General features: G+C 40.0%; 2 protein-coding genes across 5 annotated transcripts; one reads left to right on the forward strand and one right to left on the reverse strand.

Moving 5' to 3' along the window:
* Positions 1 to 16375: 16375 nt before the first annotated feature.
* On the reverse strand, positions 16376 to 42437 carry LOC105060769 (disease resistance protein RPM1-like). 4 transcript variants are annotated; one of them, XR_012141410.1, is made up of 2 exons: positions 42081 to 42437; positions 16376 to 16705 (listed from the first exon to the last, which is right to left on the reverse strand). XR_012141410.1 is itself a non-coding variant. In XM_073257627.1 (2 exons), the coding sequence occupies exon 2, from the start codon at positions 36731 to 36733 to the stop codon at positions 33905 to 33907; it is 2829 nt and encodes a 942-aa protein (XP_073113728.1). In that variant the 5' UTR covers positions 36734 to 36833; positions 42081 to 42437; the 3' UTR covers positions 32675 to 33904. The 4 variants fall into 4 exon arrangements, 1 of the variants encoding a protein (XP_073113728.1); XR_834481.4 differs by lacking the exon at positions 42081 to 42437 and adding an exon at positions 17684 to 18128; XR_012141411.1 differs by lacking the exon at positions 16376 to 16705 and adding an exon at positions 32455 to 32667.
* On the forward strand, positions 25863 to 27810 carry LOC140856417 (uncharacterized). The gene is made up of 7 exons (XM_073253604.1): positions 25863 to 26064; positions 26148 to 26392; positions 26472 to 26675; positions 26778 to 26870; positions 27031 to 27132; positions 27226 to 27585; positions 27686 to 27810. Exons 1-6 carry the CDS (start codon positions 25866 to 25868, stop codon positions 27505 to 27507), a joined length of 1125 nt encoding a protein of 374 aa, XP_073109705.1. The 5' UTR covers positions 25863 to 25865; the 3' UTR covers positions 27508 to 27585; positions 27686 to 27810.
* Positions 42438 to 72089: the final 29652 nt, after the last annotated feature.

Raw genomic sequence — 72089 nt, forward strand, 5'->3', positions numbered from 1 at the left:
TATTCCTAGGGCAATCATTAGTGATCGGGGAACCCATTTTTGTAACCGACCTTTTGCAACATTGATGAAAAAGTATAATGTCACCCACAAATTGGCCACACCATATCATCCTCAAACTAGTGGGCAAGTTGAAGTGTCAAACCGACAAATCAAACAGATCCTGGAAAAAACTGTTAATGCCAATAGAAAAGATTGGTCTTTAAAATTAATTGATGCACTTTGGGCATACCGAACCGCTTTCAAGACCAATCTAGGAATGTCTCCTTATAGGATTGTGTTTGGTAAACCATGTCACTTGCCTATTGAGATAGAACACAAAGCCATGTGGGCCATCAAACAACTAAATACAAATTTGAACGATGCTGGAAACCATAGGAAGCTTCAATTGAATGAATTAGAAGAACTTAGAAATGAAGCCTATAAAAATGCAAGGATATACAAGGAACGAACCAAAGCATTTCATGATCAATCAATTATAAGAAAAACTTTCAATATCGGACAAAAGGTGCTCTTATATAACTCTAGATTACATCTGTTTCCAGGAAAGCTTAGGTCTAGATGGACAGGACCATTTTTAGTAAAGGAAGTTTTTTCACACGGGGCTGTTGAGATTGAAAACCCAAGTAATGGTGTTATCTTTAAAGTTAATGGTCAACGATTAAAACCATTCTTGAAATTACCTGTCAAGACTGTTGAAGATGCCATGGTTCTTTATGAACCAACTTATTCTGATTAAGTTGCTTCGAGGTTTGGTCTGGCTGAAGACATAAAACTTAGCGCTTCTGGGAGGCAATCCAGCTTATTTAATTTCTAATGCTTTCTTTGTTTTCAGTTTGCTTAGGACAAATAAATTAGATAAACTCCATTGGGGACAATGTCGGTCAAGTTGAGGGGAGAGCTTGAACAAAATCAGGTGTTATCATTTCCTTTTCCTTCCACTATGAGTTATTTCTTGCATTTAATATATTATGTAAAAAAAAAAATAATAATAATAATAATAATAATAAAAATATATATATATATATGAAATAAATTAATCTATAAAAGAAATAAGAGTAAGTTAGAAAGTATTTGCTAATGTAGTGAGTCACGGAGAAGATTAGCTGGTTAGACTCTTGGTAGCTTAGGTCATTTAAAGACTATTAGCACTTCCAATTGCACATGCACACTAACAAGGTAAAGTAGGTGTTAATTGTAAGGCCAATTAAGGATTTGAGTATTATTTAAATTAGATAATTTTCTCTACACCCCAATTGAAGAAATTTGAATTTAAGGAAAGAGCTACCTGCCTGAAATAAAATGCAAAACACAGAGTAAATGTGGATTGCCCTAAGCCTAGTAACCGGGTCTCTTCACCTAAGTCAAGTGTTGAGATTCGCGTCAAACGGTGGTGGGAAGGCCAGGATGCTCAGCAAAAAAAAAAAAAAAAAAAAAAAAAAAACAGTGTGAAAGCTACCTTAGTTCTTTGTTTAATCTGGGGTGTATAAAAAATTAATCGAACTAAGTTATGAAAAATGATACAATTGGCCTGTACAAGTTAATACTGAAATACTAAGTTAGTTATCACTCACACAAGTGCTATAAAACTTTAAGTGTACTCTAAGAAAGCTTCTAAGTAGACTGACTACTGATTCTAATTCGAAGCTCATTACTTAGTAATACTAGAAAACTTCTTGAATTTCGATCTTAAATTAATTTGCAAAGGAAGGATCTTTTTGGAATATGATCTTATTTTGGTACATTGCTAAGGGACTAGCAATGATTACATCACTTCAAAGAAGTTTCTTAGTTTCATGGTGGTGAGGCGAGGCATCGAGGCTAACCCCAAGAAGATCAAGATGGTTCCTGACATGAAGCCTCAGACTTCTTGGTTAGACATTCAGAAATTGGTAGGATGCATAGCGTCTTTGAGTCAATTTATATCCAAGTTCGTGGAATGATGCTTCCCCTTCTTCAAAATCCTTAGATGGATGAAAAACTTCACCTGGATGAAAGAATGCTAAAAGGCTTTCAATGACTTAAAGCAATATTTAAGCTCTCCTCCACTCCTTACCAAGCCAAACATCGACGATGAGCTGCTCATGTATTTGGTCGTAACACTTGAAGTTGTTGCTCGATGCTGGTCTGAGAAGAAAACAAGGTGTAGAAACCCATCTACTACATAAGTTGGATACTGTGCTAGGCCAAAATGAGATATTCTCGGATAAAAAAAATCATGTTCATCATCATTATGACTATTCGACAACTGCGATCATACTTCCAGGCACATTCGATAAAAATTTTGACCGATCTCTCCCTGAGGACTCTACTTCAATGATCAGATACCTCGAAAAGAATAGTCAAGTGGATAATCGAACTCAATGAATTTGATCTTTTCTACATCCCTCGATCTTCGATGAAGGCTTAAATACTTGCTGACTTTATCATTGAATGCACACCAATCGAGGAAGACCAAGTTAGAGATCAGTCCCAAAAGGAGACTTTGGAACCTGCATGGATTTTACATGTAAATGGAGCTTCAAATGCCCAAGGATGTAGTGTGGGCCTCATCCTGACCAACATCGACAGGATGGTGACTGAGTATGCACTTTGGTTTGGCTTCAAAGCTTCTAACAGTCAAGCTGAGTATGAAGCCCTAATAGCTGGACGAAGATCACTAAAGATCTCAATGTAAAATACCTAAAGGTGTTCACCTACTCACAGTTGGTTGCTGGACAATCCTGAAGAAAATATGCGGCTTGAGATCCTATCTTATCCAGATATGTATAGAAGCTCAAGTCTCTATAAGCATGCTTTGACTATTTTGAGATTTTCACATCTCCCAATCTCCCACTCAGAGAATGCCCAAGCTGATTTCCTATCTCGACTCGCCACCTTCGACTGCAGTGATCTGAGAAAAATCTTCATTGAGCATCTTAAGAGCCTAAGCATCGACTCCGAGGAGGAAGTGCATCCGATCCAAGTCGGCCATGAACTGAGCTGGATCGATCTGTTCGTCGATTACTTGATTGATGGAACCCTATCGATTGATCTTATCGAGGCATGCCAAATGAAAAGACTAGCAACTCGATACGTGATCATCGATGACCAACTCTATAGGAGGTCAATATTCTTGCCCCTGCTCAAGTGTCTTCGACCTACTGAGGCTGACTACACTCTTCAGGTGGTGCACGAGAGCATCTACGACAACCACCTGAGAGGCAAGTCGTTATCCTACAATATCCTCTGATAAGAATGTTATTAGCCGATCATGCAGAAGGATACTGCTGACTTAGTATAGAAATGTGAAGGTTCACCAACCTCCAAAGACTTCCGTCAAGTCATCTCATGGTCATTTTGATATCTTGGCCATTTGATCAATGAGGAGTCGACATACTCGGTCCGTTCTCACCTGCCAGTGGACAGAGAAGATTCATTATTGTCACCATCGACAACTTCATCAAGTGGGTGGAAGCTGAGCCATTGGCACAAATAATGGAGCGAATGACCACTGACTTTCTATGAAAATTCATCATCTGTCGATTCGGTCTACTTCGAGTAATCATCATCGATAATGGCTGATAATTCAACAACATCAAGTTCGAAGAGTTTTATGCAGGTTATCATGTCATCCACAAACTCATTTCAGTTGGGCATCCACAATCTAATGGAGAAGCCTTGGTGACCAATAGGATGATCCTGTGAGGTCTGAAGATAAGACTTGGTCAAGCCAAGGGGTGTTGGGTTGATAAATTCTATAGTGTCCTATGGGCTTACCGAATGACTCCTTAGATTCCGATCAAAGAAACTCCCTTCAAGCTAGCATTCGGGACAGAAGCTATGATCCTGATTGAAATCGGCCTACCTTCAACTTGGGTAGAACATCACGATAAATCGACCAATCTGAACAAGCGACGAGCTGATCTGTACTTGCTCGAGAAAATCCAGAGACGAGCCCAACTAAGGATGGCCTCTTATCAATAAAGGGTTGCTTGGTACTATAACTCCCGAGTCAAGCCCAAAGTTTTTTGAGTGGGAGATCTAGTCCTTAGAAGAGCCGAAGTCTCCAAGCCGATCGAGCAAGGAAAGTGATCTTCGAATTAGGAGAGCCCTACAAAATCTCGATAGTTCTACGATCACAGGCCTACAAAATCAAAAACTTGAATAGCATAGAAGTTCCTCGGACATGAAATGGTGAGAATCTATGGATATACTACCAATGAGAATGCCTTATCAATAAAAGATTTTCTTCTCTACAATTCTGTGCTAAATAGTCCGAGCACTCGGCATCACATCGAACTACTTCCTCATTAACTAGTATATGACGAAATGTTATTTGACTGACATCCAATTAACGGAGTCAAAAAGGTTTGACAAATTGTGAGCATGCTTGCCATGGCCCAAGGGCTATAGGAGTATAAGCTATGGTTCGCGCGTAAGATCTAGGCCAAAAAGTTGTGGTTAGTCAGCTTGCTACTGACTGATCAAGGATCAATCAATCCAAAATAAATCAGAGTGGTTAGTCAGCTTGCTATAGATTGACCAAAGATCAATTGATCCAAAATTGACTCAGTTCCAATTCGGTGGAATAGTCTACAATGAACGATCAACGGCTACGACTCGAATCCGACTAAGACCATCTACAAAACCAACTATATGACTTAGAAATTTTCTCAAGTCCGCTTGCTCAGTTACATTCGATTTGTGGCTTCCTATCAAGTACTTCATTTTGTTTTACCGACTATTTTACTTAGTCAATTTTCTAGAAGGCTAAGCAAACTAGTAGAGAAGGAAAGCATGCAGATTGAAAGATCGGAACTGAACAAATCAGAATTGGAAAGAGAACTTTTCATTGCCAAAAAGGAGTCCATTACAAAAGTCATTCATTACAAAAGTAAGGAAAGGAAAAGTACAAAAAGGGAAAAGGAGCCTAAGAAGGTAGAGCACGGTCCTGTTTGACATCTACCTCCTCACCACCTCCCGACTCTTCTTCGTCCGAGATGTTGTCGGCCTGTATCCCGCTCAGGTCAAGCTTGGGCTGCAGTCAATCGATGGATTGGTTGCACTCCTAAAAGTCAAGCTCGTATGCATCCATAGAGGTATCGGCGAGCTCCACCTTATACTCCTTCGACTTGTGGAACTCAGCTAGTGCCCGAGAAGCTACCTCTTGGGCTCGAGTCTTTGCCATCGACAAGTTCTCCTTCAACTCCTTGGTAGCTTTCTCGACCTCCTATCGCTTGCTCCTTTCCTCGTTGAGGGTGCTTTCTATTAACACCATCTCCTTCTGGTAGTTGGACCTTAGTCTCTCAAACTCCTTCCTCTCTTTTTGGGAGTCAGCCCTCAGCTTCCCGAACTCCTCTTTGTCCTTCTTTTGCTGGGCCTCTGAGGATGCCAACTCAGACTCCAGCAAAGCGATCTTCTCCTGACTACTCCTCCCCCACTCTTCAGTAGTGCAGAGAAGCTCCTCAGTGACTTCTGCTCGAGCATGAATGATCTGGGCCTTATCTTCAAGCTAGGCATTGAGCCGGACAACGACAGTCAATGCCTCATACAAAATTGTCACATCGTGTGTCATTTGCAAAAAAGAAAAATTGGTTAAGTCATCTAGTAGGTCTACCACTATTCGGATAATGTACCGGAGAAGGACAGTCGAAGACTTATCAATAACAACGATGTGTAAAAGCCCAACAAAATATCTGTGACTGGACAGACTTTCCTAACTTTTCAATCTACGGGCAGCATCACCATCTTCACCAGCTCCTCAATGAGCCGATGATCTTAGAGCGCTTGGTCAGTCGCCTTGATGCACAGCCCCAGGATGACAGTGGCCTCCCCGAAAGGAGTATCCAGACCATAGCCGACGGTGAAGGTAGGGGCCCTCCCCTCATCCGCGGGGGCCTTCCTCTTGTTGACAGAAGCCTTCCCCTTGTTAGTGCCTTCCTTGCTAGGTGCCCGATCATCACCCATCTTGGCTTGGGGCAGCAAAGCTTGGACCGCAATGGCCAACCTAGGAGAGGGCTCAACGACAATGATGTCATCATCGACAGGAGATGCTGTGACTCCTACGATAGTGAACATAATGTCAGTGGCAGTGAGTGGTGGTGAAGATCGCTCCAATGGTGGTCAGGGTGGTGACGGTGGCTGCATGCTCCTCGACACTCGAGGAGGAGATTCCTTCCTTAACCTCTTCAGTGGATGTGAAGGTCCATCAAGCTTGGACGCCAACTTCTTCTTCTTGACAGACTGCTGGAGAGTTACCATCGAAACCCTCATACCTACAAAATAAGAGCAAAAGTAAGTCAGTCCAAAAAAGAAGAAAAGAGGACCACAAAGATCTATGGGAAGAAGACTACCTAAGTGGCTGGTCAAGCTTATCTTGACGTCATACAGCAAATGCTCCTCTAAAAGCTCCCACTGTGGAGGGATCAGGACGTCGAACAGCTTGTCATACTGCTCCCGATCATTGGTCAGGATCACATCATTCCTATTCAGAGACAGATTGGGAGTGGCCTAGACCCAGCTAAAGCCCCAAGGGTGGTTGGCAGCTCTATATAAAAAATTATTTTTCCATCTATGGATGGAAGAAGGAAGCCCGGTGATAAACTGACATTTAGGTTAGGAACTGAAGAACCACCATCCCCATTCTCGAGGATATTTCTTTAATATGAAATGAGCCCGAAAAAGAGAGATTCGGAGCTCAAATCGAAGAAGTAAAAAACAACAAAAGAAGACAAAATCCTAAAGGAGTTGGGGGTGAGTTGAGCAGAAACAATATCATACAAGTCGAGGATATTGGCAAAAAAGGGATGAAGAGGAAATTAAAGTTCTAAATGAAGAAACTCATAGACGGTGGTATAGTCATCGGGAGGGCGGACAACCTGGCCTTCTTCATTGGGCTCCATCCGCCAATATCGACTAGGGATGTGGTAGTGATCCCTTAGTCAGTGAACACCGGCCTCTGACAGCTTGGATCTCTCGACGAGAGACCTGAAAAGATTCTTGAAAATTGGCTATTGTTCCAACTCTTCGAAATTGGGACAATCCTGTCGAGAAGAGGCACCTTCGGGATCATCATGAGGAATCTCCTCGATCCCCCTTCAAACAGATGGGGTCCGAGAACTATGGTCTCTGACCATGTTCTCACCCCTGGACTCTCTACTTAATGAAGACATAAAGAGACCAAGGTAGAAACCCAAAGAGAGGAGGAAAAGAAGCATAACCTCAAAAAGGGAAGACCGACAATGGTTAGGGAACCGACTGCGAAGGAGACAGCCGACTGCGATGAAGCTCAAATTGCCCTGGGACCTTGGACTCTACTGATGGATCAGGGTTCAGGAGCTGAGAAGGGGAGCAAGCAAGGGCACTAAGACTAGAAGAAGAACTGAAGCGGGGACAACCCCTATTTATAGACTTCTTCAATGGCTAGGCTCGATGCCAAAAATCATGTCTTCCTCGGGGATGTCAATGCATGGTGGCAATCCCAGTCGATCATTTTTTTGGCTTTTTGATGCACCACTGCTGGGATTGCACCACACCAACCGAATCCATGGGATCATGAGTTGGACCAACCGACGATCGACACATGGAATATTTGGGTACGCCAACTCATTATTGCTTACTTTCTGATCTTCTGCCATCGTTACAGAGAATCACCTCGAGCATCGCAGCATTTATTGCCAAACAACCTGCAACATGACAGAGCCACCGCACGTTCCGTGAAGCGACAAAATAATGGTTCAACCCACGAAGTGACAAAATGATTGGACATGACCTTTAGAGTGTCATCAAATGACAAGCTGACAAGAAAGGCAACTCAGATCTGATGGGAGAAGCGACTCGGATCCGTTTGACAACTAACTCCCTTCGTTCGATTGAAATTGCAGAATCATACTCGAGAGTTGGGGGGTAGGTGTTGGAGTAGATTCTCATCATTTACCCAACTATCCTATCTCCTCGCCTCCCAACCAACTGGCTGCACTTCACTGATTGAGCTACTATGGTTCAGCCCGACTACAACCAATCGGCTTCTCGCTGATTAAGATCGACGACATGTTGCCGACCAAGAGTAGCGGCTCAGTCGAGTTGGTACTTTACTGAGTTGGTTCGATATGCAGCCTACGCACAGCCTGCAAGCCAAATGATGGTATTCGGTGCTTGACCAACTACATATTTGGTGTTCTACCGACTGGATAATGCCACTCAACAGACTCACTCAGCCTATTATCGAATCCAAGAGCATGGGTGCTAGTCGAGCAACTAAACATCAAGCATGGCCGTCATGCTATTCCATCAGATCACATCAAGTTCCATCACTCAGGAGCCATATCCTGCGCCGCCAGCTGCATGCCATGATAAGAAACTATGAAGTTATTAATTACGCCCACGAGCTCATTAATTACACCACACATGTGGTAAGGCATGCCACTGTAGCCATTTACACGTTGAATGAAAGGCACGCTCGCCGTCAAAGCCAATGGGGCTGCCTGTACTGGTCAGTATGGCCAAAAAATCCAGAATGGACTTTCTCTCTTTTTGCTAATCTTAATCTCTTTATAAATAGAGGTAAACAAGGATCCCTCCAAGTACACAATATTGGCTCCCATGCTGAGACTCTGCTTCTCCATCTATTGAGTTTTCTCTCTGACTTGAGCGTAGGAGGATCCTCGCCAAAGCAACCTCCAGTAGGACTTTCTCTATAGGTCTTACATCCTCGATGGCCCAGAGCTCCATCAAAATCTGGCCACTTCGACATCAGGCAGAGACCATCACCAACACTTGCTACAACTTTTTGCTCTCATCCTTAACCATCTCTGTTGTGCCCTCTCTTCGGTAGACGAACTCCCCTCTCTAGCTTTCTGTCGCACAGTGACCAAGTGCAATGACTCAACTCTAAGCCAACTACCCCATCGAAGACAGGCCGCAACAGGTAGAATCATTCATGTTCTCACTTGTAACGGAAATCTTGAGTCACTATTTACACATGATCCATGGGGTTCATTACTGTTACTTTTCATTTTTATGACTATCCATGCATACATTTCTATCGTCAAGGAGATTATTTGTAGCCACAAGCTCAAAAGACACAAAAAGATTCAACAATTATGTTTAGTTGCGAGTAAGTATAAATTATAACCAACTGATATACCCCATTAGTTGTGTATAAATGAGGAGTAAACTCGTAGTGAAATAATTTTTTGCATTCTCACATATTTTGTCAAGATTGCTTGTATTTGTGCCTCAACTTTTTCAACTGTGTAACTCAAATTGAAACACCTTTCCTCACTATAGGTCACACTTAATTTTCACAATCAGGGACATTTGACTTTGTTGCCATACGAACGTTGTGGCCATTCTCGCATTCAGGTGGATCAGGCTATTATTGCAGTCATGAACACATACATCTAAATTACTATTTTGTAAAAATCTATGCTCTTTTAAATTTGCTCATCTTAATTTCATGACTATTTTTTCTGAAAAAAATCACTAGTGACAACGTCATGATACTATGTTTGATTCAAACTATTTTGAGGTTTCCTCATCCTTCATGATTAGGACCACCTATTTTATGTTGTGCTGAATCAGGTCAGTACATGCTACTTCTTCTTCCCTTGTAGTTTATATATATTAAGGATGGTTATTATTTTCAAGAATGCATTATTCGTTCATTACATTCTCCAATTTGAATATTTTTATCTTGATATAGACATGTGATATTTCATTATTTTATGGTTCTTTAAAATTTCGAAACACACTCGACTTAGACCCATTCTTTTATGGATAAATATCATGAAAAAATTGATCAACTTTTTCATTGATCAACTTACTCATGTTCTCACATTTTTCAAAATAGATAAGTTACTTACCATAGATAGTATTTATCTATGAAATGAAGAGAAAATCTTGTCCATCTAAGAGGTGGCTAAATCATTTTTTCATCGATCAATAAAGTATTTAATTTTATTCCTAAAATATCTCATCCTTATTTTCTATATCTCTATTTCATGCCCCATAACTCAATCATCCACTTTCTCCAAACCTAAAAGGTGTTAAGTTTTGATGTCTTGAATTTGACCCACAGCAGTCCAAGATGAAGAAGCCCACCTGCAGTGCACAGCCTAACAGGGGCCTGCAGTGCATGTAGCATAGGGGGCCAACAGTGCAGCGCAGCCCAACGCAACGCAGCCCAGTCGGGCATGCAGGCTCATGGTGCATGTGCAGTCGACCACGTGCCTGTGGCAGGAGTCACGGTCCGTGCCTCACACATGGACCGCCGCGGTCCAAGAGGGGAAAAATGCGGTGCACAGGGTGGCTGGCAAGCACGAGTGACATGGCGCATGAGAGGAGGGTGGTGCACGCATGGTTCATGTGGCCTGGTGAATGAGCGTAGTATACACACGGTCTATAGCATGATTTGAGACATTTTTGCATGATCGAATGGTCAAGAAAGCTTGCAAGCCTGATCGGATGGCCATGGGAGCTTGCAGGGGTTTTTTGAGGTTATAATTTCGATTAGGACTCAGTTTTTGGTGCTTAAAAGGGCTTGATGGCTTGTGAAAACTATGGAACAAAGGTAGTAGCTTAGAAGAGCTTGAGGGTCTTGGAGAGTGGCAGAGGGTTTTCTTGGATTTTTTGTAGGAACTTTTGTAAGGAGAGTGCTTCTTATTGAGAAAGAAAGATTGATATATAAGAGTTGAGAGAGTATGATCTCCTCTTATATTTGTTCTTTCTTTCATAATGAAGCTTGCATGCTCCATGAAAACAAGCCTTAGACTGATCCACATATTTAATTGTATCTTTTTTTACTCTTTTCTTTCTTTCTATTACGGTTTCGACGTTGCCATCTGAATTAACGATCTTGGGTGGAAGATCCGTATTCCGCACTTGTGAGAGATCCTTTCCAATAAATAGTATCAGAGCACATGATCGTCCAAGTTGCGGCAGTGTTGATCAAGGTTGAAGAAGATGGAGAAGACAAGCTCAATCAAGATGGAGATCAACGGTATGATGAGAAGAATAATTTCTTCTTATGGTAAGCAAAGGTGAAGGATGTACTCATCCTACAATGATTGATTGATGCTCTCTCATATGAGGAGAAGCCGACTACCATGGAGGAGAAAGACTGGAGGTAGTTGCAGATACAGATGGTGAATACGATCTGCTTGTACTTGATGGATGATGTGATGATCTATATACTTAACGAGACTTCTTCGATGGTGATGTGGATGAAGCTCGGAGAGATATCTACAATAAAAATGATCATTAGCGATATTTTTAAGTGCTGCTGTAGATCAAAAAAAATATCGTAAATATCTTTAACCATATTTTTATGGTATTTTCTTATGTGCCGTCTTAAGATGGTGTTGGCATTAATTATCGATATTTTTAAAAAAATATGGATAAAAATTTTTGTTTTAGTGACATATGTAAGTATCTTTAAAATTTTAATACCAATATTTTTTATATATCGATAAAAATTATTAAAAAATAAACTATATATTCTAAAATTAGAAAAAGAGTAGGATTCGAACCAATGATCTTTTAATTGAAAAGCAAGCTCTTAACCAACAACCTATAACTTATATTATTAATATATAAGTATAGTTTATTTAACTTATTAACATACATTTATATTATTAAATAAGTAATGTAAAGAATATACATATATATATATATAATAACATATTTTATGAGATTGGCATAACTAAATCAAACTCTATATAAAATTAATAATTTAAAATTTAGTGATAATTTTTTAAAATCTTATAAATTATGATATTATTTATTTACATATTTGTTAAATATCATAAAATATAAATTTGTAGTGGTATTTATAATAAAATATCATAAAATATAAATTTATAATGATATTTATGATAAAATGCTACTAATAAAAAAATACTTATTGAAATATAACATTATTTTTACCAAAATATAGCAAAATAAAGAGATTTTAATGGCATATAATAAGAAATGCCATAAGTAATTTGTTGCTAAAAATTATTTTTTATTGTAATGTGTACATGGCGATGTCACTCATCAATGCTCTCTTCTTCTGGAAGCAGTTCTACTAGCTTCGGATGAGCAAGGAGTAGAGCGTGCAGGAGTATCTCAGTAACTTTCAGAAGATCTTCACCGATCTTCTCAGCATTGGTGAGAAGATTGAAGAGAAGATCAGAGCATTGGTCTTGCTATCATTGTTTCCTCCTTCTTTTGAGTCTTTAGTGAGTGCTCTTCTTATGAAAAAGAGCACCATCAAGATAGAAGAGGTCACTTCTGTACTTCTCTAGAATGAGATTCTCAGACGGAAGAACTAAGCTTCAAGTTCTGATGGTAACTCGACTTTGGTAGTGACTAAAGGAGATGGTAGCAGAGGATGAAGGGGTAGAGGATCACAAGATGGGCAGTCCAGGTTCAAGATGAGGGGCTACAGCAAGATCTGGTGCTATAGGTGTGATGAGTTGGGACATTGAGTCAGAGATTGCCCACAGCTCAGAGATCAGATGAAGGCTACTTCAGTGATGGCGGTCCAAGGTAGCAATACAGAAGATAGTGATGGTGTTCTTCTGATGACTGATGAGGTGTCTATTTTTTTCTTCCAGTAGATTTTAGATTATGCATGTTCACATCATGTTTATTGTAGAGAAATCTATTTGACTCCTTATAGAGCGGTGAGAATACTATTCATCTATCGAATAGATCGAGCTGTGCGATCAAGGGCATTGAGACTGTTAGCTTACAAAATCATGATGGAACAGTGAAGAAATTAGGTGAGGTCCGATACATATATAGTTTCAGAAATAATCTAATTTTATTGAGCAGACTGGATTCGAGCAGCTATAAGTAGAGAGCTGAGGAAGAAATTCTAAAGGTCATGCATGGTAGTAGGGCTGTGATGAAGGGGATGAAGTATTAAAAATATTACCTCTTGGCAGGAAGCTTAGCACGAGGTGGAGCTTCAGGAGCTAGTGAGAGCTCAGAGCGAGATAGAGATCCAAGTATAGATGGATTGGGCATAAGATGGGAGACTCAAAAGGATGATAAGCAACATCGCAGGATAAAATTTTTATTATCATAAGAGACTACGTCGAGTAGATCTCAAGTCAGATAGGTCACAGCACATAATAGAGATGGGATCAAGTAGTCTGACTCGACTCCTATATTTGTCTATCCATGAGCAGTCGATATTTGCCCCAGAACATGGGGCGAGATGATACAGAAGCTCTCAAAGTTTGGTCGAGGCCGAATGTCGAGTCGAGGTGGAGATTGTTGAGTTTTGGCACTTCGAATTTGACCCACAGTAGTCCAAGATGAAGAAGCCCATAACAAAGAAGCTCAACACATGAGAGGAGAAGCCCATAGGTCCGCAGGCATGGCCTACGGGCGCCTAGGCCCACTGCCACTCAGGCCCGCAGCCTGCAGCACGCAGCCCAGCAAGGGCCTACAGCATGCATGGCCTAGGGGGCCCTACAATGTGGTGCGGCCCAGCACAACGCAGCCCAGCTAGACACGCAGCTTAGGATGCACGTAGGTGTGCAGTCCAAGCATGCACCCATGCTGTGCACGTGTAGTCCACTGTGCGCCCGCGGTAGGAGTCGTGGTCCATGCCTCATGCGTGGACTGCCATGGCCCAAGAGGGGAAAAATGTGACACATGGAGTGACTAGCAAGTGTGGGCAACATGGTGCACGAAAGGAGGGTGGTGCACACATGGTTTATGCAGCCTAGCAAGCAAGCGGTCTATGTGCGGTCTACAACACGTTCCGAGGTGCATGTTTTTGCATGATCGAGCGATCAGGAAAGCTTGCAAGCATGATTGGATGGCTGTGGGAGCTTGCAGGGTTTCTTGAGACTGTGATTTCGATTAGGACTCAATTTTGGATGTTTAAAAGGGCTTGATGGCCTATGGAAGCTGTAGAACAGAGGTAGCAGCTTGGAAGAGGTTGAGGGTCTTGGAGAGCGGTAGATGGCTTCTTTAAGTTTTTTGTGAGAGCTTTTGTAAGAAGAGTGCTTCTTGTTGAGAGAGAGAGATTGATATATGAGAGTTGAGAAGGTGTGATCTCTTCTTATATTTATTCTTTCTTTCATAATGAAGCTTGTATGCCCAATAGAGATAAACTTTGGATTGATCCACATATTTGATTATGTCCTTTTTTTATTTCCCTTCTTTCTTCCTGTTGCAGTATCCTCATCATCACTTGGGTTAGTGATCTTGGGCTATTCCATATTCATGAGAGATCCTTCCTAACAAAAGGTATAAAGGATATTACAGAAAATATAAATAAAATTTAACAACTTATTCAAAAAATAATAATAACACCAAAAAACATGAATAACATATTTCGAAGCTATTTTCTATATGTGTAAAAAAAGATGGATAAATTATTTTTCTACCTAAATATTGTTTGATAAATATTTATCTAGAAAAATTTCAATTTCCAAGTAAATTTTTTACCTACAAAGAATGGACTAGTGCCAAACAAATATACACACAAAATGAAAAATTGCAGGATGCATTTTAGGGCACATGTGTGATCATCACCTTAAACTTACTCCATCCAAAATACACATCCTTTATTACATCCAGCTTTTGCCTTTATTATTCTCAGTTTAAACACCACTAGATACTTTCAGGCAGGATATTACATTACAAAATTATTCCACTTGCAGTTGAATTTTTAAGCTTTAGATAAAGTTCCTGGGTGTTTAATCTGGTTATTAATTCTTCCGACTAAAGAGCAAGCAGTCCATATAAAGTCTATATCTTTTTGACATCTTTCCTTAGCTCTCTTTTATTCAGCTGCCTAAGATCTAGTTTCTAATAAATAATTGCATCCCTTATTTGGAAGAGTTTTTAGGGTAATGAATTGTTGACTAAAAATTTTTATGACAGATTTTGATATTAATACAAGTTTTACAACTCAAATAATTGATGTATATTTTTATAACCATAGTGGACGAACAAAATTAGATTATGGTTACAGAAATCTAATATCTCCTAATGCCTACATTTGCAAGTGCATGCACGTGCATGACATGCATCACTACAACTTCTTATCTAACTCCTAGTTTTATAACCGCAAGACATGTAGAAAAATTTTATTCCTTAACTATAATTTTTTATCTACTTGAAAATTTTAAGGCATTACCACAAGAAATCAGAGGCCGAACTGTATCTCTTATATTTGCAATTTTGGATATTGCATGAATGTAGCCTGGGGTTACAACATGTTGTACCGAACTCAATGTTAATGATAGTTTTAAGTTTCCTTCTGATAATCTTCTTCATTCCTAATCATATATTGGTGATGTACGTAGTTTTCACCTTATAAATGGTGCAAAGATCTTGGTTGTTGACTGTATTAGCTAAACCTATTTTTTTTTCCTTAATTTGATGGTCATTTGGATTTTACAATTTGGATTCTCATAGATCTTTGTTCGCTCAATCTTTGCAATTCTTTGTGTTATTTGTTCTCTATTTTTGCATAGGAATCTGGTGATGGGTTTCTTCAGAAATGCAAGTGACATGCTTCAATTTTATGGTGAACTTCATGGTAGCCACAAGATAGGGGGTCCATTTTTTAAGTAGAATCTTGTAGGGGTTACCTCCAAGAATTCTCTCTCTGGCTGAACATGTTGATATTAGGATTGAAAAGGAGACTGCTGGAACTATCTCCAACCTCTTCCTCTAGTGACTTCAGCACTTTCAAACTCAGAAGACAGAGACATCCACAAAAACAAAAAAGCTTTAGTAAAGAAAATTAGTTCTTTCTATAGAATGCCTTCCATTGAGGTACCAAATTTATGCGCAGTAGCTTGAAAGGTATTAGAAGAAACAGCAAGATACTTGCCATTGGCTAACCCCAAACTGACTACACATTAAATGTGGCACAAAGGCTTCGAACAAACTACTTGATCAATGTAGAGGGCATGCCTAGAACTCCTATCTCTCCACCGAGTATTGAGATTTCAAATGTTTGCTTGCAAGTTTCTGAACATTGCATTTTAGACATAGCCAAAGTTTCTGAACATTGCATTTCAGATGGGGCTCTAAATCTCCCTCAGGCTCAAAAACAACGATATCACTAACATTGGTCATGTTTTTATATTATATATTTGCTTTCCACCAAGATAAACTGGGATTTCTATTCATCTCAGCCTTGGTCGATCTTGCTTATTTTTTGTTTTAAAGAGAGAGGGGCACCTAGCTTTCAAACTAGATTATAAGAAATTATATGATGAGTGTTTGTTATATAAGGTTTGTATGGCTACTTGGACTACGCATCTTTGCAGTAAATTAGGAATAGACAACCCTTTTCTCAAAGATTTTTGAAGCTAAATTCATGATGCATAATAAAAAAGTATAAATATCTCTCTCTTTTTTTTTTTTTATGTCGAGAGATCAACTTTATTAAATGAAAAGTAACTATGACTCCACCAACAGACTTAATTCAGAGTACATATGACAAAAATGAAGTACTTAAACAAATTAGAATAAATAATGAGAAGTATATATAGATATCTCTCTTACATATAAACAAATATTACATATTGTCATTATGATTGCATTAGCACTTAAAAATACCACATTTTAAATATATTTAATAGGTCTTAACTCCTAATAGAATAGGAGAGATAGTGAAAGCTCCAATACACATTACACATGGAAGACAAATCCTTATGAGCAAAATCCATCATAGCATAGAAAGAGACTCTATAGAATGAATTTCCTGCAAGAGAAAAATAAAGCAACCTTTATTCATCCAAAGTTCATAAAATAAATGAATAGATTAATGAACAAGATACATAATTCTAATTTTTTTGTATTTGCATAATACAAATTATACACTAAAAAGTTGATGACATATTGAGAAAATTATGGAGAAAATGAGTTATAGAAAACTTTCAAATCGGGAGAATTAAATTATGAAGCAAAGATTATATGAAACATCTATAAAGCTTATTTTGAGTGAAAAAACTGAATGGAATGAAAAATTAAAATGAAGATCTACTTGGAGGAAATTGTAAGTACATATCGTAATTTGGATTTTCAGAAACACATAAAGGCAAATATCATATAAAAAACAGAGAAATACAGGAAAATGGCTAGTTTTGGAGCAGTAAAACGGAAATATGCAGACCCAAAAAAAGAAAATGGGGCTTGTAAATTATATTAAAGACTACAATAACCACAAAACAATGGTTAAAAAAATTGAGTGACAAAATTTGTTAAATACAAGTGTGTATTAGGACAATTCAATCAAAATCCTAGAGAAAGGTAGCAGAAATCCTTTAAATTTTGGTTTAAGGGAGAAACATGCTAACGAGACTTTACAGTAAAAGAAATTAAGAAGAAAATCTCATTTTGTTGGAAATTAGCCCTCTTAGTTTCAAGAACAAATAGATGCAGCCATTAACTAAATCTGAGATCAGGATAACCAATATATATAACAGGAAATATCTAATGGTAAAATATGCAGATTTGAGCATCATGTAATGGCGAAGACATAAAAAGATGTTAAAGTTTACGGGACTCAGATGCGGGATAAAAGAAACCAAGCACTAATTAGAATTATCGAATTAATTTTTTTGTTGAGAAATAAGATCAGGGCATGAGGCATGATTAATAAGCACGAGATGCAGTAATAAGATAAAAATGGAAGAGGGACCCTTCTTTATGACAGAATATACATGCCACGTTATCCTACCTAGAAGGAAGAGGCAGCGGTGGACCACCAGACGCATTTCACGTGGATGTCATTCACCATCTGAAATATGCCCCACGCACGTGCGACGGAGCCATGGGAGGGGTCCATGGAGGGGTCGAGGTCGACGATGAGGATGCCATGGTCCGACGGGAGGGGATCCAGGGACGACGAGGGAATGGGCGGCTGGAGGGACTTCGGGAACTCACAACAGAGCTCTGAGGACTCCGACATTCGTGATCTCGGACGCAACAAAGTCGGACCATCTAATCATGTACACCAGCGTCGGATCCTTTAAGATGACACACTACAAGAAAATAGGTAAATACCGACCGTTTTTTGCCGACGCTTTTGGAAAGCGTCGGCAGGTTGCGCTGACCTGCCGACGCTTTTAAAAAGCGTCGATATCTAACGACGCTTAAAAGCGTCGAGAAATTTGGGCACTGTCAATGCCGACGCTTTTAGCAAAAGCATTGTGAAATAAAAACAATACCGACGCTTTTTTACGTCATTATTTAACGACGCTAAAAAGCGTCGTTAGGTTCCTTCATACCCCCGCCCGTGCCCTAATCTATCTACCGCCGCCCCTTCATTTTTTCCACCCGATCCTCTCCGCCGACCCCGGCCCATCTCCGCCGCCGGCACCGCAGCTGCCGTCCACGCGCACCCACCGTCCACGCCTCACCACCGTCCGTCGCTCGATCCCCTCTGCTGCCGCATCTGTCAACGCCCACCCGCACGGTCCAAGCCCTTCCCCTCCCCACCGGCCCTCCTCTCCTCTCCCCTCCCGGTGGCCATCTTCGCAGGCACAAAAGTAAGATATGTTATTCATAATGATTTTTTTCGGCGTAAATTCAATTTTTTCCTCTTGAATCTCGTCCAGATTCAAGAGGAGATGGGTTTTATCACCTCCGGACCCGACGCCGGCAACCATCTGGGCCGGCATCAAGTTTTTATAGCTGACCGGAAAGGGGGTGCCGGAATAGATCACCGGCGTTCAACCCATTGTTAAAAAAAAAAAAATCGCAGGCGGTAAATTTGGAACCACCGGATCAAGACAAACCGACGGTTTCCCCTCCCTCATCATCGGAAAAAGGGGTCTTCAGTCCCCAGAGAGGTCAGCGGTCGATCGATTGAGGTATTCCGGCAGCTGCTGGCCGGGATTTGGTCGATTGAGGTATTCCGGCAGCTGCTGGCCGGGATTTGGAGGATAAAATCGCCAGTTTGGTCATCTTGCGAGGACACATGTTTTAAGCACAGTAAAATTGTTGGATTTTCTTGTATCATGGCACATAGGCCTCCGAAATTGTTGGTGCCTGATTTTGTAACCATTTTTATGTACATAAAATCCTGCAGCATGTGAACTCATTTTGTACTGGACTTAGGCCTAGAGAGCTGACAATCTTAGGTTATTAAGCAGCCATTCAGAAAAGAAGGCTAAAATTTCCTTAAAAGATCCATTCTTTTCTATTGTTAAGTGATGAATTTTGAACTTGTAAAAAGGCCGCATTTTTCCTCCATGTGTTTTTTTGATTTGCTCTCCAATTGTGTATCTGCTTGAAAAGGAACCAATGACAGAATCCTGTCAATTGATCTCCTATCAATTATTGTGCTTTCTCAGAATCCTGTTAATTGATCTCCTATCAATTATTATGCTTTCTCACTTCCCTTCCTCTGTTTTTCTTTGTATAATAATTTACTTGTGTTCACACCACTTCAACTTTTATGCTTATATATGTTCTTACGCTTCAGGGTTATAGCTGAGAGATGAATCAATAAGAGTGAGAATTCTGATTTGCATGATGTGCCATTCAGCATGTTTTATTTGGTGTTACCATATCTTTGGCACACATTGACTTGATTTGTGCTTTACATCAAGGCAGATTTGTTGTAGCAGATTGAGGATTGAGTATACTAGAGTAGACATAGAAGTTGTGCAGAAAGTTAACTAATTTGTTTGATCATAAGCAAGATTAGAATAACCTAATTTTATTGAGCATAGCAATGAGGTATATATATATACATCATTTGTACAAATTTAGTATGTTTATAAAATTAATTCAGGATGTACACAAATCTTATAAATCAATATTTGAAATTATATTAGATCCTGTAAATCCGTTCATGACAAACCTGCCCAAGTTAACCAAATATATGTGAAAAGTGTGCTGATAATTGTGAGAAGTTTGAACAAGCTTTAGGATTCTTATTAGATCCTATAAATCAATTTATGACTGAGCTGTTCAAATCGACCAAATAATCATGGTAATTATGCAGGTAAATGTACAAGGTTTGAAGAATTTTTAGAATTCTATCAACGCAAAGTTTGAAGAATCTTTAGGATTCCATTACTCCCCCTCGAGTTGGAGCGTAGAGATCCGTGAGTGAGGACTTGAAATGCTAAATAGAAAGGGTCTATATGATCCAGTCTATTAACATGTTAAATCTTTCCCTATTTCTCCTAGTTCTTGCAAAGTGTTCTACCCTTTAATTACCATGTACATCATGGAAAAAAAAAAAAAAGAATAGGCTTTTTGTTTTCTATATACTCATTATCCCTATTATTTTAGTGAAAGAAGCTCTTCTTGCTGGACTACCTGAGTATGTTACTGGAATTCGCCTGTAAATTGTCCATGAAAGAGTTTTTTGTTTCTTCATTAGCAAGAGGTGAGATTTTTCTTTGGTTGAAATATTTTCGTCTGACCCCTCTTGATTAGGTATTGGCCTTTTTTTTTTTCTTGGTGCATAGCCTTTCTTTTATATTTAATTCCTTCATTATGTGGAGTCTAATTGGAAGACCGAGACTTATGAACGGTCTGATAAAAGAAAATTACTCTATGTTAGAAATATTAAAAGTCTCAACAAAATCATAGTTATGCATATGGGATTTTTTTTTCTGTAAATTCATATGTCACACACATCTCGGCTCAAACACATGTGCAGGCGTGCACATGCACGTGCATGCACAGAGAGAGAGAGAGAGAGAGAGAGGAAAAAGTCCTTTACATGGCACCAAGATGCTAGTTCACTATAACTTATGTTATTAGATTATGCAAATGAATAATGATAAATCTTCTCGTCCTACCCTGATCAGAACCTTAGTTCTTGGAAAAGAATAATCTAATTCCTTAGCAAAGAGCAAACTGCGAATCTTCTCGTCCTTATATAATAACGGTTCTTCACTCATCACAGGCCTAAAAGTGTTTGGTTGACCAAGTCAAAGTGAGGCATTCTAAAACTTTTTCCATCGGACTTGTTAGAGATTGTTGGTCTGCAGTGATGGGCAGGCCACCATTAGAAGTAAGCTTTTGTTTAGAGCCACAAGCTTCATGTATAAATTTCAGCTGCCACAGGGCAAACACCTCTGTTATCTTTTTCCCCTGTTGCTGTGCCAGAGCCAGTCAACCAGCAAGAGAGGTACCACTCACCACCAAGGTGGTACTCCACTGTATCCAACCATTTTACCTCAGCGTCTTGCTTTTGAGTGCATGGAGAAGAGGGATGTCATTGGGATTAAACAAGTCCATCTCATCCGCAGCCATCTGATCAAAGATCATTTTGTTGTGATTGAAAAGTTAAATATCTTTTATGTTATATGGAGATTATGAGCACATGATGCATAGTTTTCTATATCATTGTGAAATATTCAAGTTGGTTGATAATCTCTCATTAAATTATAGTATTAGTTGCAACTTTTTATCACAGAAATGGCTAGATTTTCAAATGCATGCTAAGTAGATTTTCATGGGTGTTTTTGTGATGGTTGTGAATTTAATGCCAGGCAATGTTAATTATGAATTAATTTTAAAAAAAAATTACATTGCATCGAAACATAGACCCGTCTTTTGATTAATGTACATATTCTATTATATCCGTACATTTATTTATTTTTGTACGGATAAAAGAATTATGTACATTGATCAATTGATTGTCCAGTATGGACAGTTTGGAAAATGTGAGTAATTCTATAGGTCATTACCATAATCAAATGGTATGCTGAGAGGTTTGGAAAAAATTTCGGATGGTATTTTCCTTTTGTTCTTCCTATACGGAAGAACTAAGGGGAAATGCTGCCGAAATTTTTTTCGGCTCTTGTTGCATATCATTTGATTTTTGTAATTGACCTATAGAATTAATACATTTTCTGAATGGGATAGGACCTTCTTTACCTATTAGTTGATGATAGCAAGCATTTACTATGTAAACTTTATCTAGCTGTTATTTTTTTGGATTTTATGAAATGACTGATATTTTTTACTCATTGCATTAATATAGATTGTATAATTTTTTTTTATTTTTAGATAAATTGCAAGTTCGATCAGTTTTATCCTACAATGGACAAAAGTTGGATAAATAAACCAAGGAATAGTAAAGAATATTTAGATGGAGTTCATGACTTCATTAAATTTGGTATGGAGAAAAGTAGTTTGAATGGAAAGATTTTATGTCCATGTCGGAAATGTGTAAATAGTTCTTCTTTAGATCCACAAAATGTTGAAGAACATTTGGTATGGAATGGTTTTTTAAGAGGTTATACCGACTGGATTTTTCATGGAGAATCTATGTTGCCATCATCATGTAACCAACCCCTGACTCATTGCGGTCCACTAGCCTAGAAGACAATTCTGCAAGAGATGATGATATAAGGGGTTTGATCACAGATGCTTTTGGATTTGATGTTCAAAATTTAGGAGAATCCAGTAGTATACAAGAAACAGTTGGGATGTTTGATGGATGTACGCATACGGAACGTATGCATGTTGAGGAGCCCATACATACATCTAATGATGAGACAGCTCGTTATCACACCTTAATGAAAGATGCAGACGAAGAATTATATCCGGGTTGTACAAAATTTTCTAAGATTTCTTTTCTTGTACATTTATTTCATATAAAATATTTGAATGGATGGTCTGGAAAGAGTTTTACCATGCTGCTCAAGTTATTAAATGATGCATTTCCAGAAAGCACTCGTTTACCACCATCGTATTATGAAGCCAAGAAAGTAGTAAAGGAATTGGATCTTGGATACGAAAAGATTCATAGTTGTCCGAAAGATTGTATGTTATATCGGGGTGAAAATGCTAATCAAGAGTCATGCAATGTATGTGGATCTTCAAGATGGATAACACAAAAAGAAGATCGAGATGATGTACTGAATGAATTGGATGCAACGCGGAGTAAAAAGAAACCGGCCAAGGTATTGCGTTACTTTCCTCTTATACCTAGATTGAAAAGGATTTATGCATCATCAAAAATAGCTTCATCAATGAGATGGCATCATGAAGGACGTACAAAGGATGGAATGTTGAGACATCCTGCAGATAGTCTTCAATGGAAAGCATTTGATGATAGGCATCCTGATTTTGCCTCTGATGTTCGCAATGTTAGGTTTGGCTTAGCTTCTGATGGCTTCAATCCATTTCGGACCCTGAGTTCTACCTACAGCACTTGGCCAGTCGTTTTGATACCTTACAATTTGCCACCGTGGATGTGCATGAAACAATCATCACTTATCTTGTCAATGGTTATTCCAGGAGATAAGGGTCCAGGCAATGATATTGATATTTTTCTACAGCCTTTGATAGAGGAATTGAAACAGTTGTGGGAGGGTGTTGATGCATTTGATGCTTCCAACGGCCAAACATTTAAACTACGGGCAGCTTTGTTATGGACTATTAATGATTTTCCAGCATATGCCAATTTATCTGGCTGGAGTACAAAGGGACGGGTCGCATGTCCTTGTTGTGGAGATTCAACACATTCAATTTGGTTAAAACATGGAGGTAAATTTTGTTACATGGGACATCGTCGATGGTTGGAAGCAAATCATCCGTTTCGATTTCAGAAAGATTTGTTTGATGGTACTATAGAATTGGGATGTGCCCCTATTCCACCTTCTGGAACTGATGTTTATAGACAAATGGATGGCATGAATTACAGCTATGGTAAGCACTTAAAGTCCTCTAAAAAAAGAGGAAGGGATGATGTTGAAAGCTCAGTGCACGAAGGGTTACCAGAGGAAGTCAGTATCAGTACTATAGATGCAGAGTTGTTTCAAGATCCAGACAATTATTTCGAGGATGAAAATGAGGAAGACACACAGATAGCATCTACACAACAGCCAAGTAAATATTTATGGAAAAAATGAAGTATCTTTTTTGACTTACCTTATTGGAAACATAATCTTATTCGGCACAATCTTGATGTCATGCATATAGAGAAGAATGTTTGCGATAATTTACTTGGAACATTTTTAAACCTTGATGGAAAGAGCAAAGATAACATGAAGGCACGTCTTGATTTAAAAGAAATGGGTATCCGACAGGAACTTCATCCTAAAATACTTGCTAATGATAGAATTTATGTGCCTCCTGCATGTTACACAATGTCTGCTCGAGAAAAGGATAATTTTTTGGGAGTTTTGAAAAGTATCAAAGTACCCGATGGATATGCATCGAATATTTCATGATGTGTGCATCTAAAGGATCGAAAACTTTCAAATCTTAAAAGTCATGATGGTCACATATTGATGCAAGATATTTTTCCAATAGCTTTAAGATCGTCATTGCCGAAACAAGTTGTTACAATTGTACTTCGATTATCGTCATTCTTCAAGGCATTATGTTCCAAAGTTATTGATCCTCGGGAACTTGATCAGTTAGAATCGGATATTGCAATTACACTTTGCCAGATGGAAAAGATTTTTCCTCCTGGATTTTTCACTATTATGGTACATCTGCTCGTTCACCTAGCTTCAGAAGTTAAAGTTGGTGGACCGGTACATTATAGATGGATGTATCCTATTGAGAGGTATTATTACAAACCTTAAATCTTTTGATAATTTTATTAGAAATAACAGCATACTGATATTTTAATAAATATTTAATTCTTGAAGGTATCTTGTGCGTCTTAAAGATTATGTGCGAAATAGAGCCTATCCTGAAGGCTCGATTGCTGAAGCATATATTGCGGATGAATGTTTGACATTTTGTTCAAGATATCTTCAAGGTGTAGAGACTATTTTTAGTCGACCTCAACGGCATAATGACTTTGTGGAGAATGCAGAACTGTATAAGTTCTTAACTGCTGAAAAATTCTTGGGAAGAGGTGAAGGTATTGTACTTGATCAAAAATCCTTAGCACAAGCACATCGTTATGTGTTACTTCATAGTGACATAATATCTGACCATCGTAGGTTAGTATATTTAAGGAATGACATCAAAATTTAAATTTTATATTAGATATAATGTTCTAAATGATATATTTATATTTTATGCAGTAAATTTTTAATTTATCAGAGACGAGCCAATCATAACATTCATCCTAATGCAAGGATTGAACAGCGATGGTTGGTCGAGTTATTCCCTATGTGGCTTTCGAATCAGGTGTGATTTATATTTAATTATTGGATATATTAATTTTTGATACATATTTAATATCAGATAACTCAACTGCACTTCGTCATATCATTTTTTGTTAGGTATCAAAGATGATGGAGACAAATAAGTCAGATGAACTAATAGCTCTTGCTCGAGGACCTAACAAGATTGTGAATAGATATAATGGTTTCATAATTAATGGCTTTAAATTTCATACTAGAGAACGGGAGAAATTTAGAAAAACACAGAATAGCGGTGTTATGGTGGAAGCGGATGGAAAATCCTATTATGGTGCACTTAAAGATATCTATGAGTTGGATTATTATGGAAAATTTAAAGTAGTACTGTTTAGATGTGATTGGATAGACATAAACTCACCAAGGGGTTTGAAACAAGATGCAAATGGATTTACACTTGTAAATTTTTCAAGGTTGATACACACTGGTGTGTTATTGAAGGATGACCCATTCATTTTTTCATCTCAAGCTCGTCAAGTATTTTATGTACAAGACGCAAAAGATAAAGATTGGTTTACTGTCATCAAAACAAAACCTAGAGACTTATATGATATGGGAAACCAAGTGGAGGATGATGACGATGACACTTATACACAATGTATGCCCTACAATTTTGTGCCAGCTGATGATTTAAATGCTACGACGACGTTGGTTAGAACAGAATTCGAAGAAAACACTACTGCTTGATTGTTACTGGTAATAATTATTTATGATGTATATATTTTGCATTAATTATTGTGTTATTTTACTCCATATATTAACTGATTCTACCTTTTATTTATATAAATGCTAGGTGACATCATGCGTCGCAGGGGACGATATGCTGGTGTGCAGTTCCAGTTTTCACAGACAGAGGCCGGTACGTCTTCTTCAGCACAGCAGCCTGAGGCCAGTTCAGCTGCACAGCATTCTGAGCCCTGTCCTTCATCATCAGCACAGCACGATCCTCCTGTTCATCAGCCAGATGATGAGATACACGTGCAGGGTATATATTGTCTTTCATGTAATTTTTTTTTATTTCATTTTATGTATATTTATGATATAGTTACTTTTATGTATTTTTTGCAGACGGATCCGGGAGAGTACGCCCCAGACGCGGACCCACAGTAGTACGAGATGTGTGGCAGATGCGTGAGGGCGAGAGGATTGTTGTGGAGTGCAATCAGCTAGGTCAGCCAATTAAGAAAGCTGCCTGCTTATTGACTTCATTTTTGGGGACTGTTGCTCGGAGGCCTCAGCTATGTCCGTTGGGCTATGCAAAATGGAATGACATGCTTCCAACGTACAAAGTTGAGCTCCTCCGAGTTATAGAGGTAATGAATTGATGTTCATACTGTATATTAATTGTTAATCATTTATATAATTTATTTCATTTAACTTTTTTTTTTATAGAGCAAGTTTGTTCTCCCTCCATCCACTCATGATTTTGTAATGAAGTCTCTCAACCGCAAATGGAAAGAATATAAAGCACAATTGAAGAAGGACTATATGAGACAGGGTATGACAGAGGAGGAGGTTGCTAGGAATTGTCCTCCTGATGTACCCCCTCATCAGTGGATGGAGTTGGTTCATTACTGGTTCTCCGAGAGGACACAGGTATATTATCTGTTTATTATCTTTTTTTCTTAAATATTTTATAAAAATATTAATTTTTATTATATATTGTATATATAACAAGTTCTTTACTTTATTTTACAGACTTATTCTGCTATTGGTAGAGCTGCACGAGCAGCTCAGTCTGTTCCTCATACATCGGGGTCGAAGAGTTATGCACGACTCCGACAGGAGTTTGTATGTTCCTTAAACTTTCATAATTAACTTTTAATTTTTATGTTCAAATATTTATATAACTAATATCATTATGTATCGTGGACCATGTCTGTATCATGATACTCATATATTTTTTTAAATTATCATAACTGTTTGCTTAAAATTGAAATTATTTGTGTAGGAGGATGAGCATGGGAGGGAACCCGGACAAGTGGAGTTTTACCGGATGACTCATACTCATCAGGATGGTACTTTTGTTCGAGATGAGTCGAGAGATTTATATGTACGGCATTGTTAATATTATATTTTTTGCAATGATTTAAATTTAATTTTGTTAGCTATTAATGTATAACTCTTGTTTTCAAAAAAAATACAGGAGAGGGCTACATCTCTCATTGCGGAGCGTGACGACGAGTCCGCAGCATCTACGCAGCAGAGCCGTATCGAGGCCGAGGTATTCACAGAGTTGATGGGACCAGAGCGCTACGGCCGAGTGAGGGGTTATGGAGTAGGAGTCACCCCCACTCAGTTATCTGAGGTTAGTAGATATACGCAGCATGCTGCAACAGATGCTCAGGATTCACGCGTTCGCAGACTCGAGGCGGAGATACAGGAGATTAGACAGAGTCGTGCCGCTGAGATGGAGGAGATGCGATAGAGCCGTGCCGAGATGCAGGCCATGAGGGGACAGATTGATCGCCTTACATCTTTATTAGAGATGTATGGTTCATCTCAGGTAAACACATAATATTAAATATATATTTTTATATTAATTTAATGATTTATATATTTTATTTATAGATATGCAAATCATGCTTTTGATATATTTTTTGTAGGCTCCTGGCATATCAGGCACCCATCGAGATAGCGGCACGTCACGTGGAGACAACGACGACCATCCGCCTGCAGATTGATGTTATTTTATTTTTATTGTATTTTTATATTTATTTATATTACTCTTGATTGTAATGGACGATTAGTACTTTATTTTTATTTATATAAAATATTGTCTTTTGGTTTGATTAAATTTTCTATTTCAGCTTGCTTTTGATGTGAATGATGGTGATTGTACAGGTGTGAATGTGAATGTGGTGATTGTACATGTTTATTGTATTGTACAGGTGATGTGAATGATGGTGATTGTACAGGTGTGAATGTGAATGTGGTGATTGTACATGTTTATTGTATTGTACAGGTGTGATATGATTTCGTACAGGAATGTATTGTATTTTTTTTTTTTAAATAATATTTGTATTTTTTTTTCCTCTTAAAACCTTTAACGACGCTTATAAGCGTCGTTAAATTTGTCTTTTGCGATGCTTTAAAGCATCGTAAATTTTTACATTAATGACGCTTATAAGCGTCGTTAAATTTGTCTTTTGCGACGCTTTAAAGCGTCGTAAAGATTTACATTAACGACGCTTTAAAGCGTCGTTAAGACAAATTTAACGACGCTTTAAAGCGTCGTTAATGTAAATATTTACGATGCTTTAAAGCGTCGTTAAAAAATAACGACGCTTTTACAAAGCGTCGGCGATATTCGTCCCCACTCTTGCATAGTCGACGCTTTGCCGACGCTTTTCGAAGCGTCGTAAAGCCGAATAGCGACGCTTTAAAGCGTCGTTAATGACCATTAATAGCGTCGTTAATGGCCATTTTTCCTGTAGTGACAGGCTACCTCGCCAAGAATGTCATCGACGCTGTTGAAGGTCCCTAGCCAGATCCGTACCCCCTTCGTTAGATCACGGATCTCAGTCGCCTACTTCCTCCATGGCCGTCGACGAATGCCGCGGTAAAGGTTCTTCCTTTCCCTCTTCTTTGGCATTGAACCACCCTAAGAGCCCATCATTAGTCTTCGATTCCTTTGGAAAACATCAAAAGGAAGAAAATAGGAAGAAATGGAAGGAAAAATCGAATAAAGATATCACCTTTTTTGGGTTGGATCGGTGCTGGGACTAGGCCAGAGGTTGGCGGCAGTGACGAGTTAGTGATGTTGGCTCTAGGGAGGGAGGAGGTTGGAGATGGCAGCACATGGTTCCTTTGTTCTTCGCTGTTCCTGAGTCTCCTCCATTGTGATGGACAAGCAATGGGAGGGGAGGAGTAGAATTGTGTGTGTGTGTGTGTGAGAGAGAGAGAGAGAGAGATGGGACAAGAAGGTAATAGGAAAAAATAGGACCGAGCAAATAATCAAAATTCGAAGAAACCAACCCCAATCCGGTCCAATAAACATCGATTTTGGTCGGTTGAATGATATAAATCGGATAGAATTGGATTAGGATTTATAAAAAAAATCAGTTATTTATGGTTGGATTCGGTTCCTACACTTTTAACCCGTTTAAAATCGAACCCAACCGATATAGTATTTTACAAATTCACTTTTATTTTGGGACAGTGTCATTTAGACTTCAATACTTCATTCTAAAAAATATCACATCATCTATTTAGATTCATAAAAATATTAATGTTGAATTATTGATAGAAGCACATCAATTTGAGACAATTCTAAAGTAAAAGTTTTCAGATGTAGTTGCTTTCAGATGAATAAATCTTCTCTTTTTCTGTTTTATTTTGTATAGATTCAAAAATAAGCACAAAATCTGTAATTTATAAGATTTAGATATTTTTTATATTAAATTGATAAAAAAAATAAATAAGCTTAAGTGGGCCAATATTGAACTTAAAATCAGCATTGGATCCACATTGAAGTCCAATCGACACAAGTCATCCGAACCTACTACAAACCATTCAGTTCGATTTCAAATGATTTATATATGATAAATGATCGGTAGTGGATTGAATTTTCTTCAATCTGATTGAATTTGATCAGATAAAATTTTTCTCTCAATCTGACTGAATCCGACCCATGCTCAGCCCTTGGAAAAAAGGATGGCACGGCTCTCTCTATCCTTTTGTTTATTTTCACAAGGAGAAGAATGAATCTTTTTGGTCATTATTAAAAAAAAAAGGAGAAAAAAGAAAAGGGAAGGGGGAGAAAGAGGTAGTTGGTGGGGTCTTGATTCTTGAAGGGTTTCTTGAGCTCCATCATGGTAGCGAAAAGAAAAAAAAGAATGTGAGCTCTGGAGGTGAAGAGTAAAATAATGAAGAATGAATGCTAATACAAAAAGAAAATGAGGATTTTAGGAGAAGCTAAACAGTAAAAGGCTATCATGAACCCCAAGTTTAGAAAAAAATAAGATAACTTATAAATAACTTATAATCTACACTATGCACAAGATATCTTTTATTATTATTTTAATTATTTTTAAAATATATATAGAATAAATATTAATAAATTAATAAAATAAAATATTTTTAAGAAAAAATTATGTCCCATGCATGGCGCAGGGTAGACATGGGTATTGGGCTGCGCTTGGCACAGTCTGGTCCACGCCCATTGGCCTATGTCCCAAATGGGCTGTGCCGGGCATGGTCTGTTTACCCCGAACCCTAGCCTAGCACGACCCTAGACCCGGGGTTTGGTGGGCCATGCCTAGTACGGCCCGCGGGCCTGATGGATGGTCTTTTTATTTATTTATATTTTTTAAAAAATCAGTCCAAATGGGCCATGCCAAGCACGGTCCATTTAAGCTTGTTATGTGCCGTGCTAGGCACAACTCATTTATGACCATTACAGACCATGCCAGGCACAGCCTATTTAATACTGTTACGGGCCAAGTCTGGCCCGTAGTGGCTATATATATTTTTTTATTTATTTTTTTGGGTTGATAATAGTTATTTTTGAAAAAATGATCATCTTAAACCATCCAACAGCCATAAAACGATCAATTTAAGGAATATTTTGAGAAAATAAAAATATTGGATTCTCATAAATAACCCCCTCCTCTTCCATTGTCACCACACCAAATCAACTCTCCTCTTCTTCTCTACTACTATTTTTTTTTTAACAATATTTAGCAAGTGTTCAATTAGCAATTAGCAAATATTCAAATGCTATACAAGAGGAGGATTAGTCCATCTATTAGAGCCTTGGAGGTCTTTATTGAAGTTCTAAGGAGGAGTGAGGAGCACAAGAGGAAGCTCACAAGTCTTCGCTATACCTCTACTAAATTTTTTTATTTGCTAAATTTTTTTTATTTGCATAACTCATATTTAGATATGGTATCTTTTGATGAGAGTTATTTTGTTATTCTGTTGATTTTAGAGAGAGAAAAAACTACTATTCCTACTCCCTCTGAAACCAATACTGAAGGTTAAGGTTCTATCTCTTCTTTTCGTAAGAGAACTAGTACCATATGGAATGACTTTGAAAAAATTATGGTAGATGGAGTTTTAAAAGTAAAATATAAACAATGTGCCAAATTATATAGTTATGCTAGTAGTGGGGGAACTGAGTATTTAAAGAGACATCAAGAGAGCCATATTATGAGTAATGCTCGTCTTCAAAGCACCGTTAATATATAAGGGGATAGTCTTGTAGGTAGTTTTACATATAATCATAAAAATTAAAAGAAAGTATTAGTCAAATAGATAGTTAAGGATGAATTATCTTTTAGCTTATATGAGTCTTTTAATTTTGAAAAGTATACTCAGTTAGCCCTATAACATGCTTACAGAAGAACTAGTAGACATATATTTAGAAGAGTAGCTATGACTAATTTTTTAGCAATGAAATAAAGTTTAATTGAAACTCTTTCTACTCTAAATTCAAAAGTATCATTAACTTCTAATATTTGAACAGTATCCGTTAGTAGTTATTATTTTATTGTTGTTACTGCTCATTATACTGATAATGATTGGCTATTAAATAAATAAATTCTTGCTTTTCATGCTTTTGATTTTTCACATTCTGGATAATAAATTTTTAATGCTATTTATCAAACTATATGTACATATGATATTAATGATAAAATTATGTCTGTTACTTTTGATAATATATCTAATAATAATTCTGCTATTAGATTATTGAAAGACTCATTGCATCACATTCTAAATAAAAATTTATTGTATGTTAGATGTGCATATCATATTTTAAATCTCTCCGTTCAATCTTATATGGGTATGGTTCAAGATGTTATTATGAAAATTAGAAATACAATTTTTTTTATTCAAGCTTCAGGAGCAAAACTTCAAGAATTTAAGCAAATGTGTATAGATCATGATAAATATTTTAAAAAATTTAAACTTGATGTAGTTACTCATTGAAACTCGATATATATAATGATACATGATATATATCTATATAAAAATTTATTCAATGCATATATTAATAACTGTGGATTAGATTTTATATTGATTGAAACTGATTGGAACAAAAATAAAATTTAAAAAAAAATTTAGTTAGTTTTTATAATAGTACTGAAATTCTTTCTGATGTTTATTATTCAATCTTTTGTTCATTTTTACAACAAATATATCTTATTTATCTAAAAATTTGTATAATATAGATATGATGATATTTTAGAGCCTATTATTTATGAAATGAAATCTAAATGGAATAAGTATTGAGATAGGATATGTTCTATGCATAACTTAGCTACTGTATTTGATCTACTTGTTAAATTAAGTAATATTTTGATTTTACTTGATGTATATTGTGAAAATATGAATCAAGATCCTAAACCTGTTAAAGCTAAAATAAACTAAGTTCTTCATAATATTTATGCTTTATATGATGATAAGATTCATGGATCTAGTGCTTCCCATTCACAAACCTCTATCTCTTCTTTTAGTACTTCTCATTCATCATCTGTTTTCTCATTCATTACACATAAGAGATATACACATGCTTCTTCAAGTTCATCTTCATCTTCATCTTTAAATAGTGAACTTGAATTTTATTTACCAAAGGATCTTCAATCTGCATATGATGAAATCAAATAAAAAATCTTAATATGTTAGCACGGTGGAAAAATATTAAAAATCAATATCCTATAATATCCGTCATGGCACGTGATATCTTAGCTGTGTCAATGTCCACAGTAAATCTGCTTTTAGTACATGTCAATGAGTTTTAAACAAAAAGAGAAGTAGAATGACCGTCGAAACAATTGAGATACTGCTCTACTTCAAAAATTGATTGGATACCGAGATGAGACTTCAAAATAAAGATGGACATAATATAACATCCGATGATGACGACGATACAAACACTACCAACAATGTATGACGATTAATAAGATTTTCAATTATTAATTTTTCATATTTGTAATTTTTTCATTTTATCTTTTAATTATCGAGGTGAGTCACCTCAATTTTTTCTCTCTTCCTCATTGTATTCGGAGGTTAGACCTAGCCCCCTACCTCTCTTGTATCATTTTGATTTATATTAATAAACCGGTAGAGATCCACGCTAAACCCCCATCATTATAAGGTGATTTTTTATTTTTACAAAAAAAAATCTCACATTTATTTTTACAAACCTCCCCCTCAAAAAAAAACCTCACGCCAATGTCTAGCAGGGGGGCGACCCAGCCCGTTGCCCATGTCTAGCAAGGGGTTCTAATCTAGTTGCAGTAATGTCATTGTCAAACCAACACCACAAGCAAAATCATACTCTAAGCCTTCCACATGATGGAAAAGAGAAGAATCTTCTCTTCCTAAATGCATAATGGAGAACCTCATCCAGAAAGATTGGTTGGTTGGAAGATAGCATTTGAGTTCTTTGATTTTGTATAAATATCTAAATCTATCTAACACAGTGGATATAGCACTAAACACATACATGTATGAATTTTCATAATAGATAAAAACATTCTAGCGGCAATCTTCATCTCCAACGTGACCCAAATTTAACAATTCAGTAGATTTATTCTTCAACCTAGAAATTCATCTAAAGATCATATTGACCCCTGCTTCGGTTTGAAGAATGGGAACAATGGAAAAATGGAAGGAAAAAATTTGTTAATGGGAAGTTGTTTTTTGATTGATAAAAGAATGAGATAATAAGAATCATGAAGCATCTACGTTCTCTCTTCGTGCGCATGCATTCACATTCAGGTGCTATGAGTAAGCCAAAACAAGTGCATGAGCTAGCTCATTGACATATTGGCCACATGTATATTCTGTCATAGAGGGACGGATCACGAAAGGCTTTTTTATTCTTCTCTTTTCTCCTCCTGTCCTGAAAGTCTTTTGACATCGATTGTTTGGTCCTCTCTCTTGATAATATAATAGGCATTAGGGATGTGCTGAACCTTGTTCTTACCGTTGCTTTCTTCGAACCTCCCTCTGAATTCTGAATGCAGATCCATCAAGTACAGTTCCTGGAGGGATGTGAGATATTCAATGCCTCTAGGAATATCCTTTAACTTAGGTAGGCCAGCTAGGTCTAAGTACTTCAGGCTTGCCATGGCATCATCCTCTACCTCCACTTGATTGAGTTCCGGCATATCGAATAAAATGAGTCGCTTCAAGTTAGGGAACCATCCGCTGCGAAACCACAATTGTTGCCCGTCATATGCCTTGTGCAGTTTCAGAAATACGAGGTGGGTCAACTGAGAGAGGGATCGAAGTGGATCCTCTCTCAACCCACTCCAACCCAGATACAATTTTCGAAGGCTGGATCCAAGTGCACGAAATAAGGGCAAATCCATCGTCCCTTCAGCCAGCTGCCCTTTCAGATTAAGCTTTAGAAGATGCTGAGGTGGATGATCCCAGCCTCCCAACTGGAGAATCTCATTCTCGTCGCTTGCATTGAGGGACAAGTAGTACAGGTAGCGCAACCTTGATAACGAAGCGCATAGGTGCTTGCAATGGATGCCACGCACTTTCCATATCCGAACGCTTCTTAGTTGGGTCAAGTTCCGGAGCCGTTCCACAAATTCCATAGTTGCTTCCACTGCTTGGAGAGTCTGCAGGTCTTTCAAATTCCACAGCCCCTTCAGACCTTGCACACCTCTGCCCGAATTTATAGTCACATCACTTGCATCTGGAACCTTCTCGGCAAACAAGTGACGCAACTTCTTGAGATTTCTTATCGTGCTTGGCAGTTTCTCTATTTCACTTTGGGAGAGGTCGAGCGTCTGTAGGTTATGAAGCCTTCCCAAGGATTTAGGTAGCACCTTCACCTTCGTCTTCCTCAGACCCAAAAAGTGCAGATTGAATAAGTCCCCGATTTCATCTGGTACTCTCTCAATCGAGATGCCTTGTAGGTCTAAGACGGTCAAATATCTAGAGCTGGAACACAGCAAAGACAAGGATGACGATGCGGACATTGCAGGGTCAAACACCGTGAAAGTGCGAAGTCTTGGCAACTCCATGCTCGACTGGAGTTGGTTACCGCATTTGTGCACTGACAGACGACGTTTCTCATCACCCGTCTTCACCACCATCTGAAGATCGTCATGTACCACACTGAAATTTTCCTTCATAGACAGTGATACAGCCAACTCTCGTACAATATCGTGCATTCGACAGTGTTTTATTCTACCAAATTCATTCCTTCTTACAACTTGAAGCATGCATCGATGGATGAGCTCCTTAAGATAGTCCTCTGCTACTTCTTCCATTGTGCTCGATCCCCTTTCCTCCACAAATCCTTCTGCGACCCACAGTCTCATAAGCCTCTTTCTCTGAAGCACATGATCCTCCGGGAACATGCTGCAATGCAAGAAGCAGTTCTTAAGATATCTCGGTAGATAGTTGTAGCTGAGATTCAAAACATGCTTCACATTGTCCAAATTTGGGTTGTTATTCAACTCCCAGCTCAGCCGATCATAAACTTTCCCCCATTCTGACTTGGTTTTCTCTCTCAGGGACAGCAGGCTGCCTAAAGAGACGATAGCTAGTGGCAACCCTTGACATTTTGATACAATTTTCTCCCCCAACTCCTCCAGCTCTTTAGGACATTCTCTCACTTTCTCTTTCCAGAATGCCCTCTTACAGAATAGATCCCATGCCTGAGTGCTTTGCAACCCCTTCAGCTCAAGCTTCCGACTATCATGTGCTAGTGAAGCTACCTCAGTACTCCGAGTTGTAATGATTATTCTGCTTCCTTTGTTGTTAACAAAGGCTTGTCGAATATCATTAAAAGCTTCTGGATCCCATACATCATCCAGTATGATCATATATCTTTTCTGGTCTAGAGAACTTCTTATTGTTTCAACTAACCTTCTGTGGTTCAATCCTCTAATGTCGATTGGAATTTTGTCGACCTTTTCATTGTCATGCAGCTCCTCTATCATTCTTCTTAAAAGATCATCCACTTGATAAGTTTGTGAGATGGATATCCATGCATGACATTCAAACTTTGTCCCCTCACTTTTATATACATTGGTGACAAGGGTTGTTTTGCCCAATCCACCCATGCCCCACACGGATATTATACAGCTAACCGGATCCTCATCAAATAGCCATTCAATTAATGTTTTTCTGTTTTGGTCGATCCCCACAAGGTCATCTTCACCAATGAAATGAGAAAAGTCGGCTAAATATCGCTGATTTTCACTAGCATAATTTAAACTACTATCCATTTCTCCTTCTGCTGTCTTAATCCATCGCTCCTTCATTTCTGAAAGGTGCACCAAATTACTTTCTAACTCTTTCAGCTGAGCAGCAATTTGATGCCAGGCAACCAAATCGGGGGATCTCCTTACTACTTTTTTAAGATAACCTCCCAACCCACTCCCTTGTTGTCGAGCTATGAGATACACATACTCATCCATAATGTCTTCAACACTATATGCTAGTTTCCGTACCTTCTGAACCCAAGCTTCAACGACCTGGTTGTTGTCAGTTCGAGCATCTATTTGACCGAGAAAGGCTTGCATTACCGAAAGTTCACTCTCAATACGACTCATACTACTTGGTAATTGCGTCAACAATGAGACTTCATTTGCAAAAAGAGAACCAGCTAGTTTCACTGCTTCTCCACCCAAAGCAACACCGATCTTTTTAATTGCTAGCAGTATGGCAGCCTCTGCCATGTTTGGTTCCACGATGAACTGCACCTCCTTTGTTGGACAAGCTAGGTGTCCTACCCAGACTAGCACCGGTATCTCTTATTTCTCTCTCTTGGTGTTTGATCTATCCAAAAAAAAAAAAAAAAGGTTTAGTCTTAGTTATAATTAAATGAGAGTTGATCAAGATGCTTATGCAACTACGAGATCTCAGATATATACTAGATAATCTTGATACCATGTTATTTAGTACTAAGATCATTATTTCTCACACCATTGGTAAGATACCCTTGGAAAATAGAAAAACCATTCACAACAAGTAGGCTTTCCATTCTTTAAGGTATGCACATGTATGGTGCGTATAAAATAAGAAAACTTAATTATAATAAAGATTAGGAAGGTTTGGTCGAGGTGATTGAATGTGATGTTGTTGTAATACCCAACATCTATTTAATCGGTTTTTCCTTTGCTTGACTCGTCTCGACATGGCATGAGTTGGCCGAGTCAATTTTCAAAACTTGGCAGCAGAAAAAAAAAATCTCGCCGTGTGCCTGGCCAACAGCTAGATTGCATGGCTAAGCTGGGAAGAGGCCAAAGCCTCTCATGTGCAAGTGGCTAATATAACAACCAGCAAGCTTGAGAAAACAGACCAGAAACCTCACCCTCCTTCCTTGTCCTTTGACAACTGCTAGAGACTGGATTTTCCCCTCCGATTAAGGAAGACAAGCATAATGAGATCACATTAATCATGCCTGTCTCATTTTTTTTTTCTCCCCTTCCTGATCCATGGCCTTCTCCATCTTTATCCTTTGTTTGGTACAAAAGATGGATTGAATTAGAAAGAATGGATAGAGAAGAGAGGATAAATGAGGAGGATGGATAGAAAAGGAAGAGGATGGCCAAATCTTTCATCCATTCTCCCATATATTTGGTGAGATATGAATGGATGGATGAAAATGATTCCTTCCTTTATTTGATATGAGAGAAACAAAAAAAAATAATATATCATATTTACATGATATTTTTATTAAACTATTTTTTATAAAAAAATTATTATTATCAGTTTATAACACTTATAACTTTAAAATTTATAATTATATAAAATTATAGAAATATTTAATCTTAATTTTATTTTATAAATTAATTATATATGAATTAATTTATTTATATATATAGTAATTAGATAAATAACTAAATAATTTATAACTTAAATTAAATAAATAATTAATTTTATAAAATAATTAACTAAAAATAGAAAATATGAATAGAAAAAAATAATTCTTATTATTTACTTATAATTATGAAAATTACATACTAAAATTAAAATAATTACTAATAAAATGTAATAGTATACGATTAATAGTATAGATAAATATAAATAAAATGAATGAAAAAATGTTATAGTTTTGTTAAAATGTTAACGAGGGACAGTATTGTTACTATAAAAATCTATCCCTCTCCATGCTCCATCCTTCTTTCCTTCCTTGCATCCTTCCAAATTGGAGGATACAAATTGGTGGATTAGGATAGATGAGCAATCCTTCTTTTTCATCCATCCTCTCTAAAATTTTTTGAACCAAACAATGGCTAGATGAAGGCCATCCATCTTTCTAACTCCATCTATCCATCCTCCTATGATCTCAACCAAATATAGGATTAGGTTCTATCTTCATTTTGAATCCTTGCCAAACACTGGCTAAAAGATCTCCTCCACACTCCCAGCCTCCACAACCTCCATTCCTCGTTGCCCATCTTTCTTCTTTGCGGAAAACCAGAGGATGACAAAAAGCCTTCCTGGATCCCTTGTTTAGAGATAAGGACATCTTCTTCTTCTCACCTCTCTCTTCCCCCCACGTGATGTTTGGGGTCACTAGCTACTTGCAGATACTACCACCCAGTGGTAGTTGACCTTGAGATCGAGCACCCCCAACCCTTGCCAAGTTGATCCTGAAATAGGACAGTCCTTAGTTTCGAGAGATTGAGCCTTCAAGACATTGGCACTCAAATTTTCCTTCTTCTAGCCACCATAGGTGCAATATGATCTCACCATCCATCGAGCTACTAACTCGAGACATCCTTGATGGTGATCGAGACTTTAGTCAATGGTTGTGAAACACCCTTTAATCGGACCCCCGTTGGTTGTGTTTTCCTCCCTAGGCCGCATGATCTGGTTGGGCAAAACTATCCTCGACACCACCTCCATGACTAACAGACCCTCCGCTTCCCCTCTTGGTACTAAAGGGAACACATTTAGATGGAATTGTTATATATGATAGATATGTTATATAAATTATTATGTATGAGCACGTTTTATATAAATTATTTTTCAATTCATATATTATGAGAAGATAACTTATTGTGATTTGCATGAATTATAAAAATTTAAAAATTCATTTATTATTATATATCAATAATCTGCCAAGTAGTTCAGTTTTGATTAAAAGTAGGCCCACGTTGGCCTGAGACATATCAGGCAAAGCTAATTTCAGATCATGCTATGGGCTAAATCTAAGGCATTTTGGGTCAGCTTTGGACCTAATATAGAGCTTGAAGAACGTTTTGGCCATGCTTGAGTTGGCTTGACCAATTGAGCTTGATACTCAATTTGGTCCGACTATTCTTTGATACATCTAATTCGTCGAGTTCAGCAAGCTGATATAGTGAGAAGTGACCACCTAAAGATGAGAAGCGAGAGCTTAAATCCTTGATTATTAATTCACTAATCTTTAATTTTCCTTCAACCTTTCAGCTCTCTACATCTCTCTGTCTCCTTCTATTCACCCACTTCTAGCATTAATCTCTCCTCTTCACCCACTTCCACCAGCACCCTCATATCACCCCTTCTATTGTTGCCGGTCATTGGTCAAAGAAGGTGACGAGCCCATCTCTAGGAATGCAGAATGCAGAGATAGACTGCAACCAGTCCCTAATCCCTTCTCCATTGTATTAAGAAAGTTAGAGATAGGAAAGAGAGAGGTAATGAATAGTATCCAGTTGTGCATTGTCCTTTGAGAGTTAGGATTTAGCGGCTAAAATATGCTGTCTCCCCTTGGACCCCCTATATCCTTTGCCCTTCCGATGTCCTCTCCCCCTCCGAATTCACTAGGGCATCCTTCTTCTCTTTTCTCTCATTCAAAATAAAAGAAAAAAAGAATCTTTTTTTTTTGCTTTATTATTCTCATGGAGTTTTCGATATTGTTCAACTATTGCAAAGGAAGATTTCCGATTTCTTGGGTGATTGCGGTCATGCTACAATGAGCTTTGGTAAACAATATAATCATTGTCGATCCTGTTTAATTTGGCAAGTCTATTTGTGCTACACGGGAGTCCATTTCCCCTATATGGAATGGGCTAAGCTTTTGGTGCAAGTTTCTAGCTGGGCCTGGGCTCAATCTCTGGTCGGGCTAAAACCAAGATTGAAAAGAATCTTTAGGTCTAAGCCTGGCTTGAAGCTTTATAAATTTTGGACCAAACTAGACTAGGGTGGACATGGCCTATAATTGCCCTGGTGGATTCCAGGCCGATATCAGTAACTAATTTGTAAGTTCATGATCTTTTCACAAATCAATCATAGAATCATGAATAAGTCTTGATTAATTCAAGGATTTCCTGAGTTGTTCAGTAGATGGAAAAAAGGTCCATGATGCCATGTGAGATGCTAGGCAATTATTGAGTTGGCCCGCAAGTATAAAGGAATAAGTGGTTTTGACATTGAACGTATTTTTTCAGAAAAAGATTATAGAACAAAACAAGGATAAGACCCCTTCGCCTGTCCAGATTTCTCCAGTTGGCTTGGCGACTTTCCCGTATGAGTTTCTTTTTTTCGAAAAATAAAACCTGGTTGAGATCTCTTCCTTTAATTCTTATTGCAAGTGGATTAGATTGATCGATTTCTGATTTAGAATTGGTCCGAAACTACTCCATTCCAAACCCACACCGAAGTTATTTGGATAAGATTTGGATTCACAAATAAGAGCTATATTGCATATGGATTCGATTTGGATTCTTAAATTTTTAATCTGTTGCTGAACCAATTGAAAACTAGTGTACTATATATTTCAAAAATTTTGGTTTCTTGTAAGAAATCAGCCTTCTTCTCATGATATAATTTGTAAATGATTTAGGTTGTCGAATATCATTATGAAAATCTTATGTAAAATATGTTTTTATAATATTTATATGATGCTTGCTACTATTCGATTGCATAACATGTTTATGATATAATTAGATAATCGCTTTATATATATTTATTATTATTATTCATGTTTGAGTTATTTTTGACTTGATATGACCCAAAAAATTAGATGGATTTATGAAATTAATGTCAAATCTAACGTAATTGACTTGAATGGAATTAGATTAGGTTTAATTTCAATTTTTTGTCCTAATTCAGATACAGATTGGATTTGGATTATTTCCACCACAATCCGCTGCATGCATCCCTGCTTGTATGCTTTTCCACCTCTCTCTCCCGCTCTCTTCTCTACTTTTTACTTCTTTTCATCCCTCCACACAATATATCGCCCAGCAAGTCTTCTTTCTACTTCCAAGGTTTGATGCCCTTTTATTAATTTGATATGTATAAATTCTAAATAGATACATAATGATTCTATCCAATTTCAAATAATTATATATTATCATGTATATATTTTAATTTTTGACTTTATCTTATTTTCGCTGAATTACTAACTTTTTAATCTTGTCAAATTATTCCTGAACACTAAGCTTGTGGTCATGAGATGAACAACTTTAGGTTATAGGACCGGTGACCACGATATTTTTTGGACGAGGAATATGGGATGCACATCTAATCCTACATGCTTTCTCTAGAAGACGAATACCCTGTTTCCCAGCATGCAGTGAGGAATGGAAGCAATGCATCAAGCGTTAAATGTACAGTCCCCGCAGCAATCCAATTCTTTTTCTACCTTGGTATGGCTGAAGGAGTAGGGCTAGAAATTCATAGCATACTTTGTTTTTGCATCTCTTCCCTACATGCTTCACCCCTCGGTTTCAATTTGAGGCCTCTCAGGTGAAGAGCTCTTTGAAGGATATGTAGATTACAAAGATCACTATCCAAAATTTAAAGAAATGAACTGATAAATTTTTTTAAGAAAAAAATTGACAGGATGGTTTATTTTTAATTTATTGAAGAAATTATGTAAGCTTTGAGAAACAAAGAACGGTTTCTATCAGAAAATTGAAACAAAGAATGACATTATGAGCAACATAGCTTATATTTGACTATTACAGGTAAGATCAAAAATCATGCAGCATCAGTCATCAGATCTAACTTGAAGCCATATAAGTTCACAGGAAAATTTCCAGAAATGTTAAGGCTAGCCACAAAAGAGTAAAAACAGAGCCTCCTCACCTCTGATCACTGAATAGCACCTGCAAGAAAGCGTCATCGCTTGGAACAACGAACCAGGATGACTCTCTCGCCGGAGAAAATGCAACACCAAGGGCGCTTTGAGCAGGGTAGCCGTAGCACTTAATATAAAATTTGGAGGACAGAGAAATGGCCGCGGTAGGTGAAATGCAAGCTAGTTACTCAATTCCATGACGTTTATTTTGAAATGTATAGTAATTCGGGCTTATTGTATAATTCGGTCTTATTCTTCACACGTCAGCCATGACGTTTATTTTGAAATGCCCACTTTACCTCTCTACAGTTGGCAGTTTCTTACCTTCGAGATAATTACCAATCGCCACTGCGGGAAAATGGTTGCCCCAGGAGGCAAAACAAAATTAAAAAGAAAAACGGACCTGGACCTGGGTTGAACCAGGTCTGCACTAATTCATATCCAACCATTAACTAGAACAGCAGCTTGAGCGCGGTGTTCAATCTAAAGACAAATCTCCAAGTTCGCGACATGATGATGGTTGGTTTGTCTAGGACTGGCCGACCCTGTTAAATTAACTCTATATAAGTGACTTAATCAAATGATAATGTATTTTACGTAGATGGTTGGATGTGTTAGTCCGCTAAGCAAAGCCATTTTTTTCTTCTTTTTTTATGAGTTGGAACTAGATCAAGCTTAGCAACTACTGACCTATCTATGTGCTTCTCCATTTATGGTTTCAGTAATAATCTACCGACGGCAGTCCTGTTAATCATAAGATGTCCAAGCTATTAATCACTTCCATAAAATAACTGTCTTTGTTGAGAATCAGGGATACTGCTATAAAAAACTGTCAATCAAAAACAAGATAATCAAGCATGTTCACATATGTTTTCTTTTAATTTAAGAAGCAATGCGATTAAGAAGTCGTAATCTAAGTTGTTAAGAATAATAATCAAAAAATAACATCAAATCTGTTGGCACAAAAGTGTAAGAATATATGATGCACCAAAGTAGTTCTTTAGCTACTAATAATGGATCTCTTGATCATGGTGGCTGTAGCACTTCGATTAAAATTTGGAAGAGAAAGCGAGAAGTGGCTGCGTGGCAGTGAGAAGGCAGGCTGGCCGTTCGATTCTATGGAGAGAGAGAGAGAGAGAGAGAGAGAGAGAGAGAGAGAGAGGAGGTGGCTATGTGCCAGCTAGAATGCAAGGTTGTCATTGGATTCCATGTCCCATCTCCACCGCCCTTGTGTTTTTTTCCTGAACAAAAGAAGTCCTCTCCTTGGAATGGACTTGTCAGTTATGGACACCTGGACTATTGCGTCACTTGCCATATTCCTCATCCATCAGCCACGACGTTCACTTGGGAGCTTCTAGAGATTTTTTTTTGGTATGGTGAGCTTCAGCATATTAATAAGCTGGTTGCAGCATTACTTTGAAGGCCGACTTTATTAACTACGAAGCTGGAACCCTTGACACGGAGCCCCACTATTTTTTGGGTAAAGGAGGGGGTCCATGATTCATTGGCTTTACTTCTTTTCGACCACGTAGATGATTCATGTTTCTAACAAATAGATAAATTACTTTTAAATAAATTATATTTTTTACCTCTGAACTAAATCAAATTTTATAAAAAAAATTTTAAATTATAAAAAATTAAAATTTAGTCCTCTTATATTTTTTAAATTATTTTAATATGATCTTTTCTTTGGATTCCGGCCATTTGCGCTTACTAAAACTTCTCTTTGACGATAATCGATACTTACATGGCAAAAAAAATCTGACGAGGATGATATGCATAGAGACGTAGCATATAAGTGATGACATGGTATAATGAATAAAATTTTTATTGTAATGATATAGCATATGATGTGAAATTTTTTAAAAATATCTAATCATCGAGTGACATATCAACACTCATAAATGATGTGGTATGGATGATGACGTAGCATCTACTATAAAATTTTTCAAAAGTATCCAATCACCGAGTGACATGCCAGTACTCGTTGGTGACGTGGCATAAATGATGTAACATAGTTGATGACATGACATCTACTATGAAATTTTTCAAAAGTATCTAATCACTGAGTGATACGTCATCACTCATGGTGATGTGGCATAGATGATATGGCATGGGTGATAATGTGGCATTTGATGTGAAATTTTTTTGAAAGTATCCAATCATCAAGTGATACGTTAGCACCCATAAGTGATGTGGTATATTGGTAATGACGTGGTATGTGCTATAAATTTTTTTAATAGTGTCTAATCACCAAGTGACACATCGAAAACCATATGTCACATTATCATTTATGTACCATAAATTATATGTTACATACTCTAAGTTTCACAAATGTTCTTAAATAATTTTTATACTTAAAAAATATCTAATTAGATCCTTTGATTCTTTAGTGAGATTTAGTTTAATTTTTTCAGCATCATGCTAGAGAGGATGATGATTCTGATACGGGATGAGTCATTGGATGTATTTAAAAAGTCGAAAATGACAACAATATCCAAAATAAAGAGCTAGGTTTGGATTTGAAAATTGTCTCAAAGTAGATCAGATTTGAAGATCTAAAGACCGCTATTATGAACATAGCGGCTATTGTGGACCAACTGTTTGGCCTCGATTGATCAGGTCCTCGGGTATAGTCGAGGCAAGTAAAGGTTGGCTACAGCTAACTTAGATGCATTGGTCCAAATAGGATAGGTCACCTCAATTTGGCAAGAAGCCCATTCTAAGAGAGTAATTCTTCTCAAGATCATGAAAAGACTAGATAAAGAAGATTTAACTGCCAAGATCAGATTCCGACTCAAAAGATAACTACCGGCTGGCTCCGTATTGAAGATGCACAACTCGATCTTCTCCAATGCAATTTGTGCATATTTTTTTAGAATGGCTAGCACGATAGGCATACATGACTTTTACTCTTCTATAAATAGAGGAAAAGAAGACCCCAAATAAGTTCACACAATACCTCAAAACACATGCACACTCTCTCTCCATTCTTCAATTTTGAATTGACCTGAGCGTCAGAGGATCTCCATCAGAAATACTCAGGTGAGTGACTTCTTGCAGGTCTAACTCCCGCATCTAGAGTGGTCTGCCTCAGCACTTTGTCTCCAACCAAGGATCATCTTCCTCATCTTCTTTTGAGGAAGTATTAATTTGGCCGAGGAGTCAACCACCTAGCTTTCATTTGAAGAGATCAGTTTTGATCTCTTTTATTTGGGATTTGGCAGTAACAACAACGACAACAAAAAAAATATGTGGGCTTGGCATTCTCAGCTTTGTTGTTGCCATGCTTGTCATTGCTACCGAATTTTTTTTTGAAAAAGAAAGATCGGTAATCATGAACTTTATAAGTAAAGATCTCGGATGGTTGCTCTAACTGAGTAGAATAAAGCCCCTAATAAAGATCTCAACCATTACTTTATAGTTTAAAAAATTTCTATTAGATCTCCTGTGTCACGCCTCCGATCCAAAATTGTGAATCGAGGATTATGGCAACCGCCGCATACTTTATGAAGAACTCTCTCCATAAGCATGCAAGACATCTCATCACGATATCAATACATCACAGCGGAATAAATTTAAATAATTATTATTCAACTTTAATTCAAATAATTAAATCAAATATCTTACATCCAATAATATTTTACTAAAACAATAAATCTAAGTTCAATGAAGTTGACAATGCTAAATCTCGCCTCTAAAAGCTCTATCCCAATATTTCATCCCACGCTTGAAATTAATTATCTGAATCTGAAAAATAGAAAGAAAGGTAATGAGCTAGACAGCCCAGTAAGTAACAATTATCTCAACTAGATAATTCAGATATTATCTAATTTCCAAGAACAATATTGTAATTAAACATAAAAATATATTTCATGCTGATTTAATGCAAATCCAATATTTTTAAATATTCACATATAATATAATCATAAAACCGATTCGATTCAAAACACTCGAAACTCAACAGCCTCGACTATGACCAACGTTTAACCCCCATTGGCGGGGTCCACAGAATACCAATGCACAACCCCCACTGGTAGGGTCCACAAATACCAACGCACAACCCCCACTGGCAAGGTCCACAAACACCAGCGCACAACCCCCACTGGCAGGGTCCACTGAGTACCAACGTATAATCCCCATTGGCGGGGTCCACTGAAACATAGTTAGGCTGAGAGCATAAATTCGATCTGTATCAAAAATTTTGTATCATAATATATCATAATTTTTCACTGAACATGTGCATAATCGACGTACCATAATATTTCAAAAAGCACTTTTCTTTCAAAACATAATTTCATAAATCATACATAATTTCAGAGAATAAATATTTATTTTCAGAATAAATATGAAATATCTCAAGAAGATGATTCATTACTTACCTTTCACGGAGCACTGAATGAATATATCGACTAACTTCTAGGAGATTCTTCCGTGCTTATTATCCAAAATTATATTTTTACATTAATTTTAATTCAAAATTAAATCTAATAAATCTCAAAATCAAAACCTCACTTAAAATCAGACTCTTCCCTAAACTCGATCAAAATCATCAAATGAAGCCTTTCACTACGCTAATCTTAGAAGGATAACTTTAGAGAGAGAGAAATCCATCAAGAGAGAGAAATAATCTAGAGAGAGAAAGTGGAGAGAGAAAATTCAATTCTAGAGAGAGAAAGTAAGGATTCAGACTGAAAGAAGAGAGAGGAGAGAGAGAAACTCTCTCTTATCATTTTTTATTTTATTTATTTATTTATTTATTTATTTATTTATTCATTTATTTATATATATATAAGTATATATATATATATATTATTATTATTATTATTATTATTTTTCTTTTCTTTTCTTTTCTTTTCCTTCTTCTTCTTCTTTTCTTTTTCTCCCGTGGGTTTCTTTTGGGCCGAAACAAGGGACGGCAGTCCCCTCCTTGTGCCGGGCCGTTCAGGCCACGGCTGCCGCGGCGGAGGTCGGCGGCAGAGGGGGGCCACTCTCCCGGTCACGGAGGAGCATGGCCGGCGATCGATTGCGATCACCGACGCCGAAAAATTCATGGAAAAAAGAGACCAAAATAGAGGTCCCTTTTTCCGATCGAAAATCGGCGACTCTCGTCGCCGGCAGCCGTGCACAAGGGCACGGAAGGAAGGGAAAGGAAGAGAAGAAGAAAAGAAGAACTCACCTCGGCCTCCGGTGACCCTACCGACGAGCAATCACGGTGAGAACGAAGCAAGGATCCGCAGCTCTAATTCGAAAAAATCGAAGAGGAAAAGAGGGAAAGAAGACCGATGATCGGCTTCAAGGGAGAAAAAGGTCCTTTTATAGAGAATCCTAGGACTCCGAGAGGTCTTAGGATTCCGATCTCGTCCGGATCTCGTCGGTGAAGAAGACTCCTATCGAGAGTTTTTTTCTCGATTTTTTTTCTGTCTGTTTGTTTATTTTTTTTTTTTTTGAATTTGAGTCTACTGGATTGGGCTTGATTTTGGATTATGACATCCTGATTTTTAAATATAATTTAATTTAAACTCCATCGCTGGCGGACCCAGCGCTTCGACGGATGCCCTGCGACTACCGCAAGCCGCCCTCACGCAACTCTGCCGCAGCGATCTTTGTCGCTCGGATGGATGCTGCATGCCATAGAGTCATGCTCCATTATGCTGGATGCACCCATCGCTCGCACAGACATCGTCACCACACAGCTCCACTGCAGTTGCCCCTGCCATCCAGATGGATGTCGCATGCATGCAGTTTGACATCATGTGCTGCCATCGCCGCCATAGCTGCTTTCGTGTGCCTCTGCCATCAGGCTCATTGCTCAGATGGATGCCGCCTACACATGGTTTGACATTTGGCGGCACCGTCGTCACTTCCGAATCCGCCAAACAGCACCGCCGCAGCCGCCCTCGTGCGACTATGCCGTAATGGGGCCCATCACTCACACGAATGTTGCATGCTGCGGAGCCACGTGCCTCCGTGCCAACTGCACCTAAATGCACTCATTGCTCGTGTGGTTGCCGCCGCCATGATAGCCGCCTTAGTGCGGGTCCACTGTAGTTGGCCCTACCGCTTGGATGGATGTCATATGCATGTGGTTCGATGCTCGGCACCATAGTTGCCACAGGTGCCTTCGTCCGCTGGGATGGTCGCCAGCCCGACCACTTGTAAGGATGTTGCGTATTGTGTTTCAATGTCTGACAACGCCGCTGCCGCCTTCACATGACTCTGTCAACATAGCCAGACCAACTACACAGACAGATGCCGCTACAGTAGGCCCCGCCTCTTAGATGGATGCCATGTGCCATGGTATCGTGCTCCACCATGCTGGCCACATCCATCGCTTGCATAGATGCTGCCACTACCGTAGTCGTCCCAGCCGCTTAGACGAACACTGCATGCATACGGTTCAACATTCGTGCCACCGCCACCAAAAGCTGCCTTTGTGCATCTCTACCATCACCCATACGCCCGTTGGCACTACTGCTTAGATGGGTGCTTGTTACGGTCAATCTCTTCATCGTTTGATCGTCAGAAATGAGTACCTATAAAAGAAGTTCGCACTGACCGGAGGTGACTCCGGTGAAAATCCTCCGACGGTCAAATCAGAGAAGAGACTAGGCAACAGTAAAAAAGAATCAAGGAGCTCAGCGAGAGAGAGTGTGAGAGCTAGAGAGGAAAAATTCAGGAGTTTCGAAAGGAACCTCTCCCAGCACTGTTGCCTTCCCCGTTTTATAGTATAGCGCGGCATGGCGCCGTTATTAATGGCGCAGACAATGAGAGAATTGTCAAATCGCCGAAGACTGTCAGAGTCGCCGTGAGGCTGTCAAATCACCGTGGGGCTGTCAAATCACTAGGGTTGACCCATGCCTTAGGTGGGATAATGCCCCAGGGCGACTGTGCCGCACGCCGCTGTCAGGATGGACAGTCTCCAGCAGTCGTACGGCGTTTGAAGGAGCCGACCGACTGTATGTCGGCGCCTGGTTAAGGAATATCGGGTGAAAACCCAGGGATCCTCCGATGGTCAGTCGGGCGCATTGCGGGAGTCGGATATCGGGCTCCATAGTTCGGCCAGTCGAGAGCGAAGAGGGTCTGCCCGACCGACGTATACTCGGTCGGTCGGTGTCGGCAATCGTCGGTCGGCAGAGTCGGGCGCTGGTCAGGTGGGCCCGACGGTGAGTCGGCGTGAGGGGGACCTGTCGGTATATCCCAACAATTGCCCCCCCACTCCTGAGTCGGATGGTGTGCTGGCTAGCATCTTTGCGTGGGCGACAGCGTCGGGCGAAAGGGGTGGATATCCATCGCATTAAGTCCTGACTCTGACGACCGTACCGCTGGTTGGTCCGGTGTCAGGCTTCTTATGAGTGCCAGGCAACTCGTCGGTATTAGACGTCCCATCGGTGTCAGGCGTCCCGTCGGGGTCAGGTGTCCTGTCGGTGTCAGACGTCCCATCGGGAATAAAAATCGCCGTTTCCGCCATCTCTTCGGGAACGCGAATCGTCACGACTTTTTTGCCGCATGGCGGAGAGCCATTGGGCCGAACCCACCCAGGCGGATGGAGGTGACGTGGCCCGATCTAAGGGCAGGTGTGTCGAACCGTCGGGCGGAAGAAGGGCCCAGATGTCGCCACGTGTCACAATCTAGGAGATCCTCGCTGGTCATGCCTTCATCTCAGCCGTCGGGGGGCACTATATATACAGGGTCACTTGCATCCGGATTTTCACTTTCCAAACTTACTATCGAGACTCTGTTTGAGAGTGGTCCCTTGCCTCAGGTAACCGTCCCCCTCGTAGTCCTCCTCTTTCTTCCTCTTCCATTCTTTGACCCCTTGTTCCGGCGTAATGGCTAGAACATCTTTTCGAGGAAGTCGGTCGGGGAACTCGACTGACGATTCTCGGTCGACCCCGGAGGTGGAGGTCTCTTCACTTTCGGGGCCGAACGTTGATCGGCTCCGGGAGCAGTACTGCATCCCGGAGTAATTTCAGATGTTCGCCCCTAGAGCCAATGGTCGGGTTAACAACCCGCTTGCAGGCCAGGTGGCCTTCTACGTTGAGGACCTCCGAGCCGGTCTTCGCTTTTCGGTTTCAGAGTTCGTCCGAAACGTGCTGGACTACTACGGGCTGTGTCTGGCGCAGCTTGCGCCGAACTCGGTTCGGCTGGTGGTCAGCTTTGTTTTGTTGTGTCAGCTTTTGCCGACCAACCCTTGCTTTCCGCTCTTCCGAGCCTTTTTGTTCTCAGACCCCATCCTAAAGCCCGAGGGTGGTGGTATTTCAATCCTCAGAAGGGCCTCTCCTTCATTACCGGTCTTCCATCGTCGATTCACGAATGGAAGAACCAATTCTTCTTCGTCTTTTCTTCCGTTCCTTAGGGGTTCCCTACCCGTTGGGGGGACCCCCGAACCCAATCAAATGAGAACAGTCGGGTGGAGGCCGGGGATCGGAAAGACTTCCACCGTCTAAAGGACATCTCGGTGCCGAAGCAGAAGGAGCTCGTCACCGAGCAGGCCCTGTACGACGTCGGTCTCAGCTTGGTGCCCCACCTAGGTCTGTTCTGTTTGTGTATGTTTTTTTTTTTTTTACTGATGCTGATTCTTTATCGTCGTTGCAGATATGCCGCCAAGGATGAGGTTGACGGCAGCCGACATCCGACAGCATGCGGCACGAAAGAGGCCGGCACAAGGGGCCGAACCATCGCGGCCTCCCAAGAGGCCTCAGGCTGCTCCGTCGAGCAAGCCGGCTGGGGCGGAGGTGGAGTCCGGACGGGTGTCGGACCGGGAGTCGGTCATTGCACTGTCGGTGCCGACAGTGCCCGTTGAAGTCCCGTCTGAGGGACCATCGACCGAGGGAGCAGCCTCACCCGAGGGACGGGCGGCCGAGGAATCGGTCGATGGCGTGCCGGCTGCTCGGCTGGCAGAAGAAGTTCGGGAAGAGGCATGCGAGCCCGAGCAACCTGCGTCAGCTGCTGCCGCACCTTCGGGAGGGACCTAGTTGGGCTCAAGCATGCCCTCCCTTTCTGACGTCAGGGCCTGGATATCCGCACGAGGGAAGGCCCCGATGGGATCCAGCTACGTCAGGAGGTCGGCCGATGGCGGAGCATCGGCCGAATCCCTGCTTCCCGAAGGAGCGTCGGCCCTGGCCAATCACGACTTGGCCAGGAGGCTATGCCAGGCGCTCATCCTCCTGGGCGACATTGAGGCCATGAAGAACCAACGGATCTCTGACATGCTGTCCTCCTTCTACCCGACCATGATTCGGATAAGTCTTCCTTCTCGTCTCCATTATCATTTTTCATAAGTTCGGTCTTCTGACGGTCGACTTTGTCTTTTGCAGCTGATTTATAACATATCCGAGTTGGAGGCTGGATATCGAAGATTCGGTGATCTACGTGCAGCCTGGAAGGATAAGGCCATGGCTGTCGAGGCCGATAAGGTCATACTGGTCGACCAGCTGCAACAGTCGGTCGATCGGGAGGCTCGGCTTGAGGGGGAGATCTCCCATCTCACTGAGGAGGTCTCCCGACTTACAGGCGCTCTGGCTGCTTCGGGGACCGAGCTGCAGTCGGCTCGGGACGACGCCAAGCGGAAGTCCCACACCGTCCGTCGGCTGCATCATGAGCGGGATGACTTCACCAAGGAGCTCAAGGCCGAACGCGAGCAGCTCCGAATAAGCCTAGGAAACCTCACTAAGGCTGAAGAGAACTTGTCTACTGCTCAGGCCGACGCGGACATCGCAAGGGCGGAAGCGGAGTCGGCGAAGGAAGCCATGGGTTGGGCTATGGAGGACTTCCGCGACTCCGAGGAGTACTGGGAAGAACTTCTAGAGAGCAGCTTCCTCTCGTACTGAGTGGGGTATGAGGACGCTCGGGAAGCCGTCCGGAGCTTGTATCCGGAGCTCGACCTCAGTAGCATCGTCCCGCCAGAGTCGGAGGCCACAGCTACAGAGGAGATGGCTGACCCATCATCGAGAGGTCACACCACCATAGTGGAAGCCGAAGCCGACGCGGACCAGGCCACCGAAGGTCAGGCGGCTCCGACTCCCGAAGCGGCCCCGACCCCTGAAGCCCGAGTGGATGCACCGATCGCCCCCAATCTTCGCCCGGTGGAGGAAGCCGACTCCGGGGATTAGTCGATCTTTTGTTTTTACTTTTGTTCCGCATACTTGTAATCAGGCTTCGGCCTAATTTTGTAAACTTAGCCCGAACTTTAATAAAATCAAAGTCTTTTCAACTCTGACTCTTCTCTTCTTTCTCTATGTATCTTGGGATATGTCTTGTGTGATTCGCCGAAATACTTTTTGAACGCATAAGTCGTAGGCCCAGCGTACTAGTTAGGACGTTCGGTAGGATCCCAGATAACGATCCGAAATAGTCAGTAGCACGCACCGTGGCAAAGGCAGAGTGAATTCCGACTTTGGATCATCCTCCCGACTGTCGTGTGACCCGATGGTCGAGAGCTTAAGTCGAACGCCTGTCGCCTAGATGTGAGTCGGGTGCGTTCATCGAGTCGAAGGTCGACCGACCTCCGAACATAGCTTGATGGTCGGATCATTCCGTAGGATCCGATAGTCGAATGTCGTCCGATGCATTCAGTCGAATGGCGTCCGACGCGTTTAGTCGAGAAAATGATGACAAGTCGAGTTCTCATTACCCAGACCTAGGTCGGGTACATACGTCGCACCGTGTGATAAACGGTGGTAAGTCGAATATCCTTCGACCGATCGTGACCTGGTCGGTAAGTTGCGAACGCGACATTGGTCGCATTGGCGCTTTGCCTTTCTTGGCCGGGGTCGAGTCGGCGTGTCAGCCGATCGTTTCGCCCGAGAGTTTGACTGTAGAAGGAGTGTAGCCCCTGTCGTGGTGGATGTATCAGCCCTCTCAAGCGTCCGATGTGTCGTTGGCGATCGGGCCGTTGGTTCCCAATGGAACGTTGGGCTCAAGTCGGGGTGTCGGGGCTCGTACTTCTGGCGAGCGTCGACCCACAGTCGAAGAGTCGAGATTCCAGACTCCAAAGTTTTGAAACTAAACTTGTATTCCAGAAAAGGGGATGCAAAGTTCACTGGTAGTACAACTTTAGATTGTCGGCATTCCAGGTCCGGAGAATGGCGTTCCCTTCTAGAGTCTCCAGTCGGTAAGCTCTCGGTCCATAGGTGTCCGCTACCTTGTAGGGTCCTTCCCAGTTCGGAGCTAACTTTCTCTGGTCTAGAGGCTTCGAGACTTCTGCCTTTCTTAGGACTAGGTCTCTAGGCCTGAAAAGCTTCAGTTTGACCTTGGCGTTGTAGTATCGGGCTACTCTCTATCGGTAAGAAGCCATGCGAAGTTGAGCCTCGCACCAGAGTTCGGGTAGGAGGTCCAGGTCAGCCCTCCGACACTCGAAGTTGTCTGGCTCTTGATACTGCTCGACTCTAGTCGATGGTAGCCCGATCTCGAGCGGTATCATTGCCTCCGTCCCATAGGCCAAGCTGAAAGGTGATTCCCCGGTTGAGATACGGGGATTCGTTCGGTATGCCCATAGGACGAAATTCAACTCCTCGACCCAGAGGCCTTTGGCATCATTCAGTCGAGTTTTAAGTCCATGCAGAATGGTTCGGTTGGTCACCTCGACTTCACCGTTGGACTGTGGGTGCCCGACCGAGGTTAGTCGGTGCATGATATGGAATCTCGCACAGAAGTCTCTGAAGTTTTGATTATCGAATTATCGTCCATTGTCGATGATAATGGTGTGCGGCAATCCGAACCTGAAGATGATGGACTTCTGGATGAAGTCTTTCATCTTTCGCTCGATAATTTGTGCTAGAGGCTCGGCTTCCATCCACTTAGTGAAGTAGTCGATAGCGACGACTATGAACTTTCTTTGACCAGATGCCGGAAGGAAGGGACCGAGTATGTCGATCTCCCACTGGGCGAAGGGCCATGGGGCGAAAGGCCATGGGGTGACAATAGGGGTAATTTGGCTGGCTGGTCGGTGTTGTATGTTGGCATACCTCTGGCACGGCTCATACTTTCGAACCAACTCAACTGCATCCTTCCTCATAGTAGGCCAGTAGTAACCCTGCCGTAAGACTTTGTAGGCCAAGGATTTGCCCCCCAAGTAATTTCCGCAGATTCCTTCGTGTACTTCTCTGAGTGCGTAGTCTGCGTGCGTCGGTCCCAAGCATCTGAGCAGGAGAAGGGAGAATGACCTTTTGTAGAGTCAGTCATCCATTATTACGTATTGGGAGGTCGACCATCGGAGCCGTTTGGCCTCCGTAGGGTCTTCAGGGCTAATTCCATCGGTCAGGTACTGAACAATCAGATCCATCCAGCTTGGTTCGGCCGCTAGTTGTAGCACCTCCTCGACCCTGTCGATGCTCAGCTGCTCGAGATTCTCCACGAATGTCCGACCCAAGGCGTCGCAAGCTAAAGTCGCTAGCCTGAAGAGTGTATCGGCCCGAGCATTCTGCGACCTAGGGATGTGGGAGATCTCAAAATATTCGAGGCGTGCCACAAGATCTTTCATCTTCTAGAGATATTTTGCCATAGTCGGGTCTCATGCCTTGAATTCACCCTTGACCTACCCCACGATCAGCTGGGAATCGATGAAGACTCGGAGGCTGTCGATCCCAAGCTCCTTCGCCATCCTCAAGCCAGCGAGGAGCACCTCATACTCGGTTTGATTGTTGGAGGCTTTAAAGTCGAATCGGAGGGCGTACTCAGTGACCACCCTCTCCGAGTTGGTGAGCAGGAACCCGGCCCTGCTCCCCCAAGCATTGGACGCTCCATCGATGTGCAGTACCCAGGTAGACCCGGGGTCATGCTCAGAGATTGCAACTCCTCCAAGGGTCCCGCCTTCCGATCCTTGGTCGGTCGTCGGGCACTCAGCAATAAAGTCGGCCAGGACTTGGGCCTTCAAGGCAGGTCGCGGTCGGTATTGTATGTCGAACTCATTAAGCCTCATTGCCCATTTCTCCAGTTGTCCCGATGTATCGGGCCGACGCAATATCGCCCTCAGGGGCTGGTCGGTGAGGACCACGATGGCGTGCGTTTGAAAGTACGGATGGAGTCGTTGTGCGGACACGATCAGGGTGAATATCATCTTCTCCGTCTTCGAGTACCGAGCTTCAGCATCGTGGAGCATTTTGCTGGTGTAGTATATAGGTTGATGAATTCGGCTCTCATTCTCTTGGATGAGCACCGAGCTAACCGCCTCAGAAAAAGTGGCCAAATAGAGATACAACGTCTCTCCGACTTCCGGCTTCACAAGCAGTGGCGGGGAGGCCAGGTACCTTTTTAGGTCCTCAAAGGCCCGCCGGCACTCATCCGATCAAGAGAAGTCCTTCACCTATCTCAGAATTTTGAAGAATGGGAGGCATCTTTCAGCCGACCAAGAGATGAATCGACTGAGTGCGATGATTCTTCCGTTCAGCTGCTGGACCTCCTTCTTGGTGTCTGGGTGCCGCATGTCGATGATTGCCTTTATTTTCTCAGGGTTAGCCTCAATTCCTCGTTGAGAAATGAGGAACCCGAGGAACTTTCCCGAAGTCACCCCGAAGGTGCACTTAGTCGGATTCAGCTTCATCTGATATTGTCGAAGAGTGCAAAAAGTTTCTTCGAGATCTCGAACTTGATCTGTAGTCTGTGCACTCTTTACCAGCATGACGTCCACATACACCTCCATATTGCGCCCGATTTGATCTTTGAAGACCTTATTGACGAGTCGCTGGTAAGTGGCTCCGGCATTCTTCAGTCCGAAGGGCATTACTCTGTAGCAGTAGAGGCCCTTGACGGTCACGAAGAAGGTGTGCTCCTCGTCTTCGGGTGCCATCTGGATCTGATTGTATCCAGCAAAAGCATCCATGAAGCTGAGCAGTCGATGGCCAGACAACGCATCTACCAGCTGGTCGATTTTCGAGAGTGGGAAGCTATCCTTTAGGCAGGCGTGGTTTAGGTCGGTATAGTCGATGCAAATCCTCCAGCTCCTGTTGGCTTTTTTCACCATGATGACGTTGGCGAGCCAATCGGGGTATGTAGTTTCTCTGATGAAGCCTGCCTCAAGTAGCTTGTCCACTTCTTTGTCGATGGCCTTCGATCTTTCAGGAGCAAAAGACCACTTCTTCTGCCTCACCGGCCTCATCGCTGGGTCGATATTGAGTCGGTGTGTCATCATCTCTAGGGGGATGCCCGACATATCCGCTGCCGACCAAGCGAATACATCGGCGTTGGCCTTCAGCAACTCTACTAGCTGTCGTTGCTCGGGGTCGGATAATTGAAACCCGACCCAGACCACTCGTTTGGGATCCTCCGTTATCGAGATGGGAACAAGCTGTTCAGCCGGTTCCCCCCGTTCTTCCCCTTCCCGTTGGTCCAACTTGTCGACCGTCAGGGAGCCCTTCAATTCGTCGCTTTGAGCGGAGATCTGGAAGCATCGCCGAGCGAGCTGTTGATCCCCATGCATCTCCCTGACTCCATTTTTGGTCGAAAATCGAACCAGCAGATGATACGTCGAGACTATCGCCCTGAGGGCGTTTAGTCCGGGCCTTCCAAGTATGGCATTGTAGGCCGAAGGTACTTGGATGACTGCAAAGGTCAAGTAGACTGTACTTTATCGTGGTTCGGTTCCAACCATCACGGGCAAAGTAACTTCCCCTTCCACCATGACAGCATCTCCAGCAAAGCCTATCAGGGGCGTAGAGACTCTCTTGAGCCAATCGGCCGACAGTCGCATCTGGGAGAAGGTCGAGTAAAACAAAACATTCGTCGAACTTTCATTATCCACAAAGATCCTTCTTACATCATAATTTGCTATTATTGCCGAGACAACAACAACGTCGTCATGGGGAGTTTGGATACCCCGAACATCTTCATCTGTAAAAGTAATTACATCATCTTGGCGCAGCTTCTTCGTCGGCTCCCCTCCAGCAGTCGTCCCCGGGCCCAGTCGTTTAGAGATCATGTTGATGACCCCGACCGTAGGCTGGTTAGTCGTTGCTTCTTCAGTCGGCTAGGGTCGTCGGTCGGTGATGGGCCGAGTCGGCAGGTTCCTTCAGAATTTACCGAGATACCCTCGATGTATGAGGGCCTCGATCTCATCCTTGAGTTGGATGCACTGCTCGGTATTGTAGCCATGGCCCCGATGGAATCGGTAGTACTTTCGCTGGTCGAGGCCCTTTGCCTTCAGAGATGGAGGCCGTCGCAGATATTCCTCCCCTTCGATCTCCATCAAAATCTGCGCACGAAGAGCAGAGAGAGGAGTATAGGAGTCATACCTGGGATGCATCGGCCTCGGACTCCGCCATCGAGGCGACCTCTGGTTCTGTCGCTGGGGTGAGACCTGTTTGCCAGTCGGGGGCCTGCTAGGCTCGGCAGGGTCCTGACCCTTCCTTCGCTTCTCCTTCGAGCCCTTGGCCTTAGTCAGGCGCCGATCGAAATCTCCTTCTTCCGCATGCATGTACTTATACGTGCGCTCCAGCAGTTTGGCGTATGTTCGGGAGAGGGTCTTGTCCAAGGAGTAGATAAATCGGGACCCCCTTAGCCCCCTCTTCATGGCTGAGATGGCCATGTCTTCGTTGAGATCCCGGACCTCGAGTGTGGCCGCGTTGAATCGCGTCACGAAGTGTCGGAGCATCTCTTTTTCTTCTTGTTTGAGGGAAAAAAGGCTGTCCGAGGTTCGTGGCGGCTTTCGGTTGGTGCTGAAGTGGGCCACGAAGGAATGCTCAAGCTGTCCAAAGGAGTGAATACTTCCTGGGCGAAGGCCGGAGTACCAGGCCCTGGCAGCTTTGCGAAGTGTGACAGGGAAGCCGATGCAAAGAAAGACATCGGTCACCCCTTGGATCGTCATGAGAGCCTTGTAGCTCTCCAGGTGGTCAACTGGGTCGGTGGAGCCGTCATAGGGCTCCACATGGGGCATCTTGAACCGACTAGGAATCGGCTCATCGAGGATGAGTCGGGAGAGAGGTTGGGCGGTTTGGAAGTCAACATCATTCGAGGACTTCTGTCCGTCCACCTGCAGTTGGGCAAGCCGACGGTCGATTTCTTCGAACCTGCATTCGTAGTCGTCGGTCCGTCGGTGCTGAGAAACCCCGGGGGTGGAGTCTCTCGATGAATCCGAGAGGAAGGCGGACGGTGTTCGCGGCCGCTTCTCCTTCCTTTCTCGTTCCAGCTGGGAGGGAGACGACCGTCGAGATCGATGGGTATCAAGCCGCGGCCGCCTCTCCTCCTCTCGGTGGGAGTGCTGTGACAGCTGCTCCCGAGGAGGAGACGGAGACCGACGCGGGTGCCGGCGGCTGCTCCTGGAGGGCATCGGGTGTGCCACCGGTTGCTCCACCGGTGAGTGCGGCAACTGGGTTGGTGTTGTTGAAGGCTCTTGACCGCGTTCGTCAGCACGGTCATCTGCCGCACGATCGCCGCGATCTGTGCCTCTTTGGTCACCACGGGATGCGGAGAGCTAGGTTCCGCCATGGAGGGTGGGAAAGAGGCCTCTTCCCAGCGGGAAGAGTGCCTCATCGATCCGGTGGCCCTCAACCGCTGAGCTCTGGTTCTTGTCATCTCGAAAGGATATTTCGAGTTCTGTGGGGGTCGTAATCCCTGTCGCTCCCCCTACCTGGCGTGCCAAAACCTGTTGCGGCCAATCCCCTCGTCGTCTGGTCGTCAGGAACGAGCGCCTGCAAAAGAAGTCCGCACTGACCGGAGGTGACTCCGACGGGGACCCTCCGACGGTCAAGTCAGAGAGGAGACTAGGCAACAGTAGAAAAGAATCAAGGAGTTCAATGAGAGAGAGAGTGAGAGCTAGAGAGGAAGAGTTCAGGGGTTTCGAAAGGAACCTCCCCTAGCACTGTTGCCTTCCCCGTTTTATAGTAGAGCACGGCATGGCGCCGTCATTAATGGTGCAGACAATGGGAGAATTGTCAAATCGCCAAAGACTGTCAGAGTCGCCATGAGGCTGTCAAATTGTTGTGGTGCTGTCAAATCACTAGGATTGACCCATGCCTTAGGTGGGATAATGCCCCAGGGCTGCTGTGCCGCACGCCGCTGTCAGGACGGACAGTCTCTAGCAGTCATACGGCGTTTGAGGGAGCCGACCGACTGTATGTCGGCGTCTGGTTAAGGAATGTCGGGTGAAAGCCCACGGACCCTCCGATGGTCAGTCGGGCGCGTTGCGGGAGTCGGATATCGGGCTCCACAGTTCGGCCAGTCGAGAGCGGAGAGGGTCTGCCCGACCGACGTATACTCGGTCTGTCGGTGTCGGTAGTCGTCGATCGACAGAGTCGGGCACTGGTCAGGCGGGCCCGATGGTGAGTCGGCGTGAGGGAGACCGGTCGGTATATCCCAACAGTGCCACATGTGCATGGTTTGACGTCAGGCTCTACGACAATCAGCCCGCTGCTTGTAAAGGTCCTGCATGCATGTGGTTCGACATCCAGTGCCACCACCGCCATAAATATCCTCACATGCCATGCCACCATCGAGATGGCCGTCAGCCCCACTGCTCGGACAGACACCACATGCATGCAGTTTGACATCCGAAGGTGCCGCAGCTACCATGTCACGACTTCTTAGATTTGAAATGCATCCAATGACTCGCGCCACTTCAGGATCATCAAATTTTCTATCACGGTACTAGAAAAGTTAAACTAAACCATATTTAAAAATCAAAAAATTTAATTAGAATTTTTTTTTTAAATGTAAGAATCATATAAGAATATTTATGAAACTTAAAGAATGAAAAATATAATTTATCATATGTGGATGATGCTATGGCATAAGTGATGACTTGACATATAGGTGCTGATGTGGCACTGGATTGCTAACATGTCATTTGATGATTGGACATTTTCAAAAAAATTCACAGTTCATGCCACATCATTGCACATATGGCACGTCATCTATGCCATAGCACTATGGGCGTTGATATGTCACTTGACGATTGGATGCTTTTGAGAAAAATTCTACATCAAATGCCACGTCATCATCCATGCCATATTATCATACATATGCGACACCATCTATGTCACGACACCTATGGATGCTGATGTGTCACTTGGTGATTGGATGTATTTAAAAAAAATTCATATCAGATGCCATGTCATCATCCATACCACATCATCGCACACATACCACATTATCTATAAGTGCTGACGTGTCACTCGATAATTGAATACTTTTAGAAAAATTCCATATCATATATATATACACTGCATAATCATCCATGCCATATCATCAAAATAAAAATTTTCATCCGTTGTGTCATATCATTTATGTCATATCATCTTCATCAGATATTTTTTGCCATGTAAGCATTGATTATCGCCAACTAAAATTTTTTGTGAAAATGATTGAAATTCGAAGAAAAGATCAAATTAAAATGGTTTAAAAAATATAAAAATTAAATTTTAATTTTTTATAATTTAAAAATAATTTTAAAAAATCTAACTTAGTTCAAAGATCAAAAATATAATTTATTCATTATTTTTCAAAAGAACAAAACTATAGCCACAGCTGTGATATGACATAAATGAGTTATAAAATGGAAGCCCTTATTTAGCGGTTATATCAATTTTTAATGATCATTCCACAGCGGGATCAATCAGTGTAATGTGGCATCTTCACTTTTCCATTGGATCTTGGGATATTCTTTAGATTTATATCATTTTTTCTGAGTTAAGAAATAATATTACATTTATGACATAGAGAGTAATTCCAGCCAAATTCCCAAATAGTTTACGTTTGGCCGGTTGAAAGATCTTTTGGAACCATTAGCTTCTACATTAGAAACTAGCATGTAACATCCAAGTTGCATGATATTTTTTATTTAAAATAAAAAAATATTTTATTAAAATATAAATTTTTCTATAATATAATATATAGTATTGTTATTAACTAATGAATTTACATTCAAACTAATCTTCATCTTCCATAACGTCTCCATTTGAACTACAAATACGAATACTAAAAAAATTATACTAGAGTATTACTGAATTGAGAAAGATTTAAAACAAAATATAAATCAAAATGAATGAAGAAATAAGCTGTAATGTTTTAAATTAAATTATCTCCAGTGGAATAAAGAAAAGTGTAAAAGACTAATATTTAAGATATGTTACTGGATTTTGCTTGATGATTTTTTAAAAGGTATTGCATAAAAAAATTTAGTATGAATCTGTTCTTCAAGGCTTGAAATAATAGATTCTTGTTGAACCTAAAATGAATGAGATTCGGAGTTAGAACTTTGTGCAAATTATTAAGCCAAGATTTACTTTCTAAAAATATATTGGTGACCTTGAAATTATACATGGAATCTTTGAAACTTTGTGAACTAAATATAATCTAAAACACATGCATGCCATTGAGGATGTTTCTGATTATAGCTAATAGTATAAAATTAAGTGTTAGAATATCAATTAGTTGTGGAGCTAAGTTTTTAAAAGTTATAAAAATTGATGTACCTGTTTTATCTTCAACAATACTACTTAATTCCTACCTTGGGACAATAGATACATTAAAATTATTTTTTAACAAAAAAATATATTTATTTTTAGTGAAATAAAATATAATATTAAAAAATAAAAAAAATTATAGAGACACCCTTTAAAATTTGACCATTTTATACTTAGATCCTAAAAGAAAAAAATTTCAACCACCCGCAAAACTTTAAAAATTTTGCAAAAAGGTCCAGCCATCTGTCTCTATTAGGCAGCATTATAACATGAAAATAACTAAGATTAAATTTTATAAAATGCCATAAATATCTTTCCCTTCTAGTTACTCTAGAAAATGAAAAAAATAGAGAAAATTTGGGAAAAACATAAAATGAAGGGTGGAAATTTTTCAAATTTTTTTTTCTATTTTTTTCTCATTTCTTTCTCTTCGTCAGAGATATGTGGGAAGGAAAGCATTGAGGGAGATTAGAGGGGAAAGGTCGATGTTAGTGAGGATGTCCATGAGGGGAAAGGTGATGGTGGAGAACGGTCGGAGGTAGGAGTCCGTTAGGGGGAAGGCAACATCAACGAAGACTGATGGGAGGTAGGCACCCAAAAGGGGGGAAGGCCGACGTTAGTGAGGGCATTCATGAAAGGAAAGGTGATGGTAGAGACCGATAGGAGACAGGCATGTGCGAGGGGGAAGATGACGGTGAAGACCGACAGGAGGTGGGTGTCTGCAAGGGGAAAGACCGATGCCGGTAAGGATGTTCGTGAGGGAGAAGGTGATAGTGGAGATCGATGGGAGGTGGGTGTCTACGAGGGAGAAGGTGGTGGTGGAGACCGACGAGAGGCGATGGTCTATGAGGGGGAAGGCCGATGCCGATGAGGGCATCCATGAGGGGGAAGGCAAGGGCGGAGACCGACGAGAGGTGAACATTTATGAGGAGTAAGGCTGATGCCGATGAGGTTGCTCGTAAGGGGGAAGGCAATGCCGGAGACCAGTGGGAGGTTGCATTTGTGAGGGCCAAATCTTGGAGTATATGCATGGTGGATAGCATGCAACTAGGAATCAGTGAAATATAAGGGGTAATGTGGCATGTTATCCACCATGAGATTCGCATGGTCCAATTGGTTCCTATGATTCAAGGGAAAAAAAAATTGAGTATGAATCGAGGATGTTTTAGTCATTTTATCTTTTCTATTAATGCTGTTAGGCCAGAGAAGATAGCTGGAGCTCTTTGCAATATTTTTAAAGTTTTGATGGATGGCTGAAACTTTTTCTTTTGGGATCTAAGTATATAGCGGTCAAACTTTAAAAGGTGTTTCTGTAATTTTTTCTAAAACATATATTACAACTTTATGATGGTACAGAGACCGGTCATCTTTACTGTACTGATTGCACCAAAAAATACTATCATAAATTTTTACTGTGGTTCCACAACTATAACATGCTCTGTACCATTGATTGATTTTAAACTTGCCTTGCATATGAATTTCACCCCCTAAAAAATTAAATAACTAGAATTTTTTGCATGTGTAAGTTATTGGATATAATGAAATATTATCCTGCATCTAAAATATTATCAATCCAACCCTAAACCGATCCCTATTTGAACCAACAATATTCTGAAATCTAATTTGAAAAAAAAAAGAATTCCATATTTTAATCTAACCTTGGCCATTGATTTTTTGAGCCCAATCTATAGGATAAAACTAAATTGTTCTAGCCCAATATGTCTCGTGTCGACCCAATCCCATAAAGAGATTATTTATTATTAAATATTAAATTTTAAAATCAATCAGCAAATATACTCCATAATCTTAAATTTTATTTTTTAATTATCTATATTCATATATATATATATATTATAATTTTATACAACTAAAACCATCAATTTTATTTATGTTGATCTTTGGATACTTTTTAGACCATATATAATAAATTTAAATATTTTTACATGTTTCAATATATGATCTTAAGATTAATCTTAGAAAACCCTCAATTTTTTTTTTCATGATGAATTAGTGTCATCTAAATAATATAATCAATTCTATTTTTCTAATCTTCTAATATTTTTTCATCTGTACATAATAAATCCAAATATTTTATATATTTAGATATAAATTCTTAAAATCTGTCTAAAAAAATCCGACAATCATGTGACATACAACACATGGGTATGAAAATACAATGGGCCAATAGCGTACTTAATACTATAATAAGCTTAAGGATCACAATCAGGTGAATTTTTTTGGATATTCGATTTACTCTAAATCATGATAGGATATGTTTAGCAATAATCTATAGAGTTTGGGATTCTATGTCCCATTATGGATAGATGAAGCTTGAAATTCTATATCCCATTAGATGAAGCTTGGAAGAGAGATAGGGAAATGACCATGTGGTAGCTAGAGTGCAAGGTGGTCACTGGATTCCATGTACCATCTCCACAATCTTAGTGTTTCTTTTTGAACAAAAGAAGAATAAAAATCATATGGGGCAAGCACTATAAAATATCATAGTTTGCTATATTTTTCTTAATACTAATCTTAGAGAATAAGTTTAAAAGTCAAAGATTTTTATTAATGGAGTTATTATTTCTGTAATTAAGATATTCTCTTTCTTTCTCATTTTCAGCATATACTTTTTAATAATGTATACTGTATGACCATATGATACACGCTAAATATATAGCTAGGTGATATATAATATAATTTTTTTTGATACACATCCAGTAATGATTTAATATACATCTATAGCTAAATTGATATATAGTTTATCGAACTTAGTATTCACTAGTACACAGTATATGATTAGTTGATGCATACCTAATAAATATTCATCTGACGTTCCAATACACATCTTTAGATAAGGAGATACATAGTTTTCAGAATATAGCACTCATCAATATACAGTATATGAATAAATGATACATACTAGATGGCTTACTGATATATATTATAAGTTTTCTCGATACACACTCAATAATGATCCAATATATACCTATAGATAAATTGGTACATATTTATTAAACTTAATATTCATCAATACATAGTATATGGTCAATTGATATACACCTAGCAAAATATTCATCTGATATTCTAATATACACATCTCTAGATAAAATGATACACAACTTTTGTAAACTTTTAGATGCAAAGATCTTAGAAAAGAAGATAATTAATTTGAAAGAGGAGAAAAAAAGGACTTAAGGAGGACCTCATAGATAGGAGAGATGGCACATGGGGTTTGAAAGAGGAAAAAGAGATCGGGGAGGAAGACCTTATTGTGGGAGAAATGACTTGATAAGAAACATAAAGGATGGAGAGACTTGATGACCAAAAAAGAGAATATGGACGATGAAGGATCTCTCTTAGGCATGTTTTTTTATTTTTTTTACTATTTTAGTTATAGAACTAATGGACTCTATTAGTAGAAGAAATTCAATCTCTATTTGACTTTTACATTTCCTCTTTAAGATGTGAAAAAAAAATTGCATGAACCTAGATCCGCCCAATATGATGGCCTATAATGCTCACACCATATTATTTTTGTTCACAAAAGAAGGCCTATCCTTGGAATTGACTTGCCAGTTAGTTGTGGACACCTGGACTATTGCATCCTTTGCCTTATTCTTTATCCATCAGCCATGACATTCATTTGGGAGCTTCTGGGGATTTGTTTTGGTGTAGTGAGCTTTTGGATATTAATAAGCTAGTTGCAGCATTATTTCAAAGGCCCACTTTATTAACTACTAAGAGAAATTCTTTGTGCACCGCGGGCGGTGCAGAATGTGCACACCACTCGCAGTGATTGGCTCATGCATGAGGCTGGAGTATGGTGCATGAAAAAAAATCTTTTTTTTCTTCCGACCCCATGCGTGAGCCAATCACCGTGGGTGGTGCATGTGGTTCTGCACCGCCCGCATTGCATAAAGAATTTCTCTCACTATGAAACTAGAACTCTTGACAAGAAGCCCCGATACTTTATTGGCTTTATTTATTTATTTATTTATTTATTTTGATAAAAATTAGCTTTATTTCTTTTTGGACATGTAGATGATTCATGTTCTTACAAACAGATAAATTATTTTTCCAAGGAACAAAACTAGAGCCATAGCCGTGACATGATAGAAATGAGTTATAAAATGATAGGCCTTATTTAGCGAATATATCAATTTTTAATGGTCATTCCATAGTGGGATCAATGGATGTATCATGGCATTTTCACTTTTCCATTGGATCATGGGCTATTCATTAGATTTATATCACTTTTTCAGAGTTAAGAAATAATATTACGTACATTTATGATGTAGAGATAAATTTCAGTCAAATTCCTAAATAGTTTATGTTTGGTGGATAGTGTTGCAGAGGTTATCTACCTTCTAATCTGATCTTTCTCTCCTGAGGTTATAACCAAGCACTCACCAATGACTCATCAAGACTACCATGGAGAGCCAAGAAGCCAAGGTTGAATGACCTCATGCCATCGGCTTCTGTCCGAACTCCGGCTTGGAGACTATGGACTCCAAGGTCGGGATCCAACCGACAATAAGAAATAAGGCCTAATGACTTGCATGAGAACTAATATATCCAAGACAAAAGCCTTGGCTTTATACCGACCCCAAGTTACTGGCCTACTCAACCATGTAGGTGATTCTTAGAATCTTCCAACAGCTTTTAGAATGTGCACACAATCTGCAATTGACATCTATGACTAATAATATTGATTCACGGACTAGTAGGTGGATTCTCTATCCTAACAGCTTATTAGATTAAGGCCTAGCAACCTAAGGATTAGAGGCTAAATAGCCTACCAGACTATGGTGTAATAGCCTATGGTTCTACCTCTATATAAAAAGATAACAAGGAGATCCTTAGGTAAACTCTACTCTAGAGAACTTCGAGTGTGCTCTTACACTCTCCCTCTCACTCTCTTTCCTCTATTGTTCTCAAGCTCCTACTGGCTCAAGCATCGGAGGATCTCTTGTCGGAGCAACTCTGGCAAGAGTGGACTTCTTGTGCAAGTTCCTTTTTTTGGCATCCCAATCCCCAGATGGCATTCAACTCAAGCCACATTAGTGTTCAATTGGAGTTGTTAGCTCTAGAATTAATTTTGATGATGTTAAAATTATTTGAGTATAAATTATATCTACTAATAGTGTGTTTAAAAGTGATTTTAGGTTTTCTCAATGTGCTTAATTGTTTTACCCAAAATATTATCCCTTTAAGAAAATTCAAATTCTCAAACTTAAATCCTTCAGAAGCAAAGAAGTTAAAGACTTGAAAAAGAAAAAAATCTACTCTAAAAATACCTCTCAGCGAACCCACATATGCATAAATTGAGTTTAAGAAGAAAAGTCTAGCATAGAAATAAATTAGATCAAGCAAAACTATCTAAAACTCTTTTTGACATGCTTGATACGTAGCTGAGTTGAACCAGTCTGAAGCTTAGCCGATCTAGTATCAGTTTATAGTATAGGTAGAAACTTTGACAAATCAAAATAAGTTTCAGAGTTGACCCAATGATCAAGATAGCTTACCAAGTCTGGAGTTTAGCTGAATTAAGAAACAAGAAGAGCCGACTCAGTCTCAATGGAAGATGAATGTAGAAAGCCTTACAAATCAGTAAATCTTTAGAGTTAAAATTAAATAAATTTAGATTTCAAAAAAAATCATTCAAGCTCACTCCAAAGGATCCAAGTTAGCTTGGATACTTAAAAAGACTTGATTATCCTTTTGCAAGTATGCTTGGCATCCCATGGGTCAACAAGAAAGTGATATCTTAATGATAGATATTTAAGGCATATGACCAGATATAAATATTAATTTATCTCTCTTAAAGCAAAAGATGGATGAGTTATTATTTTTGAAGACAATAGTAAAGATAAAATAATTGATCTCGATAATATCAAGATCACTCCCACCATTTTTATTGAGAATATATTTCTTGTAGATGGTTTAATGCATAATCTTCTCAGCATTACTCTGTTATATGATAAAGGCTTTAATGTTTCATTCAAATCATCTCATTGCATCATGGTTAGTTTCAATGATAATGGAATCAAGTTCATAGAAAATACTTGGTGGATCTTGATGATCTTAGCGAGGACAATATTGAATATTTAGTTGCTATAAATGTCAAAGTCAATGAAGCTAGTTAGTTTTAGCATAGTAGACTAGGACACATAAGCATGAATTCTATTACTAGATTAATTAAAAAAGATTTAGTTAGAGATTTACCTAAAATTAATTTTGAAAAAAATAACATTCATAATACATATCAATTAGGCAAGCAAATTAGATCTTCATTCAAATCTAAAAATATGATTTCAACATCTAGACTATTAAAACTTCCTTATATGGATTTATTTGGGCCTATCAAGATGATTAATTTTGGTGGTAAACATTTTGGTTTTGTTATAATCGATAAATTTTCTTGTTATATATGGGTTTTGCTTATTGCTTATGAGGATGAAGTGTTTGAATTGTTTGTGAAACTTTTTAAGAAAATTTTAGATGAATAAGATTGTAATGTTTGGAAAATAAAAGTAACCATGGCACATAATTTGAAAATTATGATTTTAAAATTTTTTACTCTGAAAATAGAATTGGCACAGACAAAGCTTTATAAAAGTAACTGACCAAAATATTTTTGGATAGAAGTTATTAATACTGCATGCCATGTGCTAAATTGAGCATTGATTATATCAATTTTAAAAAAAAAGCCCCTATAAGCTTTATAAAGGAAAGAAACATTTTTTGCTTTAAAGTTTTTGGTTGCCATTGTTTTATTTTAGTAAATGGTAAAGATAGGTTAGGAAAGTTTGATGTAAAATCTGATGAAGGTATTTTTTTTAGAGAAGAATCCATTCATACTATTTTTGATAACATTAATATCTTTAAATTAAGAGAAGTAGATATAGATGAAGATGCAGGTTTTCTTGAAAAGGAGATGAAAGAAATGACATTGGAAAATTCTCCTCCACAAGTTGAAGAAGATAAGAAAAAAAAAATGAAGAAGATAAAATTGAAGAGATGGAAGAGCCACTATAAGAAAATGAAGTATTAGCGACGGTGGACATGCCATCGCTAATACTAAACTTTACTGATCGAACGTTGCGACGAAAATTTTTCCATCGCTAAAAGGTCGGCAAATTATTAGCGACGGTTTAAATACTTTTTAGCGACAGCAAAACCATTGCTATAAATTTAAGTTTTAAAAATATCTATTAGTGACAGTTTTAGCGACGAAAGCTAGCTGTTACCATAGTGTATCCTAAAAATACCCCTTAGGTCCCCCCCGCCTCCAGTTCTCCTTCTCTCCCACTGCACCATCGGAGCCCTCAACCTCCTCCCCCTAGCCCTCGTGCCACCATCTTCACCTCTGATCCGGCGCTCCTTTGCTGGATCGTATGTTCTCGAGCCCTCCCCTTGCCAGATCTACCTCTGCCTCCCCTCTTCCCCCCACCTTCGATCCTCCTTCTGCCCCATCACATCACTGGAGTCCCCGACCTCCTCCCCCTAGCCCCCATACTGTCGTCTCCACCTCCGATCCGGCATCCCCTCACCAGATTGCATGTTTTCGAGCCCTCCCCTTGCCGAATCACCCTCCTCTTGCCAGATCAGGGCCCCTACCACCTCCCCCTTCGCTAGACTACTCTTCCCCTTGCCAAATTGGACCCCTTGCCGCCTCCTTCTCCCCCATCCCCTTCCCTTGCTGAATCGGGCCCCCTACCACCTCTCCATTCTCCCCCCACCCCTCCCCTTATCGGATCGAACCCGCGGCTGCCTCCCCCTTCTCCCCCCACCCCTCTTCCCTTCGAATGCCTAGCCAATAGAGTGCCGTGCCACCGACCCACTGCCAGACTCGCACCACCATCGGAGTCGATGACGATAGCGACGACGTCGCTGTCACCACAACCTGTTCCCACTTTTTTAAATTTTTAATATTTAAAATTATATTTATTTGATTAATTTTAAATTAATAATATTTAAATTTAAATATTATTAATTTATATATTAATAATATTAATTAAATTAATATTATTCTCGAGAGGTGGAACTACTTTGGGAAGCTCTCCGGTGAGAGTAGTCTTATTGCCTTCAATTGTAGGGGCTCGAGATCGAACCATCATCGGATCGATTCTAGCCTACTCATCTACTCTGATGGTGGCTGGAGCAGCTCAGTGATTGGACTCTAGACCTAGGCTTGGTTCGAAGTCTGAAAAAAAATTTTCGATCGAACTCAAGGAGGGGTGTGGCCTGGCCCGCCCTGATCCATTTTCAATCCTATTTGCAATCCTGCTTGATACTTTGCAACCTCCAGGATGGGATTTGCCTAGATTCCATGTTGGTGTGCTCGTATAGCCTAGTCATCTGGCACGCTCCAAGTCCGCATGTGCGGGATGCGCATCCCGACCATCTCCATTTGCAATGATGTCTTTTACTTAGAAACCCAATGTTTTAAAAAATTTAAAAGTATTACATTGCATATAATGATAGATCCATCTTTTGATTAATGTACATATTCTACGGTATCTATATATTTATATATTTTTATATGAATCAGATAATTATATATATTGATCAACTCACTATCCAGTTTGGATAGTTTAAAAATTATAATTAATTCTATAGATAATTATAATAATTAAATAATATGTTGAAGGTTCAAAAAAAATTTCAGACAGTATTTTTTTTTAGTTCTCCTCACACATCTTCAGCCATATGAAGAGAACTAAGAAAAAATACTGTCGAGATTTTTTTCGATCCTTTAATTACTGTAATTGATCTATAGAATTAATATAATTTTTAAATGAGATAAAACCTTCTATACCTATTAGTTGATGATAAGATGCATTTATTATATAAGTTATTTTAAATAAAAAAATATTTGGTAAGCATTTTGTCTTGTATTTGTATATGTAGAAATTTTACATAATGTGCCATAAACCATAGTTAGATAGACCGTCGAATAATCGATGAGATGATTTCTACTGAATATAAGGAGGGTGTTAAATACTTCTGTGATTATGCTTTTGAGAATACTGCACTCTTAGTTCAAGGATGGACTCATTGTCCTTGTAAGAGATCTATCAATAGAGAAATGCTTGATAGGGATATAATAATTATCTATTTATATAGGAGTGGATTTATACCAAACTACAAGCATTGATACCTACATGAGAAGATGTGGGAGATAATTGCAAAGATTAGAAGTCCTCAACAAGATAGGAACACAAACAGAATGGTAGACATGATTATGGATATGGCTGGTCCTTAATTTGACTGGGATATGGAGGACGATCCAGAAACTGGCATTGACAATTTTTATCGTATGTTGAAAGATGCTAATGAACTACTATAATTAGGATGTGAAATACACACTATATTATTAGCTGTGTCAGAGTTATTGAACTTGAAGATCGAATTTAATATGACGATCAATTATTATGATAGGACAGTAGCAATAATAAAGAAGATACTATCGAAGGATGAGAAGCTTGTTTGGAGCTTCTATGCTTCAAAAAAAATGGTGAAAGGGCTAGGCATGTGATACGAGAAGATAGATGTATACCGTAATGATTGTATACTTTTCTACAAGGAGGACTAACTGAAGAGTATATGTGACGTATGCAGTGAAAGCCAATTTAAGCCGAGATAAGAGGATAAAAATCAAAAGAATATACTATATAAGATTCTTTGATACTTTCTCCTCACTCATAGGCTTTGGAGGCTCTACTTGTCCAAGAGTACTATCGAATGGCATAAAGAAAGAATTCGCAAGCATACTGGTATGATGAGTCATCCGTCGGACAGTAAGATATAGAAGAAATTTGATACTTACCATCCTTCATTTGCTCAGAAATCATACAATATCTGACTGGGTCTGTCTACGGATGGATTTACATCCATCTGGCTTAGTAGAGGATTCGTCTAGCTAGCAGTACCTCTGACTCGATCGAAAGATAGAGAGCTCATCTATATTTAGAGCTGCACGTAAGTACTATACATCTTCACTGAATATATTTAAATTTTAGTTAGTTTATAGTCTAACATTTATTGTTTAAAATAAATTTTGCAGCACATTTACAGAGCCTGGAGTGCTTCGTGTGGTTACCAGCATCATCTGACGATTGATGTCAGGGCTGGTGAACGAGTTCTCCAGTTGACCATCGGAGGCTCATGATGCAGCCTGGGAGATGTTCTTGATAAGTCAAAGATGTTTAATTTTTAAATTTACGGTAGGTTTGTATTCTATTTATTAATATATAGTTACTTCTACTTGCTGGGATACTATCGATTTGAGACTCTTTAGGATGAGGAGGCGGTCGTTGGATCTTCGAGGAGGTGGCAACACGGAGGTTCTGAGATGGGTTGTATAGCTTTCGATAGTCCATTATAGAGCACTCTAGTTTCGAGTCACGATCTGACTGGAAGTCTTACACAGATCACTAGATGCGGACAGACATATAGGAGGCCCTCTATAACTAATGGAGTACTGAGGAGTACTCTGGTAGGTGGCAGAGGGCACAGTAGAATCAATCCGTTCAGCAACATCTAATCCTGCACATTGATGGCTCCATTGGCACACATATTGTGGTCGATAGATTGATAAAAATTTTATTCTTA

Source organism: Elaeis guineensis, chromosome 1 (assembly GCF_000442705.2).
Source record: "Elaeis guineensis isolate ETL-2024a chromosome 1, EG11, whole genome shotgun sequence".
NCBI lineage: Eukaryota > Viridiplantae > Streptophyta > Magnoliopsida > Arecales > Arecaceae > Elaeis > Elaeis guineensis.

Coding starts and splice junctions, on each gene's coding strand:
- LOC140856417 (XM_073253604.1), top strand. CDS start 25,866: ATGCTAGGTGACATCATGCGTCGCAGGGGACGATATGCTGGTGTGCAG. Junction 26,676..26,777: donor GGTTCTCCGAGAGGACACAG/GTATATTATCTG, acceptor TTTATTTTACAG/ACTTATTCTGCTATTGGTAG. Junction 27,133..27,225: donor ATGAGTCGAGAGATTTATAT/GTACGGCATTGT, acceptor AAAAAAATACAG/GAGAGGGCTACATCTCTCAT.
- LOC105060769 (XM_073257627.1), bottom strand. CDS start 36,733: ATGGCAGAGGCTGCCATACTGCTAGCAATTAAAAAGATCGGTGTTGCT.